The 60,948-nt window shown below is 38.9% G+C and overlaps 1 protein-coding gene across 4 annotated transcripts; it reads left to right on the top strand.

Moving 5' to 3' along the window:
- The first annotated feature begins 13,275 nt into the window (after positions 1–13,275).
- MBOAT1 (membrane bound glycerophospholipid O-acyltransferase 1) lies at positions 13,276–44,606 on the top strand. Of its 4 annotated transcripts, none has more exons than XM_081324817.1 (13): positions 13,276–13,483; positions 23,047–23,192; positions 23,999–24,076; positions 24,779–24,874; positions 30,591–30,646; positions 32,313–32,367; positions 33,367–33,499; positions 33,956–34,148; positions 38,944–39,047; positions 39,550–39,614; positions 40,657–40,789; positions 42,339–42,490; positions 42,722–44,606. In XM_081324817.1, exons 1-13 carry the CDS (start codon positions 13,394–13,396, stop codon positions 42,852–42,854), a joined length of 1,434 nt encoding a protein of 477 aa, XP_081180943.1. In that variant the 5' UTR covers positions 13,276–13,393; the 3' UTR covers positions 42,855–44,606. The 4 variants fall into 4 exon arrangements, with proteins under 4 accessions (XP_081180943.1, XP_081180942.1, XP_081180944.1 ...); XM_081324816.1 differs by having other exon boundaries at positions 33,367–33,550; XM_081324818.1 differs by lacking the exon at positions 23,999–24,076 and having other exon boundaries at positions 33,367–33,550.
- The last annotated feature ends 16,342 nt before the right edge of the window (positions 44,607–60,948 follow it).

Here is a 60,948-nt window from a genome sequence, read left to right as displayed (position 1 = left end):
CGATATCGCTTTTGAACACAGATTATAAGATATTTGCTAAGGTTTTGGCTAATAGACTGATGAGGGTTCTGCAACAGGTGATTCATGGGGATCAAACGGGGTTTATTAGTGGTAGGCAAATGAAAAATAATGTGAGACATATAGTTGATGTTTTAGAGTTTTTGGAAAGGCACAACCAGATCTCTGCAGCGCTAATTTTTTTAGATGCTGAAAAGGCCTTTGATCAATTGAATTGGCAATTTTTGTTGAAAGTTTTAGATAAAATGGATTTTGGGGAAAATTTCTTACAGCCGATTAGGGCATTATATCAAAAACAAACTGCCCGAATCATAGTTAACAATAGCCTGACAGCAGCATGTAACATTGAGAAGGGCACAAGGCAGGGGTGTCCGTTATCGCCCTTGTTATTTGTGTTAACATTAGAGATATTATTGGTTAAGATTCGGAGTTCGGGAAAAATTAAGGGGATACAAGTTGGGGATCAGGACTATAGATTGAGAGCATTTGCAGATGATCTGGTTGTTACAGTGACCCAGCCAGAGCACTCTGTTGTGGACCTGATGGAGATAATAACACAATATGGGAAGGTTTCTGGATTTAAGGTAAATACACAGAAAACTAAAATTTTGGCTAAAAATATGACAGTTTCACAGAAGGCTCTCTTAGAAGGATTAACTGGATTTGAGATTGTTAAGAGGGTTAAATATTTGGGGGTGATTTTGTCGCCCTCTAATACAAAGCTATATAAAAATAATTATGAAAAACTATGGGGGAAAATTCAAAAAGAATTGGAGAGTTGGCAAAAATTGCAATTGTCTTTGTTGGGACGGATTGCAGCAGTGAAAATGAATGTCCTGCCCAAATTTTTATTTTTGTTTCAAATGATACCGATCCTTAAGAAAGATTCTAATTTGGAGGAATGGCAGCGTGGTATCAATAAATTTGTGTGGGCAGGGAAAAAACCACGAGTTAAACTTAAGATTATGCAGGATACTCGTGAGAGAGGTGGTCTTAAACTGCCTAATTTTAAATTATACTATGAAGCTGCTGCATTAGTAGGAATAAGCGATTGGATTAATTTGACGCAAGGGAGGTTATTAAATCTTGAGGGCCATGATTTGTGGTTTGGCTGGCATGCATATTTGTTGTATGATAAGAAGGTAGACAATGTGTTTAGGGTGCATATTTTAAGACAGGCATTGCTGAGAGTTTGGAAGAAGTATAGACATAAGTTGAGTTGCAAGATATATATGGTGGACATGTAAGAAGGTCAAGGCTTTTTGGATAAAAGTCTGGTGGAATATGCAGAAGATTTTTAAACAGAGGATAAAGTTTTGTCCGCAACTTTTTTTGTTGGGAATAATTGCAGACGCTACAGTTGTGGACACTAAGTTGATGTTGAACCTAATTACGGCAGCAAGACTTTTGATAGGCCAATATTGGAAGAAAGAGGAATTGCCGACCATAGAAGAGTGGACTTTAAAGGTTTCTGACCTGGCAGAGATGGCGAAGATTTCGGCCTATTTGAAAGATCATTCGCAAGAACGCTATATTATGGAATGGAGAAAATGGATTGAGTTTATCCAGAACAAGTATAGGGTTAAGAAGTTTTATGTAGCATTCGAATAAGTCTTCTTTCGTTTTTTTTTCTTTCTTTTTTATTTTAGTTTTTTATGTTTAGTTAATATTGTTAAGGTGTGTCTTATCCTATATAAGCTAGAGAGTAATGGATTTTAGATTTTATAGTGGGTAGTATATGGTTGCTTATGATTGCCTTTTTTATAGATATATACCTTGTATTTAGCTCTGGGAAGTCGGGGGGGGGAGGGGGGGATGGAGGGAGGGGAGGAGGGAGGGAGGTTGGGGGGAGGTAGGGGGGGGAGTAGGGAGGGGGAAGGTGGGTTTTTTAAAGGAAAATTGTATTTTAAAACTTTTCAATAAAAAAAAAAAAAGAGCCGAGGTTGCCTACCCCTGCACTAGGCTCTATTTGATAGATTTCTGATTTAGACTGAATAATAGACAAAGCTGAGCCCACACGCCTGAATTATATTTACCATAGTTTGTGGCAGATATGGTAATTCAAGTTTCAGGGGATATAAGAGACCCCAAATCCCCTTTTTGTGCCTTTCCTTTGAGGCTTTCTTCAGCTTGATATCAAACTATCTGGAGTGGAGAAAACCAAAAGCAGTTGTAAAGAGCTCCAAAGGATCTTTTAAAATTGTGCATACCAGCTATGTGCAGTTCAGTAACATGGGGCACACTCTCCCCTTCCTCTTTCATTTATATACTGATGGAATCTAAACTATCTGCAGTTGATCAGGAAAAAAATCTTAGAGTCATAATGGATAGTCAAATTATATGTCAATGACTTGGTAAATGTGGAAAAAAAAGTATGGTAGGGTTTACTAGAAAATGGCATGACATTGAAGATATTGACAGGGTTTTTTTTTCATTCTTCATGGATCATGGAAGTGAAGCTGATTGGGGGGGGGTGCAATTTAGAACAGAAAAGTGAAGGCATTTCTTCACACAGTACAGTTAGCCCATGGGATTCAATGCCACAAGATATGTTGATAACCAGTAATGGGAAATTTAAAAAGGATGGATAAATATGGAAGACAATTGTTTCAAGAACTATTAGTCTTGAAAAGTCATGGCTTCAAATACCAATTGTAGAGAAGTGTATGTTTCCATCTCCCAAACATATGTGGTTTGCCGTTTGGAACACAAAATTATGGAATTTGCTGTGCCTTGACCTAATCCAGTAGAGCTATTCACATGTTTGCTATTACAGTATAAGACAGATAAATCTATGTAAATGTAGCATTTCTAAAATAGTGTGTGAAAGACACATACACCAATTCCTTCCCCATAAAATGACTCGGTGACCTACTGTAGCACCTTTTCTACCAAATGCTAAATTTTCTTCTATATCAACAGATGACCTGCCCTTGCTTTATATAATTTATTAAAACTGGAAGTAATTGTTACCATTGCTGCTAGAAGGAGCTATGCAAATATTAATCTAAGCAGATATCAGTTCAAATATTGAATGCATTTTAGATGATGTTAATTTTAAGTCCATTTTTAACATTTTGGTATTATTTTCTCAGATATTATTTTAATTTATTGTTAGATTCAATCTTTCCTTCAGGATATTGTTACCTTCTCTTCCCATCCTCCCACAACAATAACTCTATGAGAGTGGTTGGGCTGAGGCAGAGTTTGGGCTATCAGTGAGGGTAGCAAACTATAAATAATTCAGTTTGCATTATTTTATCACCAGAAGGATTACTATTTTAATTTTTGGCAACCCTGTCAGGTAGTTGAGAAAGACAGTCACTAATTTGTCTACAGGAGACTTAGAACTCACAATCTCCCGATTTCTTAATTTAATAAATTAACCATGGTTTGGTTTTAACATCTGGTCCTTGTGAATAAATTATTGTAGCCACATGAAATTCATAGGACCTGGAGCTTCCGATTCTGCTGGGGGTAAGTTGCATACAATGGAAAGAGAAAGGATGGTTTGCATGGCCTTTTTAACAGGGCTTTTTGGTTTAAAGGAATTGCACCAAGTCTCTTTCTTTATTATATATTTCCGGTTTTAGCCTTCATGCCACCGAACCGTAATTGCCTCCTTTCACTAATGAAAACAATATATCCAGTGCTTTCAAACTAACAGCCTACTGTAAAGTGCCCCAGTCTCTAAACCAGGTTGTTCCTAATTGAACCAAAGGGATTACGAGAGCAAAATGTTTCATAAGGTTTAGTATATAACATGCCCAACAGATGACCATGAGGAGCAGTGTGCATGGAATGGGATAAATAAAAGCATAAAGATTTAAATAGTTTAAGGCACGCATGTTCAACTGGTAGACCCTGGCTCACATGCGGCCCTGGACAGCTAGTAATGTGGCCACACAAGATTTATATTAAAAAAGGAACTTTGCTACAGTTGGACCATAAGAGAGGCTGAGTACCAAAGAATTGAGGCCTTTGAACTATGGTGCTGAAGAAGACTCCTGCGAGTCCCTTGGACTGCAAGGCAATCAAACCGGTCAGTCCTAAAGGAGATCAACTCTGACTGCTCTTTAGAAGGCCAGATCCTGAAGTTGAAACTCAAATACTTTGGCCATCTAATGAGAAGGAAGGGCTCACTGGAGAAAAGCCTAATGCTGGGAAAGATTGAGGGCAAGAGAAGAAGAAAGGGACAACAGAGAATGAGGTGGCTGGATGGAGTCACTGAAGCAGTAGGTGTGTGCTTAAACGGACTCCAGAAGATGGTAGATGACAGGAAGGCCTGGAGGAACGTTGTCCATGGGGTCGCAATGGGTCAGACACAACTTCTCAACTAACGATAACAAATATGAATTATTGATATTAGGTCCCATTCCTTTTTTGTCACTCTTGCCTGTGGTTTTTCTCTCTCTGACTGGCATGGCTCATTACTCTGATCTCAATACAGGAAAAGATTGGGAGTATGCTGAGAAAAGTAGAAGCATGCTACCAAATTATGATTTGGGTTCTTCCAATGAGGGCCATTGAGTAATATGAATGCTAGATTTCCAAAACTGTAACAGGACCTTCTTAATACTGCGTACTTTCTCTTTTGTCTGGATGAGTTGGATTGCAATTCCCAAGTTCAGCAATTAGCACTGCCATTTGCAAGAGACTAACCAAAATCCATGTTCCTCATCCAGTCTAAATATATGTACATGTAATTTTGTAAATTCATCCTTTTCTTTCCTACCCTTCCCTTTCCCTTTTATTATCCTTTATTCATCTCCATGATTAAAATACACATTATAGGATATTTTGAAGAGCTTAGTGTCTACACATAGTTTTCTCTTTAACATATATACTGCATAGTTTGTAAAACTAATGATCAGATTAAAAAACATGTATCAGGAGAGTATTTGATCAATAGATTACATTCATAAAAGATTCCAATATACAGTCTTATCAGTGTCCTTTGAATCAACAGTTTTTTTAGCAAATTGATCAAAGGTTTATTTTTTGTGGGTTTCAGTACAAAGAAAATGTATAGAATAGGATGTCATCAAAGCAAATTTGTTGCTGTTTATTGTTCTGTAGTTAGCAACAAAAATTGAGAGTTTGCTTTTTAAAAATTCACTGTCCTAACTTTTAGCAAACACTGTCTATTCCTTCTGTAATGCTAAAATTGGGTTGTTCTGGCAAGATCTTATTAGCAAATTACTCACATTTGGGTTTTCTTAAACATAGTAATCATTTGGTTTTTGGTTGAAAGTGTCCAAAGCAAGCTGAATACAAGTTGAAACAAAGTCAAAACAGTAAAATGATTTAAATCTATAAGAGGAAAGTGATCTGATTAAAATTGAGAGCACAGTTTGGAATTCCCAAGATCTTGACTTCTGCCCAAAAGCCTTCTAAAAGTCAATTTTTTTTAAAAAAAAGTAGCAGATGTAGGAATTAAGTACAAGAGTGATTATGTTAAATGTACTGAATTAAATCAAGTGGAATTTAATTATGTGACCTACAAGAAGTATTGTGATTTTGCCGAATTTGCCAAGTTTGACTACTAAAGGACCATTCAAACACATGTAGACCTATGAGAAACACTTATACACACTCTTCTTCTAAACTATGATGCCAAGCTAATTATGTTACATTTAAGGACACAATCCTATGGTGAACAGGTGCCATCTGAGACACTACAGGTAAAATCCTACTTGGGAAAACCAGCGCAATGTCTTGGTTAAATTGGTACTCTGTTAGTGCAGCACTGCACTGGCAGAATGGTACAGGCAGAATTGCTAAGATGGGCACAAGGAACACATTTATGTTTTAAAACCATCCCACCTTTCTTGGTGATATACTTTCATATTGAACTTTGAGACAGGGCAATGAAATTCCTCCTTCTCTTCCTACTACTGAATTTATTGGAGGGGGGGGGAAGAATCATTTTGAAATCAATTGTCCCATCTATGTCACCACAAGTGTGGATAGTATAACAGTTGGCACCAAGGCATAGTACACTCTCATTAGCATCTTATGATACATACTACAGAGTACAGGATAAACCCACTCAGGTTTAGCATAGTATGTTAAGCAAACACTGTGAGTTGCCCTACACTAGTGCAAACAATATATAACAAGCATAACAAAGGTAAAACAAATAATTGCAATCTTGTGAACAGTTCTCCTGTTTTTAAGGAAACAAAGGAAAAAGAAGGCTCAGAAAGTGCAAAGTATATAATAAAGTTCCGAAGACACTCACTGAAAAAAAAATAGACCATTTATTTGAACAGAAGAAGATAAACAGCAGCAAGGTGGATGGACTTAGTCAGAGTGGTGATGAGTACACTGTTGGAAGAGATGAAGAACCAGATTAGAAACAGATTGTTGTTGAGTAAATTCATTCAATAAGCATCAACAGCAACTTGATGGCATATAATCAATTTCTGCTGTACAGAACTGTGCAATGATCACATTGATAAGATGCTTAATTTTCTAACAGATTAGCCAGGAGAATAAAATGTTCTAAACTAATCATAATAATTAGAATTTTTCACTTGAAAACATTTCAGTGGTTCTTTGAGCATCTTTTCTAATTCCATCTTAAAACATATTATGAGCTTCCCCTACTATCATACTTAAGAAGCAGTCTTGATCTGCTACCGAAAAGTTAATTGGCTTCATTTTATATGTTTTAAAGTTATAGCGTATATATCAACTAGTAAGGGTCAGTGTCACAGCTACCGGTAATTCTAAGAAGTCATTCTATACAGGGGCAAGGAAAGATGGCACGATTGTAAAGTTGATCTTAGTATTTCTATCCTTAGCATTATTCTATAACAAAAAGAAAAATAATTTTAATACAAATACACATTGGGAATATAAAATATTATAAGGAAGAGACAAAAGGTGTGGGGGGGAAACGTCCAACCACTATAAGCAATAAAAGAAAGGTAGTTTAGTGTAGTGGTTAAGGCACCAGGATAGAAACCAGGAGTTAGCTGGGTGACCTTTCTTTCAGCCCTAGGAAGCCGGCAATAGCAAACCATTTCTGAAATCTTCCCAAGAAAACTTCAGGGACTTCTCCAGGCAGTTGCCAGGAGTCGACACAAGAACAAAAGCTGTAAAATACAGGGAGATGACTAACAAGTCTTTACTAACCAGCAGATCTGAACTATCATGTGGGTAATATATATACTAACAACTTAGTCATGTACTACAGTATAAGGTATTTTTATATCCAATTTCTATCAAATATTAAACTATAACATTATATGGTTGCTGCAACTGAATTTGAAAAATCCTATGAATAATGCGTAGGACATACTGTATATGAGATTAATGTATACATTCCAGAATGGAAACTTGGAATTAGAGAATTAGTCCTTGATTAGTAACACGTTCAGTGATTATTCAAAATTACAATGATGCTGAATGAGACTTATGTCCAGTTCTTGAAGTTGCAGCCAGTTCAGCAGCCCCAGGGTCATGTGACTATGATTTGGGAGCTTGACAACAGGTGTGCATTTAAAAAGGGTCCCAGGGTCCCATAACTGCCATTTGCAATTCACCGCATCTAACAAGCCAAGGAAGATATACATCAGTCAGGTTATCTTGTGCTTAACTACTGCACAGAATTTGCTTAACAACCACAATAGGATCTGCCATTTGTATCTGCCAGAACTGTGATTTTAAATTGGTGCTATCATGTGTTTTTTCACTTTACGATTGTTTTGAACTTTCCAATCTCAAATATGTTATTAACTGACGACTATCTATATAATAGAGGGACGCGGTAGCTCAGTGGGTTAGGACGCTGAGCTTGTCGATCAAAAGGTCGGCAGTTTGGCGGGTCGAATCCCGAGTGCCGCGTAGCAGAGCGCCTGTTACTCGTCCCAGCTTCTGCCAACCTAGCAGTTCGAAAGCACGTAAAAATGCAAGTAGGAAAATAGGGACCACTACAGTGGAAGGTAACAGCATTCCGTGCGCCTTTGGCGTCTAGTCATGCTGGCCACATGACCACGGAGTTGTCCTCGGACAAGCGCTGGCTCTTCGGCTTTGAAACGGAGATAAGCACCGGCCCCTAGAGTTGGAAACTAGCACGCATGTGCGGGGGAACCTTTACCTTTTATCTATATAATATAAAGCTACCATAAAAATAAATATGTGTAGAAAGATTCTGTCTACATGTGTACATGATGTTCCTTTAGGGTATATCATGACATTTGTTCTAACCCCTTTCTTTAATCACAATTATTTTCTACTGTATTTCAAAATTCAAAATGCTTAGACTTTTAGATGTTTTCAGATGAAATTTTTGCAAAACTCACTTTCCTTATCCATAAAGGTAAATCATGATTCCAAACTACCCAGAGTTACCTTGTGCTAAGATGGGCAGCCAATAAATTTTATCAATAAAAATAAAATAGTAATAAAGTTTCCTTTGTATTCTTCCCAATATTCCCATCACTGCTCTTGTTCTTTCTTTTTAACCACAGAATATATATCCACCCACTATTCTTCTTGCCTATATTGCAAAACAGACTGAGGCTAATGTTATTTGGATATGCACATCACAAAGTAAAAATCTGTCCCTCAGATTATAAACTCCAGTTTAACCACACAAGCACACACTCACTGTCCTAGAGAAAAATGTGGATTAACAGTTCAAAGATTGCTTATTCTCCTCTACTAATCCCTTTAGGGCTAATGATTCCAGGAAATCTGATATGGATAGTATAAAGTTAATTACAGTAAGTCCTCCTCATTCCCTTAGTTACATAGGCCACAATTAAGGCACTATTTATTTCTTCATTCTCATAGTGTTTGCAACCAGAGACACCATCTTTTGCAGATGTCCTGTCCCTGCCCAGCTTGACCTCTCTAGCAAGTCCTAAATAAACCACGATATATCAAAGATTGCCTTCTCCATATATATTCACTTGTTCACACCAGTCATAATCTGAAGTTTTTTTCCTAATTGCTTTCCAGAGGTTGGAATGAGATTGGTTCTAGGACCAGTTACCAAGCACTCTACAAACATGTGATCGCCATTTGCAATCTTCTCTGCTGACTTTTTAAAATCAGTTTATTATTTTAAAAGTAACCCAAGGCAGCAAACATACCTACTACTCCTTCCTTCCTCCTCCTATTTTCCCCACAACAACCCTGTGAGGTGAGTTGGGTTGAAAGAGAGTGACTGGCCCAAAGTCACTCAGCTGGGGTTTATGCTTAAGGCAGGACTAGAACTCACACTCTCCTGGTTTCTAGGCCAGCACCTTGACTATTACATCAAACTGGCTCTGTAAAACTTTAAAAATATTTTTAATATAAATACATCAAATGCAAATCTTACATGTCACATGAGGTAAACATTGCTTGGTTAAAAGAAAAAAAAGTACAAAAGTGTAATATTCTGAATAGACCATAAGGTGGCACTAATCTACTATAAGATATTAAAATAGAAAAACGAGGTCATCTGAAACATGCCACATACAGATTCAAGGCTTCCATAAAAACGTAGTTATTGAGCTTGTACTGAAGTAATTAAAAAACTGATCTTAAGTGCATACAGCAAAATAAATTAAATTTTGGCATGGCTTTTGCTTAAAGCTTTTTGCTGTTTCTTATTCATGGCCCAAATCCTGAAGCAAACTCTTCTTTTTATCTAAACCACTTGGGTTAGCCACATGGGTTAATTGGGTCTTTTATCAGAGTTCTGGACGAAGTAGTACATTCCCCTTTCTTTTCCTAGCTCAGGCACAGCAAAATCATGCAGTCTCCTGGGTTATGTGCTAAAAACTGAAATGTAAGAGAAGTTATGAATTCTGACTCAACTCTGTCATTTAGACTGAGAGTGAGATTGCGGTATTATGAATGCAGGCTGGCTATTCATAAAAGGGGTCATAGCATGGATTCCTTTGCCCACTCCCCAATAAAATCTACTAATGCTCTGTATTATCATGAAGGCACAATGTTTTCCTGTTAATACCCTTATGTAATGAAACAACCATTCCCCAAGTCAGATCAGCCCACATTATGGCCTTCTGCAAAGTAGAAAAAGCAACGCACAGAACAGAATATCTGGGGGGATGAAGAATGTGCACCACCCATATTACTGAGCTGCTATCTTGTGTTAGTAATTGTGTGCTCAGACAGGGCTGGTTCTAGGCCTAGGCAACGTAAGCAGTCCCCTAGGGCAGGGCTTTACAACCTTTTTACCCTTGTACCACTTTTAGGATATGGCAACATCCGAGTATCACCAGTCGCCTAGCAGGGTGTCAAAAACTTGATGACCCAAAAAGTGTCTTATGACCATTTTTCACACGACTTTTGCAGCATCCCCAGGGTCATGTGATTTACATTCAGATGCTTTGCAACTGATTCATACTTATGATGGTCACAGGGTCATGTGATCACCTTTTGCAAATTTTTGACAAGCAAAGTCAATGGCTTGGGGGGGGCATGGCCAGCTCAACATCACTCAGGTCACGGGGCACCTGTGAGAGGTGCAGGTGGGGCTGTGGGAGATCCGTGGGTCTCTAGTGGAGCGGGATGGGACTGCGGTGGGCGCCTTCCTTCCCTCCCATTGTCTCTTCCTTCCCTCCCATTGTCCCTTCCTTCCCTCCCTCTCATTGTCTTTTCCTTCCTTCCTTCTTTCCTCCCTCCCTCCGTGCCCAGGAAGGGACAAGGGGAAGGGGACAGGCTGCCAGCGCAGCTGGTGGCTGTTGTGCCAGTGCCAATGGCTTGAAAGGCCACTGTAAATTGCTGGAGAAGAGCTGCACAGCATTACGATCAGAGTGGCAGGAAGATATCTGTAATGAGGGAGGAAGAAAAACAGGCATCCCCTGAAGGAGATCAGCAAATGGCCCTCGCCCACTTCACACACCTCTGGACTCCGTGGGGAGGGACACAGCGAGCGGCATGAGAGTCCCGTTACCTGCGCTACGCTAATCGCAAGTTATAAGTCATACAAAAAATTCTTAATATTACAGTTAAGAATTTCAGGAAACTTGTATTACTGAAGCAAGACAAAAGTCTGACAGGGAGATGCTGAGTAAGCAAGTTGTGCGACTGTGAAGTTTATCAAAGTTATACTCCAAAACGCACTATTGGTACACTCGGTGATACTCTGTTAAGCCCCACAGTGATTTACAACCAAGAAAGCAAGATTCCTAATTCATGGAGATAAAGGTTCTTTGAAAAGAAAAAGAATCTTGGAAACTCAATGTTACTTTGCCCTCACTTCTCAATGAGTTTACTAAGGCAATACTTTTCTACTGCTCCGATCTTCTTTATGACTGATTGAAGAAACCCAAGATAAATTTTCATTTTCAGGCTCAGAGAATCCATCATATCCTCTTTATGAAGAAAATTTTAAGTTTCTTCCCAGCAACTTTAGGGGCTCCTGAAATGCTGAATAGCCAATAACCTGAGCTAGATGGGCCCATGACCTACCTCTGAAAGCTGCTTCAATCCCATGAATAAAAAAAGCTGCTATATGAACAGCCTATTTGCCTTTCACCTGTTTAGCAATCTTGTAATTTGGCATGTCCTGTTGTCATTTGCACGCTAGTCACCAAAACCTGTTACAACTGCCTGGCCTGTGGAAAATGATCTATAGATAAAATGCAGCAGCAGTCAAAGGATACTTTTGGAGAACTGGCCTTGGGAAGCATTTCTGCTCAGGAGAGAATGTGTTTGTGTGTGGGCACTTTCAAGCCAATTTCCCTAGACCAGAGGTGTCAAACTGGTGGCCTGCTGGCTGGATGTGTCATGCACAGGCCATGGTCACCCCAGCTCCGCAAAGACAAAAAAACGGTGTGATACGTCACAATATGTCATGTGATGCGATCGAGTTTGACACCCGTGCCCTAGGCCAGAGGTCCCCAATCTTTTGGGCACCAGGGACCGGTTCTGTGGAGAGGTTTTTCTGTGGACTGGAGGGTGCATGGTTTTATGTGCTGTCTGCATCTTGTTGGTGGGGCTTTGCTTGTTTGTGCGGACTGGTTGCTGGCATGCTGCAGCCCGGTACTGGTCCATGGCCCGGGCTTTGGGGACCCCTGACCTAGGCTATCCATTGCAGTTTTCCTAGCAAGAGTTATCAGAAGTGGATTGCCACTGCCTCCTTCCTAGCGCTGAAAGACTGTGACCGGTCCAAGGTCACCCAGCTAGCTTTGTGCCTAAAAAAGCAGCACTTGAACTATGGTCTCCCAGTTTCTAGCCTGATGTCTTAACCAATGCACCCTTCAGGCTCTCACAAAAAACTTAAGTGAGGCATCAAAGTCAAAGTAATGAAATGAAATAAAGCACCAAGCTTCAGAATCAGAACTGAGTTTTGTCCAGTGGCTTCTGGCTATTGCCACGCCACATATGGTAGCCCTACAAGCAGCCTCTCCTCAGAACTCTGAAATTAGCACCTGAACCAGGAATCTTCAAACTAGGCAATACTTGTGGACTTCAACTCCCAGAATTCCCTAGAATTCTGGGAGTTGAAGTCCACAAGTATTAAAAGTTGCCAAGTTTGAAGATCCTCTGGCCTAAAGAAAAAGGGACTGGAATTCCAGCTTCTCTCAAGGCCACGATTCCCGCCAGGAAAAAGACTGGCGGCTGTTTGGCTTTGGCCTCAAGAGGAACTCCTCAGGCTCTCCACGACGCGTGATCGTGGAAACCTAAGATTCGGCCGGACCACCCCAGGCCTCAATCTGTTCACAGAGACCAGAGCTCTGTGGACGCGCATACCTCCCCACGACCTGATTTTGCTTGGTTCACATGGTGTGGTAGGATGGTTTGTTGTCACTGTGTGTTGGGGGGGGGGAGAGCACGGGGGGGGGAGGCTCAGCTAATCTCAATGTACACGTTGTACTTTTGACAATAAAGGTTTATTATTATTATATTTTTGAACCCGCGGGGGAAAAAATACTCCAGCGCCCCAACGCTCAGCCCTGCTGGGTCTGCAACGTCGGGCTCCGAATGCCTGCAAGAAAACTCGAAGCTTCTCGCTCGAAGCCAAACTCGGAAAGATGGCCTTCCCCGGGTGGTTATAGCCGAAGGCGCGCAGAGAGCGACCCACCCCCGCCGCTTCCGAGCAGATTCCTCCTTCCTGGGGCGTTTGCTCGCTCGAGAATCTGGACGGCGGCCCGGACCCCACCCGTTTACAAGAAGCTGGCTTCCCTTTTTGGCTGAGTTTCTGGGACTCTCCCCCGCGTCGGGCTTTCGTTCTGCGCGGAACTGGGGGGAAAGCAAGGCGGGAGCCGCAGTCAGCCAATCAGAAAGCGGCGAGAGACGCGCGGTTGCGTTGGTGCTGGGTTATGTGTGTATGTGAGTCTGTTCCAGCGTTGGGCTGGGTCCGGAGGAAGCGAGGAAGGCGGTTTTTGGCCGGCCGGAATGCAGGATGACCGAAGCAGGCAGAATTCTCCGTAAGACCACGGGTTCCACTTTCTTGCACCCCGTTAGCGATCTTTTTGGCATCCCCCTCGAACAGGTGAGCTAACTGATCGCGGTTTCCCTTTGCAATGAACATCTGTGAAGAATCTAAATCATCCAGGTCATGGTTGTCCTCCCCCCCCCCCCCCCAAGGTGGCTTTTTTCCAAATAGACAGCTGGACTTTCTTGGTGTTTTTTTCCCCCTTTCTTACTTTTTTTTGAAAACGTTTCGCTTCTCATCCAAGAAGCTTCTTCAGTTCTCTAGAAAGAAAAGTCCAACCGAGGAAGTCCAATTGCTGATAAGTGATGTGCTTTGCTTCTAAAACGAGGGAAGTGAAGCTCAGTGGTTACAGGTTTAGGGGGAGGCGGCGTTTCTCTCGACTCTTGTTTCTGCCCCGGCGCTTGATAGGAAGCACCTGTGTCTGGTAGGGCGTTGGGATCATCGCTTTACTGGAATCGGTTGAACAAATTAAATTAAATTAAAAACAACAACAAATCCTCATATGTTTATTCAGAAATAAGTCCTGACTTCCAATCTTATGCCTGCAGAGAGGATTAAAGATGGGCTTCCATCCGCAAAAGTTGAAAGCTAATAATGGGATAGGATGTGATTTAGTTTGGGTCTAAGAACCGCGAGGAGAACAGAAGGGGAAAAAGGGAAAGACTCGCGAATTAAGTGCAGGAAATAGTAACAAGAAGGAGGAGGGCGGGAGTGTGGCAGCACAAGGCACTGCTGCAGATATTTTTTTTATTATTTGTCACATAGCAACTTCCTTATCCACAATCGGCCTTAATTTTGCTTTGTAAAAGAATAGCAATGTGTTCTTGTTGTTGTTTTTTAAAAAAACACTGGCAGTGCTGTAAATACATTTTTTTCCTTTTCATGGCAAAACTATCCAGATTCAGACTAATCTCCCCGCTGCTCTGAGGTGGAGAGGTAAAATTTCTGTAGAGGAGGAACTTCAGTAAAACTTTTGTTACTTTTAATGAAGTCACTTGTCTCAGGTTTATTTGTTTAAAATATTTTTAACCCTTCCTTTCCAGACTGAAGAGTATATGCAAATACATATTTATAATGCTTTTGTCAGGCAGGAAGCTTATCAATTTCACTGAGTATTATGAGTTGCTTCAAAATAAATGTGCAAGGGACTGCAGTTGACTTGATTATAAAGTGCCACTTGTAATGAAACAAACACTGCAATTGCCGTTGTTTCATTACAAAGACAACATACAGTATCAAATATGCTTTCTAGGACTTCATTTTGATTCTGTACTTGGCTAAAGTCATGGTTTGCAGTATCACCATGTTAAGTGTTTTATGACCAGCAGCAGAGGAAATTTTTGATATCCTTAGGCTCTATTCATGTTACACTAATCTGGGCAACCTTGGCTAATATGCTGCCTGCCTTTTACTTCTTATTATATGGTGAAACCAGGCTTTGCAGCTTTTTGTGTTTTCAGTGTCAACTGTAGTAGATAGTCCACACCAGGAAATCAACTCCACCAGAAGATTGAAACTTCTTTTATTGATATTAGCTGTAATTACAGAATCTTGCAAATTTGATTTTGTTGTGCCTCTTCCTTCTCTTATTGTTAAGTGAGTTGAGGAGCTGAGCTACCTCCAAATATTATCTCACTGTTCTGGAGTTACAAAATGTTTTGCCTAGGCAACAGCTTCTGCATGCCTCCATCGCTGTCATCTTCCTTAATGTCTGCACTCAAATCAGAAATAGCCATTGTTTTTATTTTTGCAAAACCAGACTTTGCAATCAGGCTTTAGGAGGCTAAGAAGTTTCATTTGTACAAAGCTGATATAGCAGGAATCTCAGGTGCAGAGAGAACACCAGGCCTCAATCCTTGCAGAAAATCCAATGCATGATGACTTTGACTAAATAACAGTGTGAGCCAGTGTGCTCTGAAGGGTTTTTTTGTATTAGTGGCCTACATAGAACTTGCTCCAAGATACAGGTATGCAGTTTTGTCGTAATTCACACATGATACACCATAGCATGGTTTGGCCTTGGCTTGTGACAGTTGTCAAACTTATTAGGCAATGATGTATGTGACAGTTGCATTGCAACAGTTTGTAAAATCTTGAGGAACAAGCTTTTAGTTTGGTTACAAGTATTTAACTAAATAGCTTTACCATATATCCTTACAAGTTTTAAATATTTTTATTAATATATTAAGCCTGCCCATATCTTGGATATTTTCATGAACAAATTGTCTCAGATTGTTATGCTAATTTTTCATGAATTCTTGGAATGATGCTCATTCTTGAGCTACTGGATCAAAGCAACTCTCGTGTGACAGCAGCATCGGCAGTAGTCTGATTTGTTTTATGTGCTGTTCTGTTATAAATGCATATTCTCAATTACAGCAATTGTTTTTTGCTATTTGCAACTGTCCATGATTCCTATGAGAGAACTGCATTTGCAGGAAATAATCTTCTTTAAGGCAGTGTATTTGCTTATATGCACCATTGTAGTTGTCTTGTACAGACTGATACATTTGGGAGGAGAGTGAGATAGTTGTAGTTGTGATGGAATTCTGTTTAAAATGTTTTTCTTAAGGGTTGTTGGAAAACTGAATTTATCCTATGACCTCAAAAGAGACTGGTCATCTGATATTAGATTTTCTTTTTATTCCAACACCTGTTGGCTTTTTTGCTTTCTGCAACAAGGAAATTGTATTTCCTTAACAATGAGGAAGTATGTGCTGTATTAACAGCAACTGGCTCACTAGATTATATTGACAGATAAACCAGACAGAAATGTTATAGGAGTTTAAAAAAAAACAAGCAAGAGTGAACTAGTTCAGGCAAGAGTGATTTTAGTCTTATGCAGTAGGAACTTTTTTAAATGAGTAGAATTTAATACACATCCACAATGATGTTTTCAAAATAAACAGTAGTATGCATATCATGGAAAAGAAGTAGTAGTTAAGCAAAATAAATTAAAGATAAGAAATAAAAGGCTAGGAAGGCTAACTAAATATATTTTGTACCAATTCCATTCATTATATTTCTCTAAACCTTTTTATTGTGGCATACTGTCTTTGTTTAGACTACATTCATACACTCATTCAAGCATGAAATGTAAGTTCTGCCAATTTGGTTTAAATATATAATAGTTTGTAAAATATTTTCAAACACATCAGTGTTGAGTGGACTTGGATATTACTTGAAAACGTAAAAAGAAACAGATCAGCCCAGGTCTCCATTGACTACTGTTTCTTTTAAATAGGATTTGATTCCTAAGTAAGCTTTTTTTAATATGGAGATTTATCTGTTCAAACATTTCATTTGTATAGCGTGTATATTACATCTGGTATGGGATGGTGGGTTGGAGTATATTATCTATATGTCTGTCTGTCTAGCTAGCTATTCTATCTGATTTGTATGGCCACCCATCTTATAAAAAAGTGACTTTGGGCTGTGTAAAGTAAGGTAAAGGAGTCAGCAGATTTTACTTCACTAGTAATAGCCAACTATAGAGGGCAGTTCTCATTTTCGTTTTAAGGCTATTGAACCAGCACTGTTCGAAGACATTTCCATGGTCATGTAACCAGAATGATGTCATGGAGCATTATTACCTTCCCACTGAAGTGGTACCTATTTACATACTTTCAAGCTGCTGGATTGGCAGGAGTTAAGGTGCAGACAGGTGCTCACCCCGTCGGACAGTGTGGGTCTTGAACTGAACTGTCGGCTTTCCAGCTGACAAGCCAAACATATTAACTGCTGAGTCATCATGCTGCCCTTGGGCTGTGTACAATGCTTAATTTAAAAACCAATAAATACACAAAAACAATCTTAAAAGCTATATAAATTATTCTGCTGCAAAAATCTTGAACTATATGGTTACATATTAAGACTGTCTTCACCTTTGAACAATTTTAGTACAGGTAATGATTAGATTTTTATCCTACTTTACATCAAATGGTCGGCAGTTTGGCGGGTTGAATCCTGAGTGCCGCGTAACAGTGTGAGCGCCTGTTACTCGTCCCAGCTTCTGCCAACCTAGCAGTTCGAAAGCATATAAAAATGCAAGTAGAAAAATAGGGACCACTACGGTGGGAAGGTAACAGCATTCTGTGCGCCTTTGGCGTCTAGTCATGGTGGTGAACATACCTAGTTCTCCTGCCTCCTATTTTCCCCTCAACAACAATCCTGTGATCTGGGCTCTCTCTTGTGCCACTTCATATTTCAGCGGTCAGTAGTTAAGTCCTTGCTTAACAATCATTTATTCACTGAACATCCAAAGTTACGACAGTGCTAAACAAACGGTACAGGTAGTCCTCAACGTATGACCATAATTGAGCCTAAAATTTCTGTTGCTAAGCAAGACAGTTGTTAAGTGAGTTTTGCCCCATTTTATAACATTCCTTACCACAGTTGTCAAGTGAACCCCTGCAGTTATTAAGTTAGTAACACGGTTTATAAATGAATCCGGTTTCCTCATTGACTTTGTCAGAAGGTCGCAAAAGGTGATCACATGACCCTGGGACACTGCAATCATTATAAACATGAACCAGTTGCCAAGCATCCAAACTTTGATCACATGACCATGGAAATACTCCAATGATTGTGTGAAAAACGGTCATAAGTCACTTTTTTAACTTCGAACAGTCACTAAACAAACTATTGACAGTCAAAGTCTACCTGTACTTATTTATTTACGCCCATATCAAGAACAATTTTGGGCGGCTTATGCCTGGTCTCCAAAGTTACAGCATAGCTGTTGCAGCACCTATATGGTCATGCAATCAAAATTGAGGAGTTTGTCAGCTCACCTGCCCTTGTGACCACAGGAGCACTTCAGCTGTCCCCATCCGACTTTCTCCCCCATCTATCTACCCTGCCCTGTACAGCAACACTCCTTGGGGACAGCAGCCCTGGAGTTGAAGTAGAGGCCAAGGCCTTTAGCAGTCTCAGCTGGTCATTACTAATTGTGGACCTCTACTTCAATTCTAAAAAGGGACGTGGTGGCTCAGTGGGTTAGGACGCTGAGCCTGTCGATCAGAAGGTCGGCAGTTTGGCGGGTCGAATCCCGAGTGCCGCGTAACAGAGTGAGCGCCTGTTACTTGTCCCAGCTTCTGCCAACCTAGCAGTTCGAAAGCACGTAAAAATGCAAGTAGAAAAATAGGGACCACTACAGTGGGAAGGTAACAGCGTTCCGTGTGCCTTTGGCGTCTAGTCATGCCGGCCACATGACCACGGAGACGTCCTCGGACAAGCGCTGGCTCTTCGGCTTTGAAACGGAGATGAGCACCGGCCCCTAGAGTTGGAAACGACTAGCACGCATGTGCGGGGGAACCTTTACCTTTACCTTTACTTACTTCAATTCTAGTCTTGGTGCCACCAATGAGGAGTGCCACCTCAAGCCTTGTGCCACAGCCAGCTACCCCAATACCACAGTGCAGAGCCCCAGCCTTTTCAAAATTGTATGTTATAAATCAGATTATTACATATAATTCTATATCATTAATTGTATTCAGATTAAGTGGCATTATATAGGACCAAGTCATTTTGAGAAATCTGCGTAAAAATTTTAGAGTGTAAAATATATTATTTCTTAATTTTTTTTCCACCTCACAAATAATGCATTCAAATATGATGGTTCTGCTGTGCAGAGGAAGCAGTAAATTTCTCTATGGTCTAGATCAGACATGTCAAACACAAGGCCCGCGAAGTGCTTTCATGCGGCCCACGAAGCCATCCTGCAAACAGTGAGGGAACGGCCCCCACTGCCTTGGCCCTGGCCCTGGCCCAGAGACCCTCCTTCTGCCAGAGACCCTCAGATCTGTCCCACTCCTGCCCAGGCCCCCATAGGCACCCTTGATGCGAACGATGTAGAGCTGGCCACGCCCACCCAGCAGGCCATACTCTAGCCACGCCCACCCAGTAGGCCACGCCCACCCAGTAGGCCACGCCCACCCAGTAGGCCACAACCACCCTGGCCACAACCACTCGGCCCCCTGAGGGCAACCGCAATGCTGATGCGGCCCTCAATGAAATTGAGTTTGACACCCCTGGTCTAGATTTAATGCTAAACATAAGAATTGAATCAACTTTATAATAATACCTGTGGATATGTATGGATGGTTTTCATTTGGCTAATTAATTTGTACCTGTTTTATGTCGTATTTAGTTTATTAATCACCATTAGTTTTTTTTTCTTTTACTGCACAAGCATCATTTTTATTCTTTTCTTTGGATAATATAATTTTTGAATGTATTTGTATTATGAATATTAAAAAAAAAACTTTCCAAGGAACTGAGAATAGCAGTTCTATAGAAAGTACTGAAGTGTTGAATCTCTTATTATAAGTTATACTTTTGAATTGTAAATGGTTTTCTCAAAAATTGTACATATAGTTGTTTTGCTGGTTATGAAAAATGTTTCATCAAACTATTTTCACTTCCATTCTTAATTATTTAAAACAGGATTACTACATTCAGGTTAGTGGATCAAAATCAACACAGAATAATTTTATTTCAATGCAATTCTAAATGTGTTTTCATAACTTCACGAAACACTTAAAAGACAACTATATTTCACCCTGATACATTTTTTTGGATGATGGGCTAAAAATATTGCCTTAATACAGATTTTGGATTTCCCCCCAAAATGCACCATCAGATTTTGATGTCTAATTATATTGTCATATGCAATTATTTTTTAATCTTTGTTATTAGAAAAGAACTTAGAACTGGTGAGTTATTTCCTTCTTACTGCTGATGTTAACTTACAGACATATAATATAAATTAAATATTTACATTTTATGAATGGGTTTGTTCATTACATGTATGCATAAAAAATAATATAAACTGTTCTAAATATTAGTTTTCTAGATACAGTACAGCAAACAATGATTGCATTAAAAATCTGGGCTGCTTATAGGTATTGTAACCGCACATTATTTTTCCTTGGTCATTTATGTTCCCATTAATTATTCCTTGTGGTTGGACTAGCAATTCCATTTACTTAAACAAGATGACAAGTTTCATGACAGCATTCACCAAACAGTTTACTTGAATCATGTTAAAACAAGATAGGGAAAGCATGCCAAATAACAGAGTTGGAGGGAACTGTGGAGGTTTTCTAGGCCAAGCAGGAGACCCTATACCATTTCAGACAAATGGGTGTCCAAACTCTTCTTAAAAACCTCCAATGATGGAGCACCCACAACATCTGAGGGCAAACCATTACATTGGTTAATTGTTCTCACTGTCAGGAAATGTCTTCTTAGTTCTACGTTGCTTCTTTCCTTGGTTAGTTTCCATCCATTGCTTCTTGTCCTGCCTTCAGATGCTTTAGACTAGAGAATAGAATTTGACCCTCTCTTCTTTGAGGCAGCCCCTTAGATATTGGAACATTGCTGTCATGTCACTCCGAGTCCTTCCTTTTATTAGACTAGACCAGGGGTAGGCAACCTTGGCTCTTTTATGACTCGTGGACTTCAACTCCCAGAATTCCTGAGCCAGCATGGCTCATCTTGGAAACCTCTCCCTTTCCCCTCAGCATGGCTGGCTCAGGAATTCTGGGAGTTGAAGTCCACGAGTCATAAAAGAGCCAAGGTTGCCTACCCCTGGACTAGACATACCCAATTTCTGCAATCGTTCTGTATATGTTTTAGCCTCCAGCCCTCTAATCATTTTTGTTGTTCTTCTTTGCACTGTTTCCAGAGTATACCTTTTTATTTCTTTACTAGGACCAGATTCAAATTTCCTCAGTTTATCACAGTACAAATAGTTTCACTGTGTGGAAATGGCATGGTGAGAGAAACTGCACAAGGTTTTACATACATGCCCCAAGAGGTTTGTTTTATAACTAATGACAATTAATGACCAGCCTCCCCATAAGATTTGCTTGTTTAGAAGAGAATAATCAAAAATATCTTAGTAATATTGAGACACAGAGAAAAATTGTCTATATCAAAGCCATCGTTTTCTTCAACTGCCACATAGGAGGCTATAATAATATCTGATTGTCATGTGTAAGAATCTTTCAAAACTATTCTTAACGTTAACTTGAAATACTTTCCCTTTTCACATTGTGCTGACTTAATGGCCTTCATGATCAGGGTTGTCTTCTCCTGACAGGTTATCTGCTTCACAGTAGGTGGTCTACGAAGAAGAAATGTTCCAATGTTCAATTTGGAATCTCAGGAGCTTTGTAGATTATTTAAAATAGGAAAAGAGTAGAACTTACTGATAAAATCAGTGTTGTGGTACAAAACACAGACCATATACACAAGATGAAATAATGCTTCCCCCGCTTATTGATATTATTATAATTATCATTATTCTGTTTCTTTGCATGTGCACTGAGCTTCTGCATCAGAGACAGATTCCTTGTGGGTTTGATCACACTTGGCCAAATAAAGTATTCAATTCATTTCAATTTAATTCAAATAAGATATGTATTAATTCAAATAAGATATGTATCATAAAAATACTAAAACGTATTTATTAATATATAAATACATGTTTTAGTATTTTTGTGAGAAGGTTATGATTTTCTATTTCAGAATAACCTACATTCTACAAAAGAATTTATTCATCTGGTTGCTTTGCCTTCAGCAGGCAATTGCTTGTTATTTTCTGAAATAAGGCTCTGTTACATTATGTGTATCATAGCTAAACATTCTGAATTTAGCCAAGTTTTGTGCTAGAAATGGCTTGAAATGCCTATCTCATTAAAATAAAGCCAAATGAATTATATGTATCCTTTTGAATTCTCAGAACTTTTCATTAAGCATGATATTACAGAAATGGGAAGAGGAAGAAGTAATGAAGTATGAAAAAAGACATAATTCCTCGCTTATATTGTCAGGGAAGAGTTCTAAAGTAGAGAACAGAAAAGCTTGTGTATGTGTTTGTTGACGATGATTATTTTAGCACATGAAATCCTCATGGGAAATTGCCCAAGTAGAATATGAATGTTTGTATTCCAGTCTTTAATTCTGCAAATTGTGATCGTGTAACAGTAGGCCACAACATGCTTCTATTTATTTATGTTGAGTAAATCTTTAGAATTAATTTGGCTAATTTTCTTGCTTGCCTTCGAATTCAAAGAAATGTTTTTAGAAAGCAACTTTCCTTCTTAAAAAGCTTGCAAATCCCACTGAACTCAGTGGATCTATATCTAAATAAACATGTAGAATTGCACTGTGAGTCTGGATTTAAAAAACTAATCTGGATTAAACGTAAAGGCTTCTTTTGCTTGAAATAAACATCAAAGGCAATTTACTCATTTGCAATATTGTCTGTCTGTCTGTCTGTCTACCTACCTACCTACCTACCTACACAGTGCTTCCTGCGATGCTAGCGTGAGTGTCGATTGTGCTTGTGACGCTAGGTAGCCCCTGTATGATGCTCGCAGTATTGCTAGCACCCACGCAATGTGACGCGTGAGTGGGGGTGTATGTGTGCGCACACATGCATGCATTGGCCAGCTATTCAGGTGACCCAGTGGCCAACAGCTCACGGCCCGGTAGTGGGCTGTGGCCCACAGGTTGGGGACCTCTGTCCTACAACATCTCCAGGATTTTATGACAGTTTTTTTCTTGCTAATGATAATGAGAGTTTCCAATCTGTTTTCATATTCCTTTAGGTTAATTTCGTTGCTTGTCAGCTTTGCGCCCTCTTGGCTGCATTTTGGTTTCGCTTGTACCTAAGGCCTAGTCAAGCCAACTCTGGTGTTCGTCATGCATTTGCCACAATTTTGGGAATATATTTTGCCCTCTTCTGCTTTGGTTGGTGAGTCATTTCTGTCTAAATTTCTATTCAGTTTGTCTATGAATTTAGTAGTTTGTATTCTGGGAATTGTAAAACATTCTGTTGGGCAACCATAACATTATGAAAACAAAATGTCAAAGCTGTTTTACCAGGAAGTAGATTTTCCAAGAAAGGAGCATGTATTCAGTCTGTGATTTAAGAGGAAGAGAACAATAGCCAAGCATTTTACTTTTTTAAAAAAAGTAAACACTTGTTCAGATGGATTTTCATGATTGGATTGTTTCTACGTAAGTTTTAGTTAATTTGAAGGTGGCGCGGTGGCTCAGCGGTTAAGATGCTGGGCTTCTCTGCTGGAAAGCTGGCAGCCCAAGTTCGAGACCTGAGCACCACGCGATGGGATGAGCTTGCATCCTCGCCCCTGTTCCTGCCCACCTAGCAGCTGAAAGCATGCAAATGCAAGTAGATAGATAGGTACCACTTTGGTGGGAAGGTAACAGTGCTCCATGATGGCATGCTGGCCATGTGACCACATATTTCTTCAGACAGCGCTAGCTCAATGGCCTTGAACTGGAGATGAGCACCGCCCCCTAGAGTCTGCAACGACGAGTGGAGTAAAAATCTGCAGGGACTCCTTCACCTTTAGTTAATTCAGAAAAGTGTTTTTACTCCACTCGTCGTTGCAGACTCTAGGGGGCGGTGCTCATCTCCTATCTATCTTTTCCATTGTTCCAGAAATACAAAGGCATGCTTAATCAACAAAATCCTGCAACTTTAAGGTTGTGCAGTAGCTATCACTTGGAAAATGGAATTTCTTTTCTTCTTCCAAGGTACTCGATTCACATTTTCACTTTAGTGATGATAAGTTATTTCATCATGAACATGGCCAGTATTGCCAACATTCATAGGTAAGTTTGTATGTCTATCGGAAGTGTCAAAAACTCTGTAATGTTTTAAAATGTTGTTGTTTCTTTACGTTCCTTTACTGATCTGATTAATGGTTGCTCATGACCTTGTGTTCCTGTCTTGTGGCACCTCTTATTTCAGCCATTTTAAGACAGTGTGGAGTACAGATTAAATGTGCTTATTACAAAAAGCGAGGAAGATTACCTCACTGGAGATATACAAAATCCAACGACAGGGTGATGGGTTGAAAATGCTGTATATTTTTATTTATTTATTAAATGTATATTTGCCACATATCTCCTCTATAAGGTGATTCTTTAAGTCTACAACAGACAGAAAATACTCTGAAATGGCTCAGACAGACACCTTCCTAATTTACTGAACTATAAGGAGGAGGTATAGCACAGCCAGATTTACAAAATTGATGTCAGCCCCGTGAAGTATACCAAACCAAGACATCAATTCCGCTAAAATTATTTGAGATTGGTTATATTTTAGCTATAGTTTTCAGACCCACAGATTATAAGAAAGCCATAAGAAATTATGAAAATTTGCCTGTCTAAACTTTTTAACAATAGATCAAAAAGCAAACCTAAGCAAAATAAATAGCTCCTTCGGGAGCCAGGTTCTACTGTACTTACAATTTCTTTTGACTACAATGTTCTGGCTAAAGTGTTTCATACTATCAATGCATATGATTCTAGGTATTCTTTTTTGGTAGCTATGGGATACCTCACACTGTGCCATATTAGCCGAATATATATATTCCAGTATGGTATTCTCACTACAGATTTCTCAGGGTAAGTAGTAATAATACATATTTTCATACTATAATAAATAGAAATAAGAGGAATTCAGTATCATATGATTTATTTCATCGGAATTAATAATATGTCACAATGGACATCTAGATGATGGAACTAGATGAATTTAATCTTTCAGGCTTTTAGTAAGTATTTACATTTCAAATGAATAGGGTCTGTTGATGGGGCCAAAAGTGAGATGGTGAATATTGGAACTATATGTTTTCAAAAATTAGAAATGTATTTTATATAGCGTGTCTTTTCCAGGAATAAATACGGTGCTGTTTTATTCTTGTTCTTTTGCTGCAGCTCTTTTCTTGAAGTGTATTTAGTTCATTTTTAAATCTATGCAGTTTAATTGGCTCACCTGGCATAGGTAGAATTAGTAACCTTCTAGTGAAAATAGTCTTTTAAACATTGCAGGATTACTTATACACAGTAACTAACCATGACCAGTCTGAATGTATCCAAACATCTTATTTAAAATATAGTTTCATACAATGATGTTTCTACTTGCTTAAAGATCAAAATATTCAGATAAACCGGCATTTATGAACTCATAATGGTTTTTTTTGTAATTTTTAAAAATAATTTAATACATTTATAACTATGTTGTTGTTAGCTGCAAAGTCGTGTCCGACCCATCGCGACCCCATGGACAACGTTCCTCCAGGCCTTCCTGTCCTCTACCATCTTCTGGAGTCCATTTAAGCTCACACCTACTGCTTCAGTGACTCCATCCAGCCACCTCATTCTCTGTCATCCCCTTCTTCTCTTGCCCTCAACCATTCCCAGCATTAGGCTCTTCTCCAGTGAGTCCTTTCTTCTCATTAGGTGGCCAAAGTAATTGAGTTTTAGCTTCAGGATCTGGCCTTCTAAAGAGCAGTCAGGGTTGATCTCCTCTAGGACTGACCGGTTTGATCGCCTTGCAGTCCAAGGGACTCACAGGAGTCTTCTCCAGCACCACAGTTCAAAGGCCTCAATTCTTTGGCGCTCAGCCTTTCTTTCACTGCCATACATTGCAACTGGGAAGACCATAGCCTTGACTATACACACTTTTGTTGACAGGGTGATATCTCTGCTTTTTAGTGTGCTGTCTAGATTTGCCATTGCTTTCCTCCCCAGGAGGAAGCGTCTTTTAATTTCTTGACTACAGTCCCCATCTGCAGTGATCTTGGAGCCCAGGAAAATAAAATCTGTCACTACCTCCATTTCTTCCCCATCTATTTGCCAGGAATTGAGAGGGCCGGATGTCATGATCTTGGTTTTCTTAATGTTTAGTTTCAACCCAACTTTTGCACTCTCCTTCTTCACTCGCAACAAGAGGCTCTTTAGTTCTTCTTCACTTTCTGCCATTAGAGTGGTATCATCTGCTTTTTATAACTATAGTTTTATATTTTTTATATTTTTTAATGTCTTACTCTTTTGTGCAAGAGGATGGTCTTGGTAAGTTTCTTTTTTCCCAGTTTTAATACCGGTTTATAATTCAGACACAGAGGACAAGTTAATCAAGAGATCTTTGTTTAGATATTTGACCAATTGGAGCACTTCATCTTTTCCATTGTTCCAGAAATACAAAGGCATGCTTAATCAACAAAATCCTGCAACTTTAAGGTTGTGCAGTAAAAATGGTATTTCAGTATGCATCCTTATCAGACTTGTTGAAAGGATTCCTTGCCCTTTTAACTTTTGAATCTAGCCATTTCAGTGGCTTCAGCTGCAAATTTATGGTGTATTAATCAAGAGTTGTGGGAAATAGACTCACAATACAAGGAGCCACAAGAACCTAGTACATTTCAGACAGGAGTTTGGGAGATGCTGTTGCCAGTGATGGGAACATTTCTTTTAGATATTCGGGGTCACAAAGCCTTTAATTCCATAGCAGCACAAGTGGATACATTTCAAGAATGTTGGGTTGGGAAAGTGCCCCTAAATTGAGAGAGATCTAAGACTTAACAAAGTCTTAGAAATGCTACAACAAAAAAGATTTTGCCACATGCGGTAATCACACAAAAGAAATCTCGAAGAGTACTGGAAGGAAAGACATCAAAAATTTCATAAGTGATTAAAGATAAAATTTGAACTGAAAGTACAAATATTTCAGCTGGAATAATTCCATGGCCATGGAAGGCTTGAGGTGGCCCTTCTTGTGGGTGTTGGCAACCCTGGGGCTAAACCCTGGGGTCAGTCGTGGCCAGTTGAGACTGCTAAAGGCCCTATGCCTCTACGTCAGCCCCAAGGCCACCAGCAAGGTGTACTGATATGCAGGTTGCTAAAAGGGCAGAAATGAAGGACAGAAGGGCGTGCTGGGGGGACGTGAAGTGCCCATGCGGTCATAAATGCAGGTAGGCTGTAAAGCACCCAAATATTGATCATGTGACTTAAGGTAGCACTTCATGGAAAAATAATTACCATTTGTTCAGCCCTACTATAACTTCAAATACTGTTGGCCTGTCTGTATTCTCATCCAGGCTTTGCCTGGAAATTATTTTTACAGTTAGTTCTTGGGTTACAATGGCAGTTGGGACTGGGATTTCCATTGCTAAGTGAGATGAGCTCATAAACCTCAACCTCATGTGACCACGTTGTTTAGCAAATGAACATTTTGGCAATTCCAGCTGCTGTGGTGACCCCACGATTGTGCAGGTTCTTAAGCGAGGACTTTGCATGACTGCAATGTAGGAAGAGGTAGGGGTCCCAGACAGGCCATAAGGAGAGAGCTATGGTCTCCAGAGTAGCTATCGTGGCAGGCGCCAGGGAGTGAGGGGCTTGCTGTGATGGAAGGCCTGAGGGAGCATTCCTCAGCGGTGCCATCCTTCAACAATTTTAGCCCATTGCCATTGTCCCAGTGCTGGCTGAAGTGTTTCCTCAAGCACCAGCCCCACTCCAGGCAGCTTTAAGCCCTAGCATCACCTGGCAGCCACAAGGTCCAATGACTTGAATACTTGATTTGGCCAAGGGTGATTAGATACACAAGGAATTTGTCTCCAGTACAGAAGCACTCACTGTACTTGCAAGGCAACAAAGAAAATAATAATAATAATAATAATAATAATAATAAGATAATAAAAGAAATAAATAATAACACTATAGCCACCCTCTATGGGTTGATATGCGTACACATTTGATAGAACTGTGAGAATTAGGTGCTCAACAGAGTGATGGCATGAGGGGGTATAGTGCCATCCTCAGGGGAAAAGTTGAAACAATTTGTGTTCAGGATGTGAAGGGTCTGCATCTATCTTCTCAGTCTTTACATCCTGGACACAAACTGTTTCAACTCCTTCCCTCGGGATGGTGGTATAGAACATTGTATGCAAAGACAACTAGACATAGGGACTGTTTTTTCTCTTGTGCCATCACTCTGCTGAACACAGATTGCCGCAATAAGTCCCACATGTAATCATTGAAATACAGAATGTCAAGGGCTGAAAACTAACAGTATTCTAATTTTAATTCGCCTTAAAGAGCGAGCATGTGTGTGTGTGTGTGTGTGTGTGTGTGTATGTATGTGTATGTATATTTGTGTATATATATATGTATATGTATATATATGTAATACAGTGGGAAGGTAACAGCATTCCGTGCGCCTTTGGCGCCCAGTCATGCCGGCCACATGACCACGGAGATGTTCTTGGACAAGCGCTGGCTCTTCGGCTTTGAAACGGAGATGAGCACCGGCCCCTAGAGTCGGAAACGACTAGCACGCATGTGCGGGGGAACCTTTACCTTTATTTATGTATGTATATGTGTGTGTGTGTGTGTGTGTGTGTGTGTGTGTGTGTATGTATGTATGTATGTATGTAGATCTTTGGTCATTCGGGTTTTTTCCCCACGTAAAATTGGAGGTATCAGGGCAACATTTCGACGAAATCTCATCCATCATCCTCAGGCTGGTGACTTCAGCTTCGTTCTTCTGGGAGAAGTGTGTGAAGAACGAAGCTGAAGTCACCAGCCTGAGGATGATGGATGAGATTTCGTCGAAACGTTGCCCTGATACCTCCAATTTTACGTGGGGAAAAAACCCGAATGACCAAAGATCTACATACAAACACCCACGAAAACCTCAGAAAACACACATATATGTATATACACATGTATTTAGAATTGAATAGAGCTGGAAGGGACCTTGGAGGTCTTCTAGTCCAACCCCCTGCTCAAGCAGGAGAACCTAGACCACTTCAGACAAGTGGCTGTCCAGTCTCTTCTTAAACACCTCCAGTGAAGAAACACCCACAATGACTGAAGGCAAGTCGTTCCACTGGTTAATTGTTCTCACTGCTAGGAGGTTTCTTCTTAATTCCAGGTTGCTTCTCTCCTTGATAGAATCAGCCTCAAATCTATTTGCTGTATTTATTATTCCGTTACTAATTTTTGAAACTGACTGCTTCTAGTAGTGGAAAAAGTACAGTAAATGAAAGTGATCACCCCATTCACAGTGTTAGGTGCTGTTAGGGTGGCCTTCTTGCTTAATGTATGCGTAAATAGCTTCATCCTCACAAAGCATTGTTATTTTAGCTCACAGATGAGAAATTAAAGTTAGGAATCACTGAGATAAAGTGTCTAAATTAAGCTAATATCTTGGCTGTGGCTTGGATTCTGGTGTTTAGCTGAAAGTGCACAGATATTAAGTTCATTACAATGTTTCTCTGCAAAGCAAGCTACAAAGCTTGTTAATTATATATGCAAGCACATTTGGGAAGATACAATGTCATTTGAACTATGTGTACCTGGAGATCAACTTGTAATGAATTTGCTACAAAATTGACTTGACTTGTAAGCTGTGTGTTCAAACACCGAAGTAATTGATCAAGAGGATGTGCTGACAAGGGAATGTAATCAACTTATTGCTGAACAGCTGTTTCAAATGCAGGGTTTGTAGTCTTGCCATTGCTGTGGAATATTACTGTTCAGAACAAATTCTTAAAGCTAGAAAGAACCATAAACATGCATTAAAATATAAAACTTTACAATTGTATAAAGTATACATTTATGTATACATTTATATTAAAATATATGTTTATACTACCAACAAAACAGCAAGAAATTGTTTAGTAGTTTGCCCTCCTTGACATATAGCAAATAAGCACAGTTTGTAACTTCTAATCAGTCTTATAAAGGGCTCTTGCTACCATTGAACTACCATTGCAGTTGTAGGCATGTTTGTATGGAATGTGCATAAATGATTGATTTCCAACAAGTATATTGCAGCTTATGGAATTTCAAACCCACATCAAATGTCAATTCTGAACAGGGAGATACAAGTTTTACTTTTTTCAGACACATATGAAGCGTAGTATGTCATATTGCCTAATTTAGATTATTGTCCTGATACAAATAATTCTGTATAGCTGAGTTCATACAAACTGTTAAACCATAGTCGAACGGGCTCAATTTTGCTTTAGTACAATGGGTGAATCTATCTCTTGTAGTTTGTTAATTATGGTTTATGATAGTTATATGAATGCAACTCAGGGTTTAATCAGTAACCCAGGCTTAAGCAAATTACATCTTCCTGTGCTGTGAGAACACAGACTCTGTGTGCGTGTTTGTGTGTGTGTGTGTGTGTGTGTGTGTGTGTCTCCCATTGTCTTTGTCATGTTATCTGTGTCTGATGGGAGCTGCAGCTTGTTTAAATCATAAGAATGCATGAATGTGAAAAATATAAACATATTGGAGCATGAAAATGCTATCTTTCTGCATTTTATTACAGCCCATTGATGATTGTAACACAAAAGATCACAACTCTTGCATTTCAGGTTCATGATGGTAAGGAAGATTATTTTTCTATTCTCCATTTTGTATGTAGACATTGGCAACGTTTGGGGAAAAAGTAGTCAGTATATGTTGTCTCTGCCAAGATCTTGAAGTCATCTTTTTACAATTAAGGTTTGTTAATAATAATAATTAAAAAAACCCTGAAGTCTATGAACAGTTTTACTTATTTAACCCTTATTTGTTCTGCTGTGTTTTTTTTTTAAAAAATAGAACAGAACTGAAAACATTACAAATATATATAAATCATAAATAAGTTGTCAGAAATTACATCATTGTTTTGATGGACTGAGTCATATTTATGAAAGAATTAAAAAATAAGAAAAAGGTGTGGTAGCTAATGACTCACTAGGACTCAGGCACTCTAGTTCCTAGTCAAACTTCAACCATGGAAGCTATTTGAATATGCACCCCATGTAGCTCCTGGAGGAAAAGATATAAATTATCAAAGAAACAAAGGAAACGGTCCAGACTGTCCAGAATTCCTTAACTGATTAAATGATTTTGTTAGTTATGGGAGAGTTTAAAAGCTGCGTAGACTCTGTTTTTACATAATAATTATCAATTTCATTTTCTCCTTGAAAGCAAAAATATCAATGTTTATTTTAGAATGAACATTTGTAGGTTTAACACTCCCTTAACAGTGTTTTGAAACATTGTGTTCTGCCTTACCTGCATTACAAGGAAAGAGACTGAAATAAATGAGAATATTTAGATCTTGGAATTCTTGTGTGTGTGTGTTGGGGGGAGGATTTAAATAATTTTCTGTATTCAGTGTCATGTCAGTGATATACTACATGAAATTTTGGCCCATCCCAAATTACTTAAAGTAGACTGAGTCTGTATTTTTTTAAAAAAAGATTAAAATTTCCCTCAGATCAAGATTGGTTCCTTGGGAGACTACATCATCACATTGATAAAGTTTTCTTGGTAATTGTATGGAAGGATTCTGTACTTCTCTACTTCTATCATGTTTTTTTCAACTCTATAGTCTACGTTGTTTGGAAAAAGGTCAGTTCTAATTCCTGAAGGCCTGAGGACATTGATAGACCAGATACTGTAGGTCCACAAATAAAAATTTGTCTCATGGTCCTATTTTTGCTCAGAGGTCCATTCAATGAGACTTTTAGTATGTTCATATAAAACTGTAAAGTTAATCTCATCTCATTTTATAGGAACATTGCTTTTTATTATTTTATTACACTAATGTGTAATACAGTCTACCAAGACGGTTAATAAGTTTCTAGCTACTATTCTCCTATTTATTCTTTTTAAAAAGGTCCCTGGCAGTGCCTAGGACTTTTGGCAAAAAAAAACACATGCTACTAAAAGCTATATTTTATCACCTATTTTGAAATAACAGTCTGATAAGAGTGCTGGGATAACTGATTGATCTGAGGAACTATGAAAGTTCAATTACTATAGGTTTATAATAAATGTATATGACAAGCATTACTTTAGCCATAAGCCAACATAATTTCTAGGAATTATTTAAGATAATTGTCAACAGCCCAGATCCCCTTTTTGAAGCCCTCAGAAAATAAATGTGGATTATATGCAGCATCTAGTAATGTATGAATTTTCATTAGAATTTAATTTTATTGTCTATAGTTGTCTCCCTTTTGCAAAGCTTGATTTAATTGTTATGTCTTTTCAATAGGAATAGGTAAAAAAGCAGAAGATCTAACTTTTGAACAGAATCAGCTTGCTATAAAGTAAGAAAATACAGTGGCACTTACGATTTTTAAAAATCTAATCCTGGGTTATCTTAGATGTACTTCTGCTAAACAGTTTCTATTTAATGTTAATGTAATGTAAATAATGATCCATGCACTTTTAAATTCTGAAATTATTATTTTATGTTTTATGAAATTATTATAATTTCCATGATCTAAATATATGAAGAATAGGATTGATTTTAACTTGATTTTCTCCCATTATAATTAAGATGCACGTACAAATATTTAAACTGAATGTCATGTATTATAAGATTCTCAAAAGGAGATTTTTAATTCTAGCTTTATTTTTCTATATGTGCACCATGTATCCTATTTAAACAAATTGTAGGAGATGACCAGGCTGAGCCCGAGGGAGTGTGTCATCAGCTTGAAGTCCCTTTACGCCCACAAGAGATCTAAGTCCATCTCGAATTCCATTGTTTATCTACCGCCATTTTGCTTTGGCCATTAGTAGTTTAGATTCTTGTAGAGAACTAGCATGAAGTAAACTTGTACTTATTTGAACAACCTTGGTTCCTGATTTTTGTGCCTGACACAAATACCCCAGTCGCAGAAGAGGCAGTTATAGATAAGGATTTCATGTCTGCTCTAGCAAGAAGTGAAATGTTAGACAGTGATAATAGCTGAGAAGATATAGTTGAGATTTGAATAGAGATCCTTACCCAAATGTCTATGTATAAATAGAGTAATTGCCTAATCAGATAATCTCATAGATGAATTCTGTCTCTCTTGCCTACACAAATTGTTTTATTTATGAAATAATCAATCTCCAAGTGTCATTGTACGAGGATTTTCACTCTTGACAATGTCCTCCAAACGTTGTATCCTGTAAATTTATTACATGTTTCACTAGTTTTTCTTTCTCAGACTTGAACTATGTTTAAAAGTGTCATTTATTTAAACATTTAATAATTGCTTATTTCAAAAAGTATTTGAAATCTACATATATAAATAATTCATTTTTTGTTTTGACAGGACAAGACCTTCCTTGCTGGAGTATCTGAGCTATCAGCTCAACTTCATGAGTATTATTGCTGGCCCATGCAGCAATTTTAAGGATTATATAGCTTTCATTGAAGGGAGACATGTGCAGATGAAGTTATTAAAGGTCAGCTGGAAACAGAGGAGTAGTGATAGATTTCCTGATCCTTCTCCAGTGGTAAGCTACAAAATGCTAAGCCTTAATGTTGAAATTGTTTTCACAATAAACAGTATCAGTTATGATAAAAAATATATAAAAAGAGCTTTCCTGGTTTAGGATAAAAACCTTCACGTTCTGCACTCTGTTTCTTTAGAAACTTCTGAGCAACTCACAAGGAGGACTTGCTTATGTTTATATGTGTGTTTTCCAGCTGTGACTATTAAGAGGCTGTCTGTCTCCACAGCTAGAGATCATATCATTATTAATAGGAATAATCCAGAAGAAAATACCTTTTGCAAAATTAGCAAGTGCCATGAATCATACTTATCAGTAGTTTATTTCTTAAAACACTTTTTTTTAAAAAAAAAGTCTTTATTCTCTCAGATGTAATCATATTGTTGTATTATTCTGTTTTCCTTGTAGGGAGCCATTCAGCAGAAACTTGGTATCACGCTTGTGTCTCTGGTGTTGTTCTTGACGCTTACCAAGACCTTCCCAGCAACTTACATTGTTGATGATCAATTTATGAATCAATCTTCATTCTTGACAAGACTTGGTTTTCTATATGTGGTCATGCAAGCCTCAAAGCCAAAATACTACTTTGCTTGGACACTTGGTAAGGTTTATTTAAGATTGTTTTTCAGGGCATGCTTATGCTTAATGTAGATGTATCCATTTTATCCATTAAGGCATGAATGTTGTACAAAAACAAAGGAATATCTCTGTATTATACCCTTGACCAGGGGTAGGCAACCTTGGCTCTTTTATGACTCATGGACTTCAACTCAGCTCAGGAATTCTGGGAGTTGAAGTCCATGAGTCATAAAAGAGCCATGGTTGCCTACCCCTGCCCTTGACATTAAGCACATCATTTCTGATTAAACTTTGTGACTTTTGACTAGTCTGAATAAGTGTCAGAGGATATCAGACAAGGTAAAATTCATATATGCATTAAACATCTGATAATATTTTTATTTAGACTTACTTACTTACTTTGTGTTGAGCATGTCCTTGTAGTTCTATAGCAGTTTTTACTGTGATGTCAAGCACACAGTCCAGGACATCAATAATATTTCAGTCCATTATACTTATCAAATACAGCTAGTCCTTGATTTACGACCACAATTCACCCCAAAATTTCTGTGGTTAAGAGAAACATTTGTTAGGGGAATTTTATGACCTTTCTTTCCACAGCTGTTAAATGAATTGTTGCACTTGTTAAGTTAGTAGCACAGTTGTTAAGTGAATCTGGCTTCCCCATTCACTTTGCTTATAAGAAGGTCACAAAAGTTGATTGCATGATCCCAGGACACTGCAACCGTCATAAATATGAGTCAGTTGCCAAGCATCCAAATTTTGATCGCAAGACCAAGGGAATGATGAAATGGTCATAAGTGTGAAAAATGGTCATAAGTCATTTTTTTAGTGCCGTTGTAACTTCAAACGGTCACTAAATGAACTGTTGTAAGTCAAGGACTATCTGTATAGCAACACCCATCTAGATTAAGTCTTAGAATCTTCCTGATATGTTGGATCAAATCCCACAATCTTATAATGGTTGAGCTTGTTATAGGACTTGAAATCTAAATGCTCCAGTTCATCAGGTTTGTGTTTTCATTTTGTAACATTCCTTGAAAGCAGTAGCAATCAGTATATTGTGAATGGCCTGCACACAGCAACCTCCATAGCAAAGGATTTTTCCTTAAGCATCAATATTGGCAATGCATGTAAAAATTAAAATGCATAGGTAGAAAAATGCAAAAGAATACATTAGATAGTTTGAATTTTGTTCCCCTGTTGTTAGAAACAAAATGTAGAATTGAGTTTGTGGGTAATAAATACCTTTCTGTATTGGGAAAGGAGAAAAGCAAAGTGCTTTTCTTAAAAGGAGGCTGTCCTATTTATAAACAAGAATAAGCCGTTTATTTGATAAAAAAATATTAAGCACTTTGAAGACTAATTTTTTATTTGACTTCTAAATATTTAGCAAATCCATACTGTTTTTCATATAAAAAGGGGGCTATCCTATTTGTAAACAAGAATAACAGCAGTTTATTTGATCCAAAAATATTAAGCTCCATACATAAATTGTGTAGAGAAAAAAAAGGAAATTAATGCTATTCAAAGTACTTTTCTCTATCAGTAAATCCTAGAGTTTATCATTTTTTCTTAATACTGAGTAGCATTAACTCCCTCTTTTTCTCTCTGCACAATTTATCTACAGAACTTAATATTTTTGGATCAAATAAACTGCTGTTATTCTTGTTTATAAATTTGGATAGCCCCCAAAATAATAATAATAATAATAATAATAATAAACCTTTATTGTCAAAGTACAACATGTGTACATTGAGATTAGCTGAGCCTCCCCCCCCCCCGTGCTCTCTCCCCCCAACACACAGTGACAACAAACCCTCCATCCTACCACACCATGTGAACCAACTACACCACACACCGGCCTCCCAAGTCAATTCTGCATAAGATTATGTCTCATTTAAAAGCCTAATAGCCCACGGATAAAAGCTATTTTTCAGCCTGTTGGTACGGCTGGCTATATTCCTATATCTCCTACCGGATGGTAGGAGAGTAAAGAGATACCGTCCAGGGTGTGAGTCATCCTTGAGAATCTTCCTCACTCTTCCAAGGCAACGGCAATGTCATCCAGTGGTGTCAGGGAACAGCCCACAATGTCTTGTGCTGTGCTCACTACCCTCTGTAATACTTTCCTGTCCGCGGCTGTCAGACCAGCATACCAAACCACAATACCATACGAGAGGACGCTCTCTATAGTAGACCGGTAAAAGAGGGTCATTAGCTGTTGTTCTATCCTCTTCTTCCGTAAGACCCTAAGAAAGTGAAGCCTCTGTTGGGCCTTTCTAGCCACCTGGGTTGTGTTAACTTTCCAGGTCAGATCTTCACAGAGGTAGACTCCCAGAAATTTAAAGGAGGAAACTCTCTCTACACAGTCCTCCCCGATGTAAAGTGGGGCAGGTTCCTCCTTTTTTCTCCGGAAGTCTAACACCATCTCTTTCATCTTGCCGATGTTTAGGTGCAAGTTGTTGTTACTACACCATATGGATAGTTTTTGTACCTCCGCCCTATATGCTGTCTCATCCCCACCTGTAATAAGACCCACCACAGTTGTATCATCTGTGAACTTGATTATCGCAGTGGATGGGTTAGATGATACACAATCATAAGTTTATAAAGAGTACCGGTAGGGGCTAAACACACAGCCCTGTGGTGTGCCGGTGCAAAGCTTCAGGGGGGTGGACAAAGCAGACCCGACCCTCACTGTTTGTAACCGATCCCTAAGAAAGTCTTGAATCCAGTCGCAGATGGCGGGGGAGAAGTTCAAGTCAGTCAGCTTCTCGAGAATGCTCGGCAAAAACAGTATGGATTTGCTAAATATTTAGAAGTCAAATAAAAAATTAGTCTTCAAAGTGCTTAAAATTCCAAAGCTGTTTTTATGAAGTTAAAATATTGTTGCAGGACTGTTAGTTTTGATCCACAATTATATATTCCAAGATGTTACCTTTAAAATTGATTGATTGGTTTGGTTTGATTTGTTAACTCTGAACATAAACTTAACTGAGTTGGAATTCTAAATAAAATGCTTGACATTCATTCAGAAGTAGTTGTCCAGTTAATTGGATACTAACATTTATACAGTATATTTACATAAATTTGGCTTCTGCTTCCTTGAATTTGCTTTCTAAATTAGGCCTACTTCCAAAAACCAGTGATGTCTTTTATATATACAAAGAGAATTTAATTCATGGTTTCTAAAACAACTATTTTATATCTTCCTTAATAAATTCACTTATAAAGTGGGAATTGAAAAATAGTTCTATTGGAACATAACATCAGATGGATTATTCTAAGAAATAATAATGATGATGATGATGATGATGATGATGTTGGAAAGGACCTTGGAGGTCATCTAGTCCAACCTCCATGCACGCAAGAAACCCTATACCATTTCAGACAAATGGCTGTCTCTTCTTAAAAACCTCCAGTGTTGGAGCATTCACCACCTCTGGAGGCAGGTTGTTCCACTGATTAATTGTTCTAACTGTCAGGAAATTTCTCCTTAGTTCTAGGTTGCTTCTCTCCTTGATTAGTTTCCATCCATTGCTTCTTGTCTTGCCTTCAGGTGCTTTGGAGAGTAGCTTGACCCCCTCTTCTTTGTGGCAACCCCTGAGATATTGGATCACTGCTATCATGTCACCCATAGTCCTTCTCTTCATTAGACTAGACCACGGGTCGGCAACCCGCGGCTCCGGAGCCACATGCGGCTCCCAGCTGCCCGGTGCGCGCGCACCTCTTCGAACAGGCAGTGGTGCGCGCGCACCTCTCCAAATGGAGAGTGGCACCGCCCCTTTGGAGAGGTGCGCACGCACCTCCCCGAATGGGTGGAGGTGCACGCGCACCTCCCCAAACCTTTGGAGAGGTGCGTGCGTACCTCCGCGCGAAGGGGCAGCGGCACCGCTCTTTCGGCAGCTTCCTCAAAGAGCGGCGCCGTTGCCCCTTCGCACGGAGGTACGCGCGCACCTCTCCAAAGGTTTGGGGAGGTGCGCGCGCACCTCTCCAAAGGTTTGGGGAGGTGCGCGTGCACCTCCGGTCGTTCGGAGAGGTGCGCGCGCACCTCTCGGAATGGGCAGGGGCGCCGCTCTTTGAGGAAGCTGCCGCGGCCCATCTGCAAAGCTGCCGAAAGCGGCAGCTTTGCAGACGGGCCGTCGCCGTCGGGCAACCGGGAACCGGTTCCATCTCACTTTAAAAAAAATGGCAACCGTGTGCGTCCGCGCATGCGCAAAAAACCGTTTTGCTCATGCGCAAAACGTTTTTTGCGCATGCGCGTGCATGGACATACGCACGTGGCTCCCACTTTTTAAAATTTTTGATGGAACCGGTTCCCAGTGGCTCTTTTCCTTTTTTAGGTTGCCGACCCCTGGACTAGACATACCCAATTTCAGCAACTGTTTCTTATATGTTTTAGCTTCCAGTCCCCTAATCATCTTTGTTGCTCTTCTCTGTACTTCTAGAGTCTCAACATCTCTTTTACATTGTGGTGACCAAAACTGGATACAGTATTCCAAGTGTGGCCTTACCAAGGCGTTATAAAGTGGTATTAACTCTTCACATGATCTTGATTCTATCCCTCTGTTAATGCATCCTAGCACTGTGTTGGCTTTTTTGGCAGCTGCAGCACACTGCTGGCTCATATTTAAGTGACTGTCCACTAGGACTCCGAGATCCCTTTCACAGTTACTACTATTGAGCAAGGAATACTATACCAGTACGTTTGGTTTTTCTTGCCTAAATGTAGAACCTTACTTTTTTCACCATTGTTAATTGTTAAACATATGTCAGGTAGTTTTTTATATTTCAGCCTAATTTTTTTTTTGCAGCTGATGCAATTAATAATGCAGCTGGTTTTGGTTTCAATGGTGTGGATGAGAAAGGCAATTATCGCTGGGATCTACTATCTAATTTGAATATCAGGAATATTGAGGTAAGTTGAAGTATTACGGCCAGATTCTTCTTTAGATATAACAGGGAACTGGAAATTGTTCCAGACCCCATAGGGAGAAGAACTTGTCTAAATAAAGTGGAGAAAGTCCAAACTTCGTGCAGTAAACTTCATGCATTTGCTGAACTAGTACAATATGCAGGCAAGGGCAAAAAGCCATTATTCATTTTCTTCTTCTTCTTCTTCTTCTTCTTCTTCTTCTTCTTCTTCTTCTTCTTCTTCTTCTTCTTCTTCTTCTTCTTCTTCTTCTTCTTCTTCTTCTTCTTCCTCCTCCTCCTCCTCCTCCTCCTCCTCCTCCTCCCCCCCTGCTTATTCATATCCAAATATAATAATGCTGATTTTTTTCTACAAATATTTCTTTAAAATTGCAAAATATTTAAAAATAAAGAGAGACCTGTGAAATGATATATAACTTAAAATATGGCTGGAAACTGACATTTTTATTATTAGGAAACCTAATAATGCATGCTTGTTTCACTCTTAGATGGCAACAAGTTTTAAAATGTACTTAGAAAACTGGAATATTCAAACAACTGCCTGGCTTAAACGGTAAAAAAAAAGTGTTTTATGATTTTCTTCAGCAGTGGTTCAATCTTTATTTAAAATACAATTTTAGGGATACAGTGTTGCATTCTGTGAAAATGAAAAAGATTTTTTTCTCCTGGAATTCTCTTCATTTTATAACGATTAAAAAAAGAAAAGAAAGATTTTCACAATATGCTTCTGTCCCTAAGACAAAACTTCAAATGATACTGCCTACTAATATTGGCACTCTGTGTATCCATTTCTGGAAGTTTACCCACAACCTTAGATTAAAATGCTTTCATTTTAATTTTTGTCTCATTTAAAGTATGTTTGTGTGTGTGTGTTTGTGTGCATGTGCACGCTGTTATCACTAATGTACTGATTTCTTGTTTACTGAAATGACTGTGGCTTGAGCTTTGGATACAATATTTTTTTTGCGAAGAACCATCTCTTTCCTCTTTTGTTCACAAGAACAGTGATGCTTTCTTCTTACACCATTGACCAATTTTAATTCCACGTGTTGATGGAGGAGGATGAGAATCCCTTTCCATAAAAAAATAATTTAACTATTAGATTGCCAGATTTACTTAGGAATTATAAAAGTGATCTTTCTAAACACTGACAAAGGCAATAAAAGAATTGCTTCAAACATCAGATGTTGTGCACTTCTCACCTTAGCAACGCTTCTACAAATAATCGTAACCATAACTGTTAATCTGAATATAAATAGAAGGCGTTAAAGTTCTGATCAAAAGTAAAGTTATGTACTGTAAGAGCCACACAAATACTGTGTGCTCTAGATACTTGTTCTTTTAAGATTTAGATTTACCTAGGTATGAAATATCCTAATTCAATTAATGACAGTATTTAAAATCAGAATATTTGCCATTCCTTTTATGTGTAGTGAATTAGGAGAATAGTCAGTAAATAATGTCTAGTCCTTCTAAGAACATTTTTGATTGAAACAGAGAAAGAATCGGAATCATTTCTATGATATAGTAATAAACCTAGATATAATTGCATGTAACCTGAATATTTATACATCTTTTTCTTATTCTCTTCTCAGTGTATGTTATGATCGGACTTCTTGGAATCCCACAGCCTTAACATTTCTTCTCTCAGCTCTTTGGCATGGTGTTTATCCTGGATATTATTTTACTTTTATCACTGGCATCTTTATGACACTCGCAGCCAGAAGAGTATATATCCCTGTTAATCCTTTTTTTTCCTTTTAATCCTTTTTTTCCTACATGCCCAGATAAATTAATCGTAGATTCCATAAGTGCTACTCATTTCCAAAGCAGAGCACATTTTCCCTTCATTATATTAAATAGTGTCTGTCTCAAGCATCATGTCTTTTGAAAGCATGTACTGTACAGCTATTTCCTATATATTTCATTGAGTAGCATTATAAATTAGAATAATTAGTGCATTGAACAGTTTCTCCCATTGAAACCAATAGAGACTTACACAATTCAGAATTGTGGTTTTTTTCTTGTCTATCTGTTAATGTAATAATCATATTTGGTTATCTGTGTAGCTAATCCTTGACGGCACATCCCGAGCACTTTGAAAACTCTAGTGTGTACTTGGGGTTTTGTTTTTTTAAAAAAATCTTTAAATTTAGAAATCAGCGTTCTTTTGTCTGTTTCTTTGGTTGTAGAATTTAAGGCTTTTGAGGCTGTGTGGACAATAGAATAGAAAAAGAGTATTACTATTATTGTAATTGTCCAAACAGGACAGGTATAGACTCCAGTGGATAGTTAAGACTGCAGAAAGAACAATTGCAACCAGCCTGCCTTCCATAGGAGACCTGTATATTCTGCAGGTCAGAAGGAGAGCTGAGAAAATATCTAAAGACCCCTCACATCCTGAACATAAACTGTTTCAGCTCCTCCCCTCGGTACACCGCTATAGCGCAAAATACATGCCAAAACAACTAGACACAGAGACAGTTTTTCCCCATGTGATCACTCTGCTGAACACCTAATTCTCACAGTTCTGTCTATTGTGTATGTATATCAACCCATAGAGTCTGGCTGTAGTATTATTTTTCCTTATCTTCTTTACTTCCCCCTTTTATTGGTATTATTATGCTTATTATTCTGTTGCTTTGCATATACACTGGGTACTTCTGTAGCGGAGACAATTTCCTTGTGTGTTGAATCACATTTGGCCAAATAAAAGTTCAGTTCACCCAGTTCAGTTAAATTCAGTTCAATTCACTGCTCATTCTGATCATATATGAACATAGTTATATGTATTACATTTCTGCTCTTACATAATTGGGTAACCTGTTTAAAAATGATTTTGTAAGTTAGATATTGTTATTTAATGAAATTTAGAGGTAAAACTGTTTGAAGAATCGGTATGAGTAAAATTTTATTATTTGTATAGATACACATGTTCCATTTCAGAAAAGTCTTTACATGCTCATTATAATACCACATTTGGCCCTTGGAGAAAAGAAATCTGATCAAATTTATAACATTTGGGTAACTCAACTGAAATGGAAGGGCTTATTCATAGGGTTAGTATTCCTGCCGATTCCACTCAGCTGCTGAATCTTACTAACTTTTCTTCATAGCTTTTGAAAGTTTTTTTTAAAGTAGTAGGAAAAAGAAAGCAAATATTTTCATAGATTATAGCAAAACTTTATCAAAACCAGGTGGCATAGGCATAGACTAGAAATCTGTGAGAGATGCACTGTATGAAAATTCTTTCAAAACATTTCATTTTTTTTATAAGGTTAGGAACAATTGCCGACACATCTTCATCTCACCCAAGCCGCTCAAGGTGGGCTATGACATGGTTACCTGGCTGGCAACTCAGCTGTCGGTTTGCTACACTGTGGCACCATTTGTTCTTCTTGCTGTGGAACCGACAATTAAATTATACAAGTAAGTATTTAGTTTCAAATTGTGCATTAGAATGGCTGGACAGGTGTGTGAACAGATGAGCAGGAAATGTCCCATGTAAAGAACCTTAAATTAAATTAAATTATCTGCTCAGAATATCACTTCAGCTGTTATGATGGGTTTTGGCTGAAATGTGGAACTTATTAAAGTGGTATTATAAAGCCATGGTTTTGTATTGCAGTTGGTAACTATAACATCTCTCATCACTTACAGATCACTGTATTTCCATATGCATATTTTATGTATATTGGTATTGCTGGTGCTACCAAACAAATCTCAAAAACCCAGCAGAGGGAATCAGGCCATTGAAATGGAGGCACACAGCTGCAATAAAATCAAGAAATAAAAGTTGAGACTGGGGAAAAAAAACCCCTTCCTCTCCAAGATCCTGGAACAAAGGTTACAAAGAAGGCATACCGTACCTTCATTTAAAACTCTTTTAAAAGGGCATAACAGAACTGGACTTTTTATCCAAATACAAGTCTTACTTGGTAATGTTTACATACTTCAAGGACAAGATTTATAGTTTTTATAAATTAAAAAAATTATTTTAATGAAGGGTTTTACTGCATTTAAATATTTATAGTTGTGTTTCATTTATTGAAAATGCATATTATCTGTTGTTCAGGCAGGCATGTTGACTCGCCTAACTTCAAAATGTTTTCCTTTCTCCTGTTATCCTTTCAAATTGTTTAAGATAGAAAAAAAAATCTTATAGTGTTATTCCCGAGTAGGTATAAAATTTCATAAGCAGCTTACTCATGGTATATCAAAAAGTCTTAGGGTTTATGATTTCCCTCCTCTTTGGCAAAAGGGAATATTTATATCTTAAATAAAGCATTTGGGATTTATTGATCTAGAACAATTGAAAAGTATGTGCTGCTTGATTGGAAAATAATGATGAACTATGGAATATTGTCATTCTGGTTTCCCTTATAAGCATAAACTTAGATAAAATTGAATTATGTACGGTTCGTCTTTATTCTAGGCTGAACAATGAACGAGGTATCATGGAACCATAGGCCATTACAGCATTTCCTATGTGCAAGCAAAAGTTTCTTGGAAATAACTCAGGGACAATTTTAATGGTTTGACTTGAATTGTACAAAAATGTGCTTATTTCAAATTGTCTGATTTTAAAAATGTTTTTAAACAGTGGAATTTATGAAGCCATTTTTGCATTTTTCTAAAAGAAATAAATGCTATGAGGAGACACAATAGGTTAATAAGAATTAAGCAACTCAATTCTCAAATAACATTCAGTTTGTCTACGTGCCTATTTGCTGTTTGTTGCAGAGTTGCACTTTCAGATTAAAAATGGAAACCAACAAAGCCATGTATTCATATGGAAGAATAAAAACAAATAAGTTCAAATTTCTTTTATAAAATCAGATTTCAAAAAAAAAAATTAATGAGCTGGTCTGTTCAAAATCAACATGAGCAATTAACATAAACCTGGTTTATATGATTTATACCTAATGCATTTCCCAGAACATTCTGGGAATCAATGTTATTAGTGTCTATTTCTGTGTTTTTATGAACTGTACCATTATGGCTGTATGCATTCTGGACAATATCTCTGAGCGGTATTCCAAATTCTTAATTAGTCAGATTTAAAAATGCAAGAAATATCAATAAAAACATTGAAATGCAGTGATGAAATTATTGGTAAAAGTATGGCTGATTGGGCAATTTTTAAAAAGATTACCAATCCTACCGATTTTAACATGTCAATGGGTTCATAATCTGGAAGAAACAAGAAACACAGAATAATCTTATTTAGTATCCTAGAATCTATTTGTCATAATTTAGACCTGCAAATCATTTTAAAAACTAACAGTGTAAGTCTTGACAGTTTCTGGTTTGCCAGAAGTACCTGAGTTTTATGAAATTTGAATTAATGGTTTAAAAACTGTGCTACCTGTGTATGATTTTAATGTATGAAACAGAAATTAAGTTAATTTGTTCTGGATCTGAGAAGTACTCATTCAGCAGGAGAAGATAGCAAAAATATTAACTTTTAAAAGGTATAAATCTTGATTTCCTGTTTCTTCAGGGGCTCTGTCCCCAAATAAAAATGGATATTCTTCCATGCTTATACAGCCCATGGTATGATAATTATTTTAAATATATATAAACTTCAAATTTTCAATCTTCATATCCACACAAGTTACGATGAATCAGAAGGAAGGTATCTTCAGTCAGCTCAAGGAGTATCTCTTGTTGGAAAACCAGTTTATCAACCATGTGGGAAAGGACTTTTTCCTTACCTCTATCCCAGGCAATTGTCTTGGGAATCGTTTTGACCCCCATACTCTCCACCTCTAAAAGTTCAGTAAATAATACATTTCCTTAATCTGGCCTTTAAATGCAAAATTGTCTTATCTTTTGAATTTTTGCTTGTTTTATGGAATAAGTTACGTTGAGTGACTAATTTTCACACAAAGATGAGATGGCCCAGCCAGTGAGTTCATAGTGAGAGTTTCTGGGAGTTGTAACTTAATAACATCTATGGAATGGTAGTTTCTTTACTCAACTAGAATTGTTTTGACAATATTTTTAAAGGTATCTGCTTATAAATGATACATAGCAATATTGCCATCTAGTGGTCACAAACATATTAACAGTTTGGGGGAAAAAAGATGGAAAAGTAATGGAAAAACCTAAACTTTTTTTGCTACATCTTATATCTTTATAAAAGGGATGCGGTGGCTCAGTGTGTTAGGACGCTGAGCTTGTCGATCAGATGGTTGGCAGTTTGGCGGGTCGAATCCCGAGTGCCGCGTAACAGAGTGAGCGCCTGTTACTCATCCCAGCTTCTGCCAACCTAGCAGTTCGAAAGCACGTAAAAATGCAAGTACAAAAATAGGGACCACTACGGTGGGAAGGTAACAGCGTTCTGTGCGCCTTTAGCATCTAGTCATGCCGGCCACATGACCATGGAGACGTCCTCGGACAAGCGCTGGCTCTTCGGCTTTGAAACGGAGATGAGCACCGGCCCCTAGAGTTGGAAACGACTAGCACGCGTGTGCAGGGGAACTTTTACCTTTTACCTTATATCTTTATACTGGAAATGCACATATATCATGCAAATACATATGAATACAACCTCTAAAGGGGTTCACTTATACACTCATGGTCATCCACAAAATTTTAGACCCAAGCTGTTTAGGGTGTAATACATGGTACACTGGTCTCAGAGTTCAAATAGAATAAGTATAAATAGGTAATCTAAGACAAGTGTTTTAGGCCAAAAATTACATTTGAGTCGAAAAGCCACCTTTCGAAAAATAATGGGGCTAGAGTAAAAACCCAATTTAATTTTTTTTTACAATTGAATGTAATCAAAATTAAAATTCATTACATGCAATTAACCTCTGCATGGAAGCCTCTGTTCAGGCAGTGATAAATTCTTCACTGCAGGAGGGGATGTTTCTGGGACCTTTTAAAGAGACTCTGATTTTCCTTTCCTTAAAAAAACACCAAAAAATACCATCTCTTAATCCTAACTGTCTGGGCATTTTTGTCTTATTAGGGAAAATGGTAGAGAAGATGATTGCTTGGTAGTTTCAGAGTGTCTTGAATGAAACAGATTATCCACATCCCTTCCAGTCAGGTTTAAGGCCCAGTTATGGGACAAGAAACAGCACTGGTCTCACTTGTGTATGATCTCTGGCAAGAGGTAGATGGTGGTTGTGCATCCATCCTTGCTTTCCTTGACCTTTCAGTGATTTTCAGTTCCATTGATCATGATAACCTTTTGAGCTGGCTACATGGTTTGGGGCTGTGCAGCACAGTCTCACACTGGTTTGGCCTTTCTCCAAGGCCAGTCGGTGTTGCTAGAGAATGAGAGGTCCAATTCACAGCTGTTCCTTTGTGGCAAGCTGCAGGGTTCAGTACTCTGTCCCCTCGTTTCTAACACCTACATGAAGCTGCTGGATGAGATCATTCGCCACCATGGGATGAGGTACCATTAGTACACTGATAATACTCAAGTTTACATCTCCATCCCTGGTGATTTATTCTACGTGATGCCGTCCCTGCCCTTTCATGGTGCCTGGAGGCTGTGGGGATCTCAATGGGGGACAACAAACTTCAGCTGAATCCTGGTAAGATTGAGTGGCTTTGGGTACATGGAGCTTCCGGTTCTGGGACTTTAACATATTTAGTTCTGAGTACCCCAGACAGAAACAATCTGGGCGTTCTCATGACTCCTGTTCAATGAGCAGTTGGCAGTCATGGCTACGAGAGCCTTTGCACAATTTCATGTTCTATGCCGGTTACACACTTTCTTGGATTGGGAGTCCCTGAATTCAGTCACTCAACCCTGGTCATCTCATGATTGGACTACTGCAATGTGCTCTACTTGGGGCTACCCTTGAAGAGCATTTGGAAGCTTCAGCTGGTGCAGAATGCAGCTTCATGGGCAGTTCTTGTGGTTCCTAGAGTGGCTAAAGTTACACCGCTGTTCCACATGCTGCACTGGACCTCTCATTCCCTAGCAACACCGACTGGCCTTGAAGAAAGGCCAAACCAGTGTGAGACTGTGCTGCCCAGCCCCAAACCATGTAGCCAGCTCAAAAGGATATCATGATCAATGGAACTGAAAATCACTGAAAGGTCAAGGAAAGCAAGGATGGATGCACAACTACCGTTCTAGCTCATTCACAAGTGAGACCAGTGCTGTTTCTTGTCCCATAACTGGGCCTTAAACCTGACTGGAATGGATGTAGATAATCTGTTTCATTCAAGACCCTCTGAAGCTGCCAAGCAATCATCTCTACCATTTTCCCTAATAAGGGAAGGTGAGGGACTAGACAAAAATTGTCCAGACAGATAGGATTAAGAGGTGTTGTTGTTGTTTTTAAGGAAGGGCAAATCAGGGGCTCTTTAAAATGTCTCAGAAACATCCTGCAATGAAGAATTTGTCACTGCCTGAACCCACTTTGGAGGCTTCCATGTGGAGGTTAATTGCATGTAATGAATTTAATTTTAATTACATTCAATTGTAAAAAAAAATAATAAATTGGGTTTTTATTATAGCCCCATTATTTTTTGGAAGGTGGCTTTTTGACTCAAATGCAGTTTTTGCTTCTGGGTTCAATTCATGGTGTTGGTTATCACCTTCAAAGCCCTGCATGGGCATGGGTCCAGGCTATCTGAGAAACTGACTAACCCTGGTCAGATTAACCTAGCCACCTGTACCAGCAACAGGAACATGCTGGGGATGCCATCAACTAAGGAATTTTGGCTGCCAGGGTCCAGTAGAGCCTTTTCTTGTGCCAAATAACCTGGGTGGGTCACTTTGGGGGTGGCTAATGGCGCTGAGACTACTCTTACCTCCTTCCTGTACGTACCCTACCTTGCTTTCTTCCTCTCCAGCCTAGTTAGTTTTATTTTAATTGAATTCTAAATGTATAATTGCTATTTATTGTTTTAATGTTTTATAATGCATTTTAATTGGGTGTCTGTAAGCCTCCTAGAATCACTCAGTTGAGATGAGCGGCATGCATACATACATACATACTGACATAAATAAGGCTGCCTGCAATCTGGCCTCTTCCGGAATATGGGACTTCAACTTTCTGAATTTAAGCCAGCAAAGTCTTCTTTCCTAACACTTCTAGAATGATCTTTTCAGAGAAAGAGACCCATGTAAAAACTCAACCATAGCAGTCGGGTGGAGTTTTACGGTTCATTTAGTTAAACAGAACTATTGAGCCATATTCAGTGAGAAGCTTATCTAGAAGTCTGTTTGCATCACATTTTAAACCAGACGTCTTTTACAAAGCCATTATTTCAACCATTTCTTTATCCTCTGCGAAACTACATGCCAAGAGATAACAAGATTCCTTTTTCAGGCCTTGTGCTGAGGGCCTGGGGTTGGGAGATCATCCCGTTTCTAATAAAATGTTCTACCTTTTTTACTTTTATTTCTCAATGCCTTCATGTTTTAGGGCAGCATTACAGAGAAAGGGCAACCCTCAATTAATTAAGTATAAATATGTATAACCCCATTCTATATGTCAGTCAGAGAAACGTTCTGAATAAGCCATCCCATTAGGAAAGACTACTGACTCTTCTCTCTGCTTTTGTAGTCATTTGGAATTTAAATCCAATTAATCTGCTGTCATGATTTAATTATTGGAGAGCAAGAATGTTGCATTCAGAACATAATGATGTATACGCAGAGGGCAAAAAGAACTGAAAATATGTTGGTCACAGGAATATATATTAGGTATGTAGGGACTGTGTGTCCGTGTTTGTGTGATAAACAGGCAAAGGGTGTAGCTTTCTGAGGTAATTTACAAGTGGGTTTAAAAAATGATATTCTACTTTCTTTGATGTTCATCTGAATTTTGGGGAGAAGATCAAAACTAATAATTGAAGACTCAGCAGGACCACCTACTAAAAACTTTCTTTGCCCCTGAAGATAGAAATATTTCCAGGTTATCAGCTCTTTCTCTCTCTTCTATTTCTTTGATTTGTTTGTTTGTTTTGGTGTGCGTGAGGTTTATTAATTAACTTCAGCATTTCTTTGCTTCATTTTTTTTATCTTTGTATTCTTATTTTTGTTTTTGTAATCTTGCTATAAAACCAATAAAATTGGAAGGAAAAAAAAATTAAAAGCTGACCTATACTTTTAGCCCGCAAAAGGAAAATAAAGAACTTGTCGTAGGTTTCCTTCCTTCCCTTACAATCTATATTTTTTTGTTTTATTTAATTTTTTTATTTATTTTAATTCCATTTATATCCCGCCCTTCTCCGAAGACTCAGGGCGGCTTACAAGCTTAGCAGTAGCCTTCATTCTATGTATATGCCTGCTTATTAGGGCTTTCACACACACACACCCAAGCGGCATTATTACTTATTGCCCCCAACAATCTGGGTCCTCATTTTACCTACCTCGGAAGGATGGAAGGCTGAGTCAACCTTGAGCCTGGTGGGATGCGAACCTGCACTAATTGCAGGCAGCTGGGGTTACTTAAGGAGGCATTAGCCCATTGCTCCACCAAGGCTCTATATGTTTTCTGAACACAGTACAGATGACAAAACAGGAAAGGGCTAACTAGATGAGATTTGTTGCTGCCTGTAATCATGGCAAAATGGACAGACACATTAAGATAGTCCAACCCACATGTCTTATGGATTCCTAGGTAACTGGTGGGAAGTCCACTGAATGCCTCATGGACTATTAGAACCAGGAAGCAATCCAGCATTTTTTTAAATTCCATTTATATTCCGACCTGTTCACTCAATTTATTCTATGTGGAGTCTAAAGCTTGCAATTGGTGCAAAATACAGCACTAGTCTGATCAGCAGAATAAGATAGGGATCATCATATGATAGCTGCCCAGGGTCATTTCAATATGAAATAGGCCGTAAATAAATGTAATAAATCAAAATTAAATAAATATTCTGTAGATATTGGATAGTTTTCATTTAAACTACAGTAATTGGGAAAAATTCCCATCAACAAATGATGTGGTTGTAGAGTGCAACACCATGTGACCATATTGCTTAAGAGTGATGGCATTACCAACAGTCCCCATTGCTTTGTTAAGCGAAGATTGCAAGTCATTAAACGAGGACCTCCTTGCAACTTCCTGCCAGCTTCCCACAAGGAAAATCTGTCAGGAAGCCGCAAGTCCCAGGCAGGCTGGAGAAGGATAAGTGGCTGCTGTGTGATATGACTGCTGTGTGTGTGTGTGTGTGTGTGTGTGTGTGTGTGTGTAGGGAGGTTGCTGCCATGTAAGTGTGTGTGTGCACTTACGACTATTTAGTTCCAAGCAATGGGTTACTTCAGAGGTGGGATTCAGCTGGTTCGTACCATTTCGGAAGAAATGGTAGCTAATTTTTTGTTGCCCAGGCCCAGAATGGATTTCCAGAAGCGGCATCCACACAGAGAACCAGTTGTTCACATATTTGAATCCCACCACTGGGTTACTTACTCTCCAAACTTCCATCTGGAACCACACAAAGAACTGTGAGCCTTGGGAGGTAGGCCAGCTCAGGAAACAGACGCTGCAATGACTGCTATTTTATTGTTGTAGGGAATTAGACCAGAATCTTGAAAACTTGCCCTTTCCCAAAACTCACTTGTCTTTCATTTTCCCTTACTGTTTTTTGGTTATATTCTTATCTCCGCATTCTTCAGTGAGAACAGATGAACTTTCTTTTGTGTTTCCTTAATCTTTCTCCTAAGTCAGAAGAGGTGAAAATCTCATTAGTCAGGTTTATTGCAAGTAAAAAGATGAAAAAAAGTGTATTGGAAATTGGGCATGTGCGTTTTAGCTCTCATTTGTCAGCTAGTACGTTAAAATGGGGGCCTCCATGATGCCCTTGATCCTGTCAGTTAGGAAACAGGATTAAGGGCATCATGGAGGCCCCCATTTTAACATACTAGCTGACAAATGAGAGTTAAAACGCACATGCCCAGTTTCCAATAACTCTTTACTTTTTACTTGCAATAAACCTGACAACCTAACATTCTGGGCTGTGAAATGCTGTTAGGGGCCTGACAATCTCTTTGTCAGGCTTTTGACTGTTAATTTTAGCATTCGTTTTAATGCTATTGAAATGTGGTTAGCTGCCTTGAGTTCTTCCTGGCAGAGTACAGACGGAGAAAATAATAATTTTAGTCCTTGCATTTAACATTTGTACAATCTTAGTGGGCTTACACCTTCTCCATTAATTTTCCTTCGGGAGGTGCAGGAATTGTATGGCTTTTGCCAGCTCTTCTGCAATATGGCGCTTCTTTGGCAGGAACTATTATGTTATCTTCTCCTGGTTGTTAAAAAGGATTCACCTAAAACCATTCATTGCTTTTGGTTTCCACCCGCTGGGCTAATATCTAGTGCCTGAAAATTTCTTTCAAATCTGAATGTTTCTAAGTAGCATCTGAGTTACTGGAGAGGGCTGTGAATTGCTTCTTTTATTTTATGCTGTTTCTCCCTTGCTCTCTTAACATTCGGCTGCAAATGAAAATACCTTTTCAACCCTGGTGTTATTATTACTGCTATAGATGATGGCACCTTTAATGTCTACTATTCATTGTCATAATGGCTGCACCTGTGTATAGCAGGCATACTGGAACTGCAGCAGCTGTGGACTGTAATTGCAAAAACATTATTTTCTGATTTTCCCTGCAAGCATTGTGTGTTTGTGTGTGTGTGTGTGTGTGTGTGTATGTGCGCACGTCTGAGATTGAAATGCCGTGAAGGTCCATATAGAAGGAGTGTAGTTCTCCTTCCTGGTCCCACAAATATATGCAAACAAGACAATTAAGGACCGAAAACCTCAATTTATGCTCTACCGTACTGGCTTGGCTCTCTCCCTGCCCCACTTCTCTTTCAGTCTTTTTTTTTTAAAAAAAATCAAAGCACAAAAGACCAATTGATATGAAAATATCATGACTTATTTGAACCTAACAGTTACCAGTTGGGTACATCTTATCCAGACTACAACTGAGCCCAAAATTTGTACCGCTAAGTGAGACATTTGTAAAGTGAGTTTTTCCCCCTTTTTACCACTCTTCCTGCCACAATTGTTAAGTGAATCACTTAATGATTAATTTAGCTGTTAAGTGAATCTGGAGTCCCCATTGACTTTGCTTGTCAGAAGGTGATCACGTGACACTGCAACTGAATTTTGATCACGTGACCATGGGGATGCAGCAATGATCGCAAGTATGAAAAACTGTCATATGTCAATGGCCACTAAACAAACTGTTTTAAGTCAAGGACTACCTGTATTATTATCCCCATCCATAAGCACTACCTCAGTCTTCACCCCACCCTATCCAATTGTTGAGAGAAAAATCTTCATCAGGGTCCAGTCCAAGCCGGGAATAATCAAAATGGAGACTACTTTAGAAAGAAGCTTGCAGTTTATTGAAGAGGAGATCCAGACAGAAAGATGGCTCTGGAAAAACTGACCACATGTAGCAGGGAGTGGTGAGTTTTTATACCTTCTGGGGCTCTTGAGGTTGTTTTCTGTTCCTGTTTGGGGCTTTGTATTTCCTGTGTCATGTACATTGACCTGAGTCTGAGTGTGTCCTTTTGGTATTGGTGGGCTAACCCTATTATGTTTCCTGCACTTAGAATTTGGGTGGGGGTATGTAGATTTTAAGTGTCTTTGTCTTCCTAATAGCTTCCTGGCTCCAACCTTCCTGAATGGATTATTACATCTGCATTTCTAAAAGCTGGCCTCTGCCTAGTTTCTGCTTGGGGGAGAGGGGCTGGGGCTGGTTTCTGCCTTTTTTTAAAGATCTTCTCCATTATTCCTTTGGGGAAATACATTCTGCCTTTTTTAATATTCCCCAACATATTTCTTTCTCTGGATTCTTCCCATATGCAATATTTCCACTGAACCTCTCTTAAAGAGGAACTCCAGAGAGAAATAAAAGCTGGAATTTCAGTTCAGTAAGAAAGTTATTCATTTTTGCTTGTACTTCTTGCGATTGGAGCCCGAGTTTAGGTTTGAATGATTTGGCAATCTGAGCTTAGTACTTTATGCGCACATGGTTGATGAGTTCAGTTGGCTATTTTCCATCTAATGACTTGTTCAATGTTTTCACAGGGGGGATACTAGAGATGTCACATCATTTTGTAATGTTCTGCCATTTTGCCCTAGTAATGATCCGGAACAGTGCTACATTGCCAATATTTTAGATTTTTCTTTTGAACGCCAGTTGGTACTAAATGGATGTTGAAATGTATTTTTTGGATAGAAATTTGTGGGGGTGGGGAAGGGGGAAATAACACAACTGATATTTAAAAACAAGGGGGGAAGAAAGAAAGAAAGAAAGAAAGAAAGAAAGAAAGAAAGAAAGAAAGAAAGAAAGAAAGAAAGAAAGAAAGAAAGAAAGAAAGAAAGAAAGAAAGAAAGCCTTCCAGAATAAATTTGATATAAACCTAAAATATGGTGTGGTGGGGGAAGGCATTTTTGCACATTATTAGTGCTTTGATTGGCCATCTATGAAAATGAAAATTAGAAAAATGATAGCATGGTAGAAATATAATTACAGTATTTAATGATTGCGTCAGTAAAGCTTTATCAGTTATCACTGAGACTCTAAAAAATTAGGAGGAAAAAACCTGAATATATGAAACAAAGCTTATTTAAAGGATACGGCTGAAAGTAAATATGGGTAGTCTCAACTTAGAACAGTTCATTTAGTGACTGTTCAAAGTTACAACGGCACTGGAAAAAGTGACTTATGACCATTTTTCATACTTAGAACTGTTGTAGCATCCCCACGGTCACGCGATTTACATTTGGATGCTTGACAACTGACTCATATTTATGACGGTTGCAGTGTCCTGGGTTCATGTGATCCCCTTTTGTGACCTTCTGACAAGCAAAGTCAGTGGGGGAACCAGATTTACTTAACAACCATTCTACTAATTTAACAACTGCAATGATGGTAAGGAAAGTCATAAAATGAGGCAAAACTCACTTAACAAATTTCTCACTTTAACAGCATACATTTTGGGCTCAATTGTGGTCGTAAGTTGAGGATTATCCGTATCTACAGTCTGGAAGCTGGCTATTCATAGGGTTGAATTAAGCAAACGAGTAGAAGATTTTAACAGCAAATCAAAGCTTCAACTTTCAAAAAGGATTATTTGGTTAGTTATAAACCTCAGATTTAATGGCCTTCTCTGTAAATTTCAGACTGGGGTCAATAGTGATTTGCTGAGAGTGAACAAACTGAAACTCAGTCCGGATGGAATGGGATGGGATGCAAACAGACAGAGTTCTCAATTCACACTTGCTTTTTTGGAAGGGCTTACATTATTACTTACCCTTTAGCATCCAAGCCTCCCCATAATAGCTGTTACTGTGATGAAGGGCTGTAACAGAAGATGGCAGCCTTTCCTCAATCTTTGTAAGAGCTTTGCAGAAAAACAGAAATTTCCATTCTAGGTGGATTTGGATAAGTGTGTCTCTCTCTGTGTGTGTATTTATGGATTATTAAAATGAAAATGTATCTTAAGAATTATTCTAAAACAAATATAGGTACAAATTATAATTGAAATGTATTAAAACTACATCAAACTCTACACAAGCAGTAGTTTACTGGGAACCTTATTTGTGTGTGTGTGTGTGTGTGTGTATACATACATGTGTATATGTATATGTATATTTGTGTGTGTATGTACCATTTTTCCCAAACTAGGACAAAATGTGGCTTCCGTTCTCCTTGCTCAGGATCTTGATTGGGGGGGGGGGAATCATGTGTTTTTGAAATTCTACTTACATTTGTGAATGGAATTCATTCATAGACAATCCAGTGGACAAAGAAAAATGCATTTGTGTAATTATCAATAAATGAATTACAGATTTTCCTGTAATACTACACACAGTAACTCAATAATATACATAATGTATGTGTTTACAGTAGTTTTCAACCTATGATTGTTTGATTTGTTCAGCGACCATTCAAAGTTACAATGGTGCTGAACAAATGGTGGTTATAACTGGCCATTGGAGTTCCAGCTGTACCAGCACCACCACCACAGTTACATGAACATGATCTGGGCACTTGGCAACCAGTTTGCACTTACAAGCAGGTGCAGAGCCCTGCAATCACAGGATTGCCATTTGCAACCTTCTCTGCCAAGGGGGGAAGCTGGCACAGAAGTCACAAGTCTGGGTAAACTCCCCATCCACATACCCTTTCCCAGCCAAGCCCCCTGCTCCCTGATTCTCCCTTGCACCCTCACTGCCCCTCTCCTACACTGCCTCATTTCCCTCCCCCCCCTCCCCACCGGGCAGCAGCCATTTGCCTTCCTGCTGGCTTGCAACTTGTGACTTCCTGTCACTGACTTTGGTTGTGGGAAGGCAGCAGGAGGTTGCCTCGCCCAACCAGATAATCTTGCCTAACGAGATAGGCTTAGATAAAGATCTATAGTTCAAATTTCAGTTCAGTTATGATTTTGCTAAAGTTTATTGCATTTTTCCACACTTGGGATATATAACACAAGAAGACACTGATACGCATACATACACATATGAGTTCCAGTGATAGTCTTCAACTGACAACAGATCATTTAGTGACCATTCAAAGTTACAGTGGCACTGAAAAAAGGCACTTATGATACACTTAAGAGTCATTGTAACATTGCCATGGTCAAGAGATAAAAATTCGGACATTTGGCAACTGATTCATATTTATGATGGTTGCAATGTCCTGGGTTGATGTGATCAGCTTTCCCGACCTTTGGAGAAGCAAATCAATGGGAAAGCAAGATTCACTTAACAATCGTGTTACTAACTTAACAACTGCAGTGATTCACTTAACAACTGTGACAAGAAAGGTGGTAAAATGAGTCAAAACTCACTTAACAAATGTCTCACCTAGCAGCAGAAATTTTGGACTCAGTTGTGGTCATAAGTTGACTACCTCCATTCTCTGATATGTTACTTTTGAGTTAAAGTTAAATCTCCTTTTGGTTGAATTAGACTCATTCATATTGCAGCAATTCCAAACTAGTGTATAGCCCTTTCTCTTCCTAGTTTTTCTGCAACAGCAAATCAACACTACTTTCCTTCCCATTGGAGGGGATATTATTGACTACATAGTTTTAATACTTGAGATTAATATATTTTAATTTTTTTATTATTATTATTCAGTTACAAATGTTTGGACAGAGAATTCACTTCAAATTTGCCTAAGAACTTCCTAATCAGAATATATACATGTGCATTATTAAAAATAATATACTGATACTGCATTTATCACATACATATTCTCTTCATGTAAACCTCAGTAAGCTTACTGCAGCTTCTAAGTAATATTCTGCCACAACTGCTATCCTATAGATGCAGTTCCTTTCCCCAGAATAATAGAACCTAACTGGTTTTAACTGGGTGGGTGACAACTGGGAAAGCCTTGTGATATAACTGAAGACAAGTGACATAATTTATCCCTGGTTCAACCACACATTGCCAAATAATATTAGCCAATTCTTAATAAAACATATAATTTAACTCTAGAATGCATGATAAAAAGTGTTTTCTATTTGTGCAATTATGTTCACCATTCATGATGGGCTCAAGGTGGCATACTTGGTTTTCCCTGCCTCAGTGAAATTCATAGCTAAGTTAGCCTAGGTTTCCTTAGTAAAGTGTGAGTTCTCAAGTAGTAGAAGATAAATAGAAAGCTAAGGAATTACTAAAACTGCTTCATATGATCAAAATTACATACCGGTAAATACATACACACTGGTTCATACATACCGGTACACACACACACACACACACACACACACACACACACACACTTTGCCCCTTAACATTTCCTCCATATTGTGCCTGGCCAGTTAACAACATCTTAAGCTTACTACTGTATATCATCAGATGTCTATGTTTTAGATTCATTGAAAGTATATTACGACTTGTTTTACAGTGGCACCAATTCTACGCCTCAGTTCTTCCAAAGCACTGATCTTTACTTTGAGCAAACTTGAAAACTTAGATTATGTTGAAAATAATATATTAATTAATAATATATCTCTTTGATCTTCCCTTCTCCCATTTGTATTCTCCTTCTTCAACCTTAGCCAAAATATAATTCTTAATATAATATAAATGATTAGATATAGGCATTTTTATATTTATACAAATAATAATCTCTCTATATAACATTTTTTTCAGCTTATATTATCCTCATAACCATCATCTCGTTAGTTCAGCATGCATCCTATTTTTATAATTTTTGTTCGCTTAAATTCCCTTACATTCAATCCAATTCTTATCAGTCATAATTTAGTTAGTAGATAGAAGAAAGAAGATCACTACTCTCACCAATTCCAAGCACGCTGTTCACCAATGTTCACGTTCATGCTCTGGGACTTTGGCTGTAAGTAGCTTGGGCTAGACGCTGATCTCACGCTAGCCTTTCTCCTGTAAGGTTCGGAGGGTTTTCCCTGGATCAAATGAAGCGATTGCCATCGCTTCGTGATCAATGGGGCACCCCTCCTTCACGGTCACCTCTTCAGGGCAACTTTGGACCCATCTAGGGTCTCACTAGCACCATGGTGGTGAACCTATGGCATGCGTGCCAAAGGTGGCACGCAGAGCCCTCCCTGTGGGCACATGCACCGTCACTCCAGTCCTAGGTCTTCAGCTGTGTTTTATAAAACCTTTTCGCTTTAGGCCTCTGCTGCTGTGTGCAAAAAAAAAAGATTTAATTAATCAATCAATTTCAACTTCTCGCAGGAGAAAAAAAGATCTCGCAAAGTTGTAACTGATTGATTGAACTTTTTAGTCCCACCCAGTCTGCCATTACCACTGCAGCTGCACCCATCCAATGGGCCACGCCCACCCAATGGGTCACGCCCACCCGGCACCTGACGATATATAAGTGGGTTTTAGATTGCAGTTTGGGCACTCAGTCTCTAAAAGGTTCGCCATCACTGCCCTAGCAGGATGAAACTAGCCGTGGGGAGCGGAGGTCCACTCTCGCATGGCGATGCGCTACGAGCGCAAAACCAAAAGTCTATATATCCTGCTCTTATTGAGTAGGTATGCAGTCATGTGAAGAAGACACTGTCCTCCTCACTTGACTCTAGAGCACAGGTCTGCAACCCGCGGCTCCGGAGCCGCATGCGGCTCTTTCAGCCATCTCTTGTGGCTCCTAGTCCTCTGCCATGTGCAGTCCAAAAAAAAAAAACTGGGACTAAAAAAGTTCAACCAATGAATTCAAATATGCAGGGTAGGTGCATATCTCGCCTTGGCTCCACTCTTCTGTCAAACCCTGTTCTGTGCATGCATACATGTATGCGCATGTGCACACATGTTTTTGCGGCTCCCAGTTTTTCCTTTTGTGAGGGAACCGGTTCCGAGTGGCTCTTTCACTGTTTCAGGTTGCTGACCCCTGCTCTTGTGGCTCCTAGTCCTCTGCCATGTGCAGTCCAAAAAAAAAAAACTGGGACTAAAAAAGTTCAACCAATGAATTCAAATATGCAGGGTAGGTGCATATCTCGCCTTGGCTCCACTCTTCTGTCAAACCCTGTTCTGTGCATGCATACATGTATGCGCATGTGCACACATGTTTTTGCGGCTCCCAGTTTTTCCTTTTGTGAGGGAACCGGTTCCGAGTGGCTCTTTCACTGTTTCAGGTTGCTGACCCCTGCTCTAGAGCATCATTTCCTTCTGCTTTTCAAGTCTTTTACTAGTCTGGAGGTTTGAATGCTTCTGCTCAATCTCTACCTAGCAGTTCTGATTGCCCTGTGCCATGCTGGTTCTTCCCTCACAGCTTCTTTCTCTATATAAATTACAGCATATTATACATTGGCAATTTGATGTTTCCTTCAATTATTCTAGTTGGCCTTCACATATCATCTCCAGTGTAATCCAATTTGGAGATCAAATCTAGTGATTTTAGATTCGAAGTTACTTGAAGATAGGATTTTTTAAATGGCAAAACATCAGTGCTTCATTCTTTTCCAGACAATGGGATGAAAATAGCAGGAAAGGTAAACTTCTTTAGAGCAGAAGTGGGCAACTATGGCCTCTTTACAATCTGTGGACTTCAACTCCCAGAATTCCTGAGTCAGCAGGGGAGTTGAAGTCCACAGGTTGGTGGAGCAGTGGGCTAATGCCTCCTTAAGTAACACCAGCTGCCTGCAATTAGTGCAGGTTCGAGTCCCACCAGGCTCAAGGTTGACTCAGCCTTCCATCCTTCCGAGGTAGGTAAAATGAGGACCCAGATTGTTGGGGGCAATAAGCTGACTTTGTAATTATGCCGCTTGGGGTGTGTGTGAAAGCCCTAATAAGCAGGCATATACATAGAATGAAGGCTACTGCTAAGCTTGTAAGCCGCCCTGAGTCTTCGGAGAAGGGCGGGATATAAATGGAATTAAAATAAAATAAATAAATAAATAAAGGGGGCATAGTTGCCCACTCCTGCTTTAGAGGATCTTAGTTTGTCAAATTTCAGTCAGAGACACTGAAATACCACTCTTTTAAGGCAAGATCGCAGGGACGGCACCAAGACCTCCGGGTTATCCAGCAAAGATTTTGTTGTAATCTTGCATGGAGCCAATGCAGAGAGGTCCTATTCTGATTTAAAATAAAAATCTTTTCAAAGCTGTTTGGTATGGCACTAAAAAATGAACACTGCCTTGCTCCTATGGGTGGTTGATACCTCTGATTCCTGGATTTTGTCAGGAGACGGGAAGATTCTGTAGCAGTGTTTCTCAAATTTGGCAACTTTAAGATGTGTGGACTTCAATTCCCAGAATTCTTCAGCCAACATACCTTACTGGGGAGTTAAGAGAGTTGAGGCTCACTCATCTTGACATTGCCAACTTTGAGAAAAATGGGTCAATAGCTAGTGGTATACTTCACATTTTCCAGGAAGGACCACTTCTCACAGACTTTAGGTGAACAACTTAGTTGTGTCAGTTTTGTGGTTTGCTGGCAATACTCTAAACGTAGGAGAGGCAGCAGAAGCAGGCTGGCACAGTGAGATACTATATTGCAGAGATAGCCACGTCTTAGGATAAAAGGCTGGCATGGAGAAAAAGGCATTTCAGAGAATCCTCTTTTACCAGTTGCCTTGTTTAGTGGCCATTCGCTGCTATGACAGTGATAAAAAGTAACCTTGCAATCAATGCTCATATTTATGACCTTCATAGCATAGCAGAAGAAAGCTGAAGTAAGATCATAAGCACAGTTGTGGTTTCACTTAGCACCCACTTTGCTTTATGACTCAGTTGCTGGTCCCAGCTGTGGCTGCTAAATGAGGACTGGCCTTATAGACACCCCCATTCTTAAAAACAACCAATGTTTGGGCCATGTATTGGCCTGGCATCCATTCACTTATTATTAAAGGATTTAAACCTGCTACAATAATGCAGAATTCAAAGGCTATGATTGATCCAAGAAAACATCCTAGATTGGTCAACTTTAAGGCCAAATTCTGTGGGCTGAGAGCTGAACTGAATGCCCAAGGCAAATCAAGGACAGTGGCTGTCCACATGCAAGAAATTGACAGATGATAAAATGAGTGAAATTCAGATTAATGTTAAAAAGCTCTGCTAGAGAGAGTAATGAGGTGATAAAACTCATTGGCCATTGCTGTCACTGTCAGAGGACCCATTATATCACTTATCCCCTCCCCCAGCTCTCTCTGTAAGTTGCAACATAGATAGTGTCTGTTTCTGCAAAGTGTTTTAATACTATCAAATTCAGTTCAGTTCTACAGAGCAGATTCTCTTTTGATGATAATGTTATAGAACATTTGATGCACTATGGTCATTATGGCATTGGGCCGCTATTGGGAAGATTTAGGCCTAATCCTCCTTTAGCTATAAGCAAACCCTACTGGATAATTTGGGGGCAATATCTATCAAATACATGCATTTGATTGAAATTGCCATGAATTTAAAGTAGGGGTCTCCAAATGGCAACTTTAAGACTGGTGG

This window comes from Vipera berus (genome assembly GCF_964194415.1).
Source record: "Vipera berus genome assembly, chromosome: 3".
In the NCBI taxonomy this organism is placed as follows: Eukaryota; Metazoa; Chordata; class Lepidosauria; order Squamata; family Viperidae; genus Vipera; species Vipera berus.
The sequence above is the reverse complement of the archived record's forward strand: the minus strand, read 5'-3'. Positions and strand labels throughout refer to the sequence as shown.

What these genes read in the sequence shown, in the direction of transcription:
- MBOAT1 (XM_081324816.1), top strand. Translation starts at nt 13,394, where the DNA reads ATGACCGAAGCAGGCAGAATTCTCCGTAAGACCACGGGTTCCACTTTC. An exon ending in TGCATTTCAGGTTCATGATG is followed by an intron (nt 30,647 to 32,312) that starts GTAAGGAAGATT and finishes TCTTTTCAATAG; the next exon opens with GAATAGGTAAAAAAGCAGAA. An exon ending in ACAACTGCCTGGCTTAAACG is followed by an intron (nt 39,615 to 40,656) that starts GTAAAAAAAAAG and finishes TTCTCTTCTCAG; the next exon opens with TGTATGTTATGATCGGACTT.